At 42.8% G+C, this 60315-nt stretch overlaps 4 protein-coding genes across 7 annotated transcripts; 3 read left to right on the top strand and 1 right to left on the bottom strand.

The window, feature by feature from the left end:
* Positions 1–1305: 1305 nt before the first annotated feature.
* Positions 1306–25300, top strand: lrrc17 (leucine rich repeat containing 17). Its single transcript, XM_062383075.1, has 5 exons — positions 1306–1560; positions 11405–11777; positions 12355–12847; positions 20782–20937; positions 23716–25300. Exons 2-5 carry the CDS (start codon positions 11505–11507, stop codon positions 24141–24143), a joined length of 1350 nt encoding a protein of 449 aa, XP_062239059.1. The 5' UTR covers positions 1306–1560; positions 11405–11504; the 3' UTR covers positions 24144–25300.
* On the bottom strand, positions 25298–30885 carry LOC133948979 (ras-related protein Rab-19-like). Its single transcript, XM_062383076.1, has 4 exons — positions 30139–30885; positions 27544–27727; positions 26773–26876; positions 25298–26679 (listed from the first exon to the last, which is right to left on the bottom strand). The coding sequence occupies exons 1-4, from the start codon at positions 30331–30333 to the stop codon at positions 26497–26499; spliced, it is 666 nt and encodes a 221-aa protein (XP_062239060.1). The 5' UTR covers positions 30334–30885; the 3' UTR covers positions 25298–26496.
* An 826-nt stretch (positions 30886–31711) lies between these two features.
* LOC133948563 (tetraspanin-8-like) lies at positions 31712–39014 on the top strand. 2 transcript variants are annotated; one of them, XM_062382384.1, is made up of 9 exons: positions 31712–32007; positions 33290–33355; positions 33864–33977; positions 34317–34391; positions 34496–34591; positions 36425–36511; positions 36722–36781; positions 37164–37247; positions 37343–39014. In XM_062382384.1, exons 1-9 carry the CDS (start codon positions 31906–31908, stop codon positions 37445–37447), a joined length of 789 nt encoding a protein of 262 aa, XP_062238368.1. In that variant the 5' UTR covers positions 31712–31905; the 3' UTR covers positions 37448–39014. The 2 variants fall into 2 exon arrangements, with proteins under 2 accessions (XP_062238368.1, XP_062238367.1); XM_062382383.1 differs by having other exon boundaries at positions 31718–32007; positions 34493–34591.
* A 1366-nt stretch (positions 39015–40380) lies between these two features.
* pus7l (pseudouridine synthase 7 like) lies at positions 40381–45851 on the top strand. 3 transcript variants are annotated; one of them, XM_062383231.1, is made up of 10 exons: positions 40381–40464; positions 41409–42228; positions 42372–42531; positions 42624–42843; positions 43552–43650; positions 43902–43983; positions 44226–44391; positions 44785–44911; positions 45089–45142; positions 45229–45851. In XM_062383231.1, exons 2-10 carry the CDS (start codon positions 41448–41450, stop codon positions 45562–45564), a joined length of 2025 nt encoding a protein of 674 aa, XP_062239215.1. In that variant the 5' UTR covers positions 40381–40464; positions 41409–41447; the 3' UTR covers positions 45565–45851. The 3 variants fall into 3 exon arrangements, with proteins under 3 accessions (XP_062239215.1, XP_062239216.1, XP_062239214.1); XM_062383232.1 differs by having other exon boundaries at positions 40452–40587; XM_062383230.1 differs by lacking the exon at positions 40381–40464 and adding an exon at positions 40522–40663.
* Positions 45852–60315: the final 14464 nt, after the last annotated feature.

Raw genomic sequence — 60315 nt, 5'->3', positions numbered from 1 at the left:
TGCACTTGATTTACTGCACATGTCAAAGAAATGAAGCAGACAAAACGGATTCAATATATCTGGGTCAAACAGCTTGTTACATAATAGAAAAGTTATTAAAAAAATGTGAAGAGCATTTCATCACGATAACGGAAAATCTGAAGGCTGGCAGCTAGCCTCATGTACCTGGCTTCATCACCACTTGTCCCTTGAGGGTCGCAGGGGGAGCTGGAGCAAATCCTAGCTTGACATTGTGTATTGTCCCTAGTTGTGTATGGTAAAGTCAAACTAGCATTCACATTCACAACTAGATAAATAATGACTTTTGAAATGATGCAGCAATGATAGGTTTTCCATTCATTCTAAACAGGGCGGTGGATCTGAGTGTGGATACCAAAGCCAAACTCGTTCTGTGCATGTTCGGACCAAATTTTTTAAATTATACCTGGTTTCGAATCTGGTGCAGTCACGGTGGCGGAGCTATCTACTGGACTTGTGCCTGTAAACGTAGACGACATCGGGCTCTGGGTTTTCCTGTCCGGATCCAGTTCCAGTCAGGTTCAGAGTTGGTTAGTTTTTCAATCAGGCTCCATTGGGTTCGGACAGAAAAATCCAGCCTGGGCCACACCCCACCGTGGTTGTCATTACAAACACCGATGACAACTGATGCTAAAGTTGCTGCACTATTTTAGTCTGCACCAAAGTGGCTAACATTGCCAACCCTAGAGCCACACTGCTGGCATTAAATGGCATGAAATAAATGACTATAAATAAAAGTGTAGGGTTTCACCTCCTGCACGACTGGAAGTCAATGCAACTCAAATGACAGGTGGCACAATGAGTGCAAAAAAACATAGCCAAAGTGTTGCTGCAACATGCACAGTAATGTCTTCCAAGGCCTCATAACAAAAGGAGAGATCTTACACTAAAGCAGCGATCAAACGCAGATGTTGGATGTGGACTCTGGCTATTTTGGAACAAAGCCCCCCCCCCCCCCGCCCTCTGCAGGGAGCATGACAGTTAGGGGCTCAGAGTGATTTACCTCTGTGCCACCCGGGTTCTCTGCTCATCCCTGAGGACAATTAGCCAACATATCCGAGCGGCCATTGGTTTAACAGTGCAAAGCTGCAGCCCTCCTACGTGTGTGTGTTTGTGTGTGTGTGTGTGTGTGTCTGTGTGTGACCAGATGCAGCCTTGTGCTTGTGGCTTCAGATTTTCTTTTTGCTACTCTTGCTCACAGGCTCTCTCTCTGTCTTTCCTCCTCACATTGTGAAGAGTGCAATCCAGCTGAGTGGGTGAAAAGCAGGGGAGTTAGAGAGAGAGAGAGAGGGAGAGAGAGAGAGAGAAGGAGAGAGAGAGAGAAGGGGAGAGCAAGGGAGAGGGAGAGAGAGAGTGTGGAGGAGCAGCCAGTCATTCCTGCCTCACTCCAGGCTCTAAGTTTACAGGCAGCCCGGCAGGATCTGTTTTTTTTTTGGCTTGGACACAGCTCTCATGACAGGATTAGGAGCCGGGGACGCGGGACCAACCGGAGATCTGCAGGTCCTAGTGGAAGAGCCAGAGCCAGATTCTCTCCCAGCACAGGTAGGACTGGAACCCTCAACAATGTACCATCACATTAGTGTATCTGCAAAGGATCCTGCAACCCCCCCCAATCCTTTCTGATACAATACTCAATATGCAAGACGATTTCCTGGCGAGGATAGTTTGGCACCAGAGAGTCTCTCTGAACTTCCACAGCACAGCATATTATTATAATCCTGATGTGAAGTGGTTATTAGGTTTCAGACTATGTAATAAAATCAAAAGGATTATCTTCACTCCCTTCTTCTCTTCAGTGATTCCTTTGTTTCTTGGACATTGCAGGCATGCGATCATACCCACCGCAGAGACGAAGAATGAATGTAAACATGCGGAAAACGTTACTTTCAAAAGATAAACTTCCTCCACACGTGTCTGGTATCAAACGTTGCTTGAGATGTTTGCAGCTTGTGTCTGCGGAAACTTGATAACATTTCAAACATACAAGGATGTGAGAGGACAGAAGGGAGGTACTCACAGGGATGGGAGGCATGTTTGCACTTTTTTATGCCTATTTTGCAGTTTACCATGATTAAGCTGCAGCTACCAGGTTTATTTTGAAACAGATTTGTAGTTGCTCAAGTTTGTGGGGAGACACTGCACTCACATAGGTTTTGATGCTTTTGACATGTGACCACAGGTGCCGGTCCCATGTAACTTAAATGCTATAATCACGTCTTGTACATGTGGCTCAGTGGATCGAGTCTACAGGGGAGAAACACTTTGTCAGCGTGAGGGTTTGATTTACCCACTTGGACCTACTTTGTACTGTAAGAAACTCTGGATGGACATGTCTTCAGAGTGACTCATGCTCATTGGATACATGCAGTTAAAAATAAAATACAGTGTGTGTGTGTGTGTGTGTGTGTGGGGGGGGGAGTTAGAGAATTTAATGTTGGCTATGAAATAAAATTGAATCAGTAAGATGACTAAACACTCGGAGCTGCTGCATGGCTCATTTAAAACTATTGCTTTAGGTGTGTGTGTGTGCAGCTACATGGAGTTCCATGCCCCCTGTGTGTGTTTCAGTAAAACTCTAGTGTTGTGTGGTTTCACTCTGGAATTCTGCGCTGACTTGCAAGATTCACTCCAATTAAAAAGTGTGTGAGACCCTTTCCGTTGGATTTCTGCTGCTTCAGCTCACCACAGTAACACTTAAGTGTAGTGCTTTGTAGTAAGAAGAGCGATAGTTCTCTCTCTCTCACTCTCTCTCTCTCTCCGAGTGTGTGTGTGTGTTAAGTGCAGATGTGTCTGGCGCCACACCAAACCAATCAAAATAGCGGGCCGGCAGGGGGAAGACGTGTGTGTTTGTGTTTGTGTGTGTGTTAAAGCTCTGTGAAATTATCTCATGACAAGTTTTCTAACTCCCTTAATCTAATGAAGCCTTTTGCAGAAACTCGGGATCTCTTCATAGAAAGCGACAGAATTGAACAGATAAGGAAACACATTTAAGACTATTGCACAACAGTAAAATAAATCCTTTCCCCAACTTTTCTGTGCAGAATCTATAAACCCCGGTAATCTCGTGTTTAACGTATTTAAGACGGAGTTGATTGTGTCACAGTTTGCTGTTTCAGATTTGCCTGATTGGGTGCAGTCGGGGGGGGGCGTGCAGGGGAGACCACATCATTACATGCTAATGTTATCTAAAAGCTAACTGCTAGACAACAACAAGTGCAGATGAGCCGGATGGACACACAAATACATATGCATGAGACAATGACCTTCGTCTGAGCCCGGAGTTTCTTTTCCTGTGGGAAGGTTTGGAACCCCAAAGATAGTTCTCATGGGTAAACAACATAAACTGTGGTTGGCTGGTTTCCATCAGTTGTTCTTGAGGTCACCATTTCTGACCCCGAAGTCTGAATACCCCAAAATGTAATTTTCTGTCTCTCCGCTCCTTTTTTCTTCCTCTGTCCCAATCGTCTTTTCCTCTCCTGCAGGCAAAAATGAACTTGTCTGGTTTCAATTAGGCTCTCAGGGATGTGTAAGCGTCTCTCGTGTTTGCTCTCCATACACACGGCATATATACATCCGTCTCTGTCTCGTCCCCCGGTTTAAGATATAGGGTTTGTGGTTATACTTCATTCTTTCCACCGTCTCCTATTTTACATTCTCTACCATCATTCCTTCCTTATACCCCTGTCTTAGCGCGGTGGTGGGGCTACATGGTAACAAGCCGCAGAGCTTTGGGCACACACACACACACACAGAGGAAACTCAACCCAAAGGCAACAAAGAATTCTCTGCTTACTCTGAAGCTAACTGGTGGAGAAAGATTTCTGCAAGCACCTATAAGCTTCCCCCTGATCTCTAATGGATGGACTTTCTGCCTGTTCCATTCTAGTGGCTTATTCTTGTTTTTGCAGCCTCCCCTTCTTGTTCTCACCCTCTCCCCGTAACACAGCGGCCCTTGTGTTTTGTGAGCGGTTTCCTCTGGAGGTCTGAACTCTTTCCATCCCCATGTGGCCTGTCCAATTTTGCTGGAGCATTAAGGGCCCCTGAGGGAGAAGAAGAGACTGTGCAGCCTCAAGGCTTTGGAGGTGGGAGGCAGAGATTGGAATGATCCTGACAAGGATAAGATTGCTCGACGCAGATTTAGCTTATTCCTCAGCCAGCGAGTCAGTAATGCTTCGCCTGTCCCCGTGTTATTGTGCATATGATAAACCAAGAGCACAGGCAATAGTTTTTAACCAGATTATAGCTGGTTCAGTTTTCAGATATACATGTTCCTGGAGAAATCATGTGTTCTTGGTTACAGCACTTCAACACCGGCTTCGGCCCTTATCGCCAAAAACCCTTACATCTCATTGTCTTTCAAAGTTGACATCTTCTTCTACATCTTCATGGCACTTCTTCTCCATTCTGAGACACATGTATTTACTGTTGTGTGCGTGTTAGAAACATCGCGGCCATGCCCACTCGCTCGCTGTGACCTTTCTGCACATGTTCCTGCTGTATTCTAACACGGGCTCACTCTGATGTTTTATGGGCATTTTACAAGTTCCAGAAAATGTATAGAGCAACTGACTCTGATATTTATCACACAGAACCCCCCCCCCCCCACACACACAGAAAAGTTTCAGGAAAAAAAGTTCAGTGCATGTCTGAAAGCAGCTTATGTAACAAAATCATGTGGGAAAAGTATATTGCAACCAAATTGAGCTTAAGACCAGTCACAGCCAAAAATGTTCTGTTAAATAATCGGGATTTATGCCTGGAATCTGCACAAAATTGAAAATTATCTTCAAGGAAAAAAAGAGTAAGGGCATGACATGCAGTAAATTGTTCAGCCGGCCAAGAGTCAACCTGGGCATTGGTTTCTCAGAGCATGTGGTACATTTCAAGTATCATGTCGCTCAAGATCCCCTAATTTCATCCACAAATTTACATCTTATAGATGCGCTGTTGTCTCTATGGATTTTAATCGTCTTCTGGTCTTTTGCTGGGTTAACAGGAGCAGTGTTGTATCATCTGACACCAAACACCTTCTTTGCCAGAGGGAATTTCCCTCATGCTGACTTCATGATATTCCATGTCCCCTCCAACTTCCACTTCGGACGTTAATCTTGTCCTGAGCCTTGTTTTCCTGTTTTCCATTCTGTCTTTCACTTTCTCCGCAATTGTTTCTCTTCCCTCAAACATTATTTGGAAATGGTTTTAAAATGTGAAAGCTGCCTCCATCTGTATTTCTCTTACTGTCCACTTCTCCCACCCCCTTTCCTGAGGTAGGTGGGAAAGGGATAATGTGAGAGGGCAGCCAGTTTGTGTTTCCTCTGGTCTGTTGAAGCCAAATGACCCATTTGAACCCAGAGACGGTTCAGAAAACAAAGAGAGACAAGGCTGGCTCGCAGGTGTCTTCCTCAGGGACTCCTGTAATTTATGTGTCTCACTTAGTTTCCATCTTCATGAATTGGTGCGGTTTTATTTTACTTCTGTGCCAGCAACAGCCAGTTGGGTTGTCCATTGATTCACTACATTCGTGTGAACACGATTTTCTTCACATTTGGCACAAACAAACTATTTCTCCAGTCTCAAGGATGAAAAGTTCACTGTGGCCTCGCGAAAAAAACTTTATTTCCTTGTTAAAGTGTTATGGTAAGAATGCATCAAGAGAATCTTTTCAAATTCGGCACAGGTGTTCACTTAGACTCGTGGATGAACTGGTTAGATTAGGGTGGTCAAAGGTCACAAAACATGTTTTGGGCCATTTTAACATGATATCTCAAGTCTGGCTTCGGGGAATTTCCCATTTTGACAAGCTGTCACCTGAACTTAAAGATGACATGATTAGATTTAAGTGGTCAAGGGTCCTGGTGATGTAATATTATCATTGTTACTGAATACAATATGTCAGGAACAGGTGGGTGGGATGAAACTGCAGTGGCCAGCATGGGCGTATATATACAACCACATAGCAGAGATTCTACTGTGTTTCAAATGAGCATGTGCATTGTGTGAAAAGTTTCCACTCTTTCATTCACACATTTTGCACTTTGACCTCTGGTTCTTTGGCAGAACGGTTTAACATCCTCTCACCGTGGCTAATTTCGCCACTGAACTCCTGCCAAGCCACCTGGTTCGACTGCACATTCCACTGCACTGTGCAGCACACACCACTAAGCATTATCTAACTGTAATGTATGTGGAGTCATACTGAATATGCAGTCACTGAATCAGCTTTATGTGAGCAGTATGAGACTCAAACGAAAGAACAAGTTGGTTTATCCTGCAGACAAAGGCACATTAAAGCTGGTGGAGCAGGGAGGCACTTGATACGAGTCCACACTGTTCCCAAAACAACTTTCAGTCAGACCTGAAGCATTTATTCTGCGGTTTGTTTTGATAGAGAGCACTCACTGTCCTGGACTTGTTAAACTGTTTTGATTATAAAGAGCAAATGACCAAATTAATGATTTTTCCATTGGTTCTGGAGCTTCAGACACGATGGTACGGTTGGAGTCTGAATGGCCAACACTGGTAACCAGAGCCCGAGCTCATGATGACATAATCCTGCTCTCACTGCTACACATTTGTCTCTGGCTGTGCTCTGTGGTCTCTCGATAAAAAACCCCTGCTGTGGTTAAAAAGTTAAAGTAAAGTATTGAAAACTGAGCTTAAGCGTCTGACGATTAGCAGCAAATATAAAGAGCGAACTGCTGACAGGGTGAGCCTGGGGCATTTGGACTACACTCCTGTTAGCATGTAGCTTCTTTACTTAACTGGGAACAACCTGATTAAACTGCCAGTCAAACATGTACTGAAGGCTCCAGCGTGATTGATGACATAATCTGTACAGTAATAACATTCACTTTGTCTGTTTTATTTGGTTTTCACACATAAAAAGCACATTTTGCCAAAACTAAACTAAACAAATTCCTTCAAATAATGAAGCTAGCCAGTAAACATGTTACAAGAGACAGTAATGCTAAAAAAACTAAATCCTTTGTGGTAGATTGCAATATTAAAAAAGGAGCCAGATTCTGTGCAGTAGCAACTGGGAGATGGCGCAAAAACACATGCAGCTACAATGAAACCTAAAGAAGTAGCACATGGATATAGACCAGTGTGATCAGAGCTACCTCAAATGACATACACCATCTTTTGATGGTACTTTGACTCTCTTTGGTGCCTGTTCACCATTACTAGCATGGAGGATGCAGGATTCATGACCCTTTACTGCAGCCAGCCACCAATGTGCTGATCACATTCGAACTGTAGCTTATGGTGGCACTAGATAAAAACAATAACAAGGGTTTACCAAACGGGGAAAGCCACTAGAGGACATTCAGCAGAGTGGCAACTGACATTTTTCCTACATTCATGACAAACATGCTTCATCTTTGACAATTTTCAGCAACGAGGTAAGATACAGGTCTTTCAGTCAGAAAAAGGAGTGTGGTGACTGGCAGGCTGAATGGCTGGAGTGGGCAAAAGCTGGTAGCTAAGGTACAACGATCAATCAGAGACTGTAAGTTGGCGCAGGCTTCTTGTAGAGGGAGGATTGATAGGCTGATGACACCCAGGGGTGCTAGATCGTGATGATTCACAGGTGTTGTCAACACAAAGGCAGAAAGTGGCCAGGAATGAACACAATGCACACACAAATCATCTACCACTTTCTTTTCCTCTGAAAATAAAGGCCACAGATTCTTCCCCCAAAAGCTTGCGACATGTTGTCGCCGCATTTCATGTCCAGACCAAACGTTATTCTGGTTCAGGACAGATGACGGTGGCACCAGAAAGTGACAGATTTAGAGCAGTGCCCCTGAGGAAACTTCTAACAGGATATTTACAGAGAGAGAGAGAGAGAGAGGGAGTCAGTTTTTCTTTGAGTTGGCATGGACCTACCAGAGGCAGCTGGGGCGGGATAATAATACTAGACTGGAAGGAGCTAATTCAGAAGCTGCTATGGACATGAGGTGAACCGCAAGGATGGGATTGGCCGAGTGGGTTTTGTCGAGGTCCCAGCGGGAATGAGTGTTGGGATATTATAGGCTGACCATGGCTGTAGTTTTCTGAGAAGCGGACCGAACAGCTGTGATGTGGAAAAGATCAGAGCTGGACCAGCACCGGTCCCAATGGTTCCAAGTCAGCTCTTAATTATAGAGGGAAGAGGAGAAAAAAATTGTCTTTTGCAGCTGAAGTGGATGTTTTTATAGTTATGATCATACATGAACATTCTATAATTTAGATTCAACAACCTAACAAGAATAGCACATGTCATATCATAACATTTACTTTTAACAAGGCTCAAACACACTAAACATGGGTTAAAGCAAATACTTGCAAGTAACTAGAAACATAAAGTATACATCATTAATCTGAAATGCTCTGAAGAGGGGGGTGTATGAGTAATCTTTGGGAGGTGGACAAGTCGGTGCAGTCTAACGCCAGGTATGGAGAGAACCCTTTAGCCTGAGTTCTGGTGCTCGATCATACCAACGACGTTTGACAGAGTTTGGAGTTTCCAACGTGTTAGACAGAGACCACATGCACTACAGTTGCTTTGGGTCTTTGTTATGGCCACATTGTGGACACTTTGGGTTTTTCCATTAGTTAGTCACTTTCCTAAATGATGTGTGTTTTGGAGGACAGTGTGATTGTGTAATTTAATCTGTAATTCTTGCAATACTATTGCCATGCTTAACCCATTGAGCTGCACAGAATCACTGGTAAGGTTTAGCAAACCACTGTGACGTCACAACATTTGTGAACTGCCATTTTGAAGCCTCAAGTTTGGCATTTTGACGAGTGCAATCTTTTCTTTTTTTTAAATACAACTGCATCTGCGATCTGCAGCCATAGGACGGTTTCTAGCTTCCAATCAAAAGGCTGAATTGAATGAGACATGAAACCAGTAATCGAGACCCTCAACTATGTAAGTAGGTTATTTTGCTCATAAACTTCTATTGAAACCGGCATTTTCTTGCAACTCTGCTGGTCATTAGAGAGACTATAGGTATCAGGCACTTTCTTAATGGCTCAACTTGCCAGATCTCGTCCATTTCTTATGTACAGTCTGTGGTTGGATCCCAGTAGTGCATAACAAACACCTGCACCCGACCCAATGACTAACCTGGAAGTATGTGCCCATGGCTTCCACCTCAGTCTCGTCTAGTCTTCTGTTTGGCCTTGCATGAGTCTGCCTTCCGTAGAAACGTGTCTCTCATCAGCAGAGCAATCAAGCTAAACAGACCCAAGAACATCTGTTTGCAGTTGACGGAATCCGAGCAAGTGAAAAGACAAACTCACAAATCCATGAGGGTATGTTTGATGTACGTGAGTTAATATAAAGACAGATGAAAGACATACTCGATCATAGACACACTTACAGCTGGTGGCTGAAAGGGACCATTCATTCAGTTTGTGTTGGGTTTGGAGAAGCAGCTCGCTGCAAATCAAACTTTGAAGTCTGCTTCATTCGAGACGATTGCTAGTTGGGACAGTGAAGAGCTCTCAATGGACTGGAAACGTGCATTCTCAGCTGTTTCTGTCTGTAACTGCAGCAACATGCCCGGTCTGTTACTCACAATGGAGCGACAACATCTGCATTGACGGGCTTGTTCCACTGTTTCGGGAGGCTGGAAGACTGTGAGGGGGCTGCGGTTTGGTACAGTTGGACTGAGTCTGCGTGCACATGTGTGTTTTGTATCTATGTGTGTGTGTGTGTGGTTTTGTGTGTGCGCAGTCTTTCTCGTCAAACCCGTGGGCTTCACCTTTTTGCTTCCGATCACACATGGGACCCATGACTCACATATTCAACAATACAATGTGCACACACGGAGTATGGAGCCCAAAACAAGTTGCTATGTGGCAAACAAAGGGACAGAATCCCCACCATCCCAATCATTATTAGGCTATAATTATTAATATTTGCAGGCATTTTTATATTTGTGGCGCAAGATAGTTTCAGTTTGGCAGAACAAATTGTGAGACAGCTTGGCCGCAAGAAAGAGACAGAAAGGCAGGAAAGAAAGCCACATGATGAGTTTTAGAGGAATAGATTGACATTTTGGGAAATTCGCTTATTTGCTTTTTGGTGGACAGATAATCTTGATAACTATTATTTGATTATTCTGCATGTGAATAAGCAGAATCTGGGAAGGTTTCCATTTTGAGTTTGACCAAAAAGTGTGTGTAGAGCAAAAGCTGCAGAACACATCGACTTAAATCGATCGCCTTTTGGCTTTGTACGAAAATGTTGCCTGGACATAACACATAAAAAAAAAAAAAGGTTTGTCGCAGAATCATTGGATCGTAAACGACAGAGTCTTGGCACGTTGACCCCAGAGGCTCCCAGAGAAATCAGAAGACTGTTTCCATGTCTGTCCATAACTACGAGGCTACTAAAAGTTAGAGTGATATATAAATAGATGGACACTATATTGTTCGGGTATTTTAGCGTGTAGAGAAGGAATAAGGGGGAAACCGCGCCGTTCTGGCTTTACAATCTCATTGCAGAAAAAGAAATGTAATTTGTCATTTTACAGCAGGTTAAGTACTGCACTATTACTTAGAGAGGAACAGTCCAAAAGTTTAAATATACCTTAACCAAAGCACTTTATACCACAACCACATTTTAACCCTTAACTTTTTAACTTTTTCCTTCAAACCTCTTTTCCTTTTTTCTTCTCCAAACTTTCCTCTTCCTCTACCTCTTGGCAAAGTACTTCAGCATGTGCGGTGTGGCCTGTTTTGGTTGTCAGCATGCCCATAGAGATTTTTAAAAGTCTCTCCGAATATAAAGGCACAACTTCCATTACGCCAAGAAGGTAATGTTGCCCATTTGTTTGTCAACAAGAATTGACAGAACATTCTTAACAGATCACCATAAAACTTGGTGGACGGATGCATCGGGGTTGGGGAAGAACCCATGACATTTTGGCGATGGATTTGGACCAGGGGATAAACCAAGGAATATTTTTCATTGTGATTAACATTGCGAGATGAGGTGTTTTTCAAAATTTTTTCAGGGAATAATTCATCTTGATAAAGGCATACTTGGAGAACTGATATCTATGAGTGTGTGAAATTTGGGGCTGCTGACTATTGGGCCTTGACGGAGATTTGCACTCTAGTGCCATTCTGGTTTTGTTTTTGACCAATATGCTTATTCTTTCTACCTATTTCCTTTCTATTGCACACAAGCGTATCCATCTGGGCAAGCTGCGTGATTTGCACAAGGTTTAAATTGTTCTTTTCTACAGCCCCTCCTCTGCAATGACTCAAGTGTCATCTATAATTTGTTGAATTGGGTCAGTTTGTGTGAACCAGCCACTGAAAGCACTTTGAAAAATTCACCGCCCTCTCTCTCTCTTCTTTGTTTGTCTCCTCATACACACAGCTGTGACCGGCCTCCAGTGTCCCGTCACACAAATCACCCGACAACTGTCTCTTCGAGGTCGACCTGTTTACAGAGAGGCCTCCCCTTTCCTCTTCCCATCATGCGTCTCCTCGCCGCTCTCCTTCTCTTGCTGGTCCTGCGGTCGGCTGAGCCCAGGAGAGGCCCTCGGTCGGGGGCTGCGGAGAGGGGTAGCAGGGGCAAGGTGCGAGGCAGAGGCAGGGCGGGGGTCATGAGGCGGCAAACTCAGGAGTGCAAGGAGTACATGGAGGCAGGGGAGAAGTACCTCGACTGTCAGGACAAGCAGCTGACCTCGGTGATGCAGGACTGGCCCAAAGACATTAACCACCTGCTGCTAGCGAGAAACAAGATTCAGGTACGTATACAGACCAAAAACAAGACGTAGACCACCTGCTATACAGGCAGAGATAAAACGGATAAAACAAAAAAATGATAAACAGCCTCTAAGAAAGATCTAGTAGAGCTTTATGTAACAGTTAACGTCTCAAGTTTCTTACGGTGCAGCTAAACGCAGGCAGCTTGTTGATACCACCAGCATCTGTGCGCCATTCATTTGGTCCGGAGATCAAACAAAGACATTTCTGCTGTGTGTGTGTATGTGTACAGTATGTGTGTGTGTGTGTGTGTGTCTGAGCGAGCATACAGGATGTGTGTCACAGGTGCTGAGAGGAACAAAACACAATGCTCCTTTGCCAGCGAGGAAATGATGAAGACTGAGGAAAAACTTGTTTAATTAGGTTCATCCTAGTTCAAAGCACTGTTGGCTGATCAACGATTAGATTTTAGTTTAATTAATGAACCACTGAATGAAAGAATGTTTTATTCACATTAAACATCCTTATCGTCAACAAACTATATGAGATAGTCATCACTTTCATAACATAAAAGTCAAGGTTGTTGGTATTAACAACCGTGTATAATTCGCCATTTAGGTTTTGCGGGACAACATGTTCTTCCAGTTCACCCAGCTGAAGAGCCTGGACCTCCAGCAGAACCACATCTCCATGGTGGAGGACGATGCGTTCAGCGGCCTCTCGCAGCTCACCACCCTGCTCCTCCAGCACAACAGACTGAAAACAGCCTCCGAGGAGATCCTGCTGCCCCTGCCCCGCCTCACCTACCTCCGTCTCTACGAGAACCCTTGGAGCTGCCACTGCTCCCTGGACAGCCTGGTCAGGAAGCTGCAGGTGCCCAGCAGCCGCAACCTGGGCAACTTCGCCAAGTGTGCGGAGCCTCTGTCGCTGAGAGGCCAGAAGCTGAAGAAGCTGAAGGTGGACTCGCTGTGTGTCGACGACAACCAAGTGAGTACGGGAGGCAAGGAGGGGGGGCGCCCGAGGCCTCCGCTAATCAAAGTGAAGTCGGAGGCCACGTCTTTGTGTCACACCTACATGTTCCCAAAACCTCAGCTGGACTGCAACACCAGAGGTGAGAGGATGTCAAGCTCTGTATGTTTGTGTCGTCAAATTCTGTTATGCTAAAATTCAATACATTTTAAAAGTAATTATAATCTGAAGCATATATATATATTGTTCTATATAAATAAATATATATATATTTATTTATTTCACATAATTAGATGAGTACACATTTTGTACAAATCGTTATGGTTACGAGATGATGAGTCCTACTCACTCTACTGGTGATATTTTTTACAGTATTTATTGGAAAAAATCCAGAATACTTGCATCATTTATTTTCCGGCACCTAGTGCAGGGCTCTCTCTAAACCTGCCTGTTTGAAATGGGCTGTTTGTTGGGCCTGCGTTGTTGCTGTTTGCAGCTTCTGTTTCTGAAACTGTAAAAGGGACCTGTAGTATCCTAAAGCCTCTCCATCCCTGGTGCACAGAGAGCTGTTCACCTGTTTATTCAAAGTTGGTTGATGCTCCATTCAGTAGCAGAACCCTGAACTGGAGATTGCCATTGTTGGCACTATTCAAATAGTATTAAAATAACATAATGAACATAATGCGTGTCCAAATTGCACCAAATTCAACTCTGCACTTTCTTGGACCATTAACAACACATGCCAAGGGTGAAGCCAATAACATGAACGCTTCCATGAAGTAATGGTGTGGGGGGTTTGCCTTATTAAATCAAGCCGTAGAGCGTCCAAGTAGACATTTTAGATTTTTAAAGAAACATCTACTGTCTCAACAATTGGATATTATGATAACTTTGGTGATCCAGCTCTTCACTTTTAGCCTTAGCCTCTCCTGGACAGAGTTGAGAGAAAAATCCACTAGCTACTGTTTTCACACAAGTGGGCTAACTAGAGGAAACTTAACACCAGGGAAGGAATCCACTCAAGGACTCGGTTAATTTTTCCTGCGGCAGAAATCGTTCATTTGCAGCCAGAGAAAACAACCATACAAACTAACACATGGGCCGACCCTGGCAGAGGGAACGTCTCGTATAAAAAGGCACATTTGTTAGTTTTTTTGCGCTGCACTCCTGAAACTGGGCATGGGGATTACTTTTGACGTCTAATGTTTTGGTTCCAACCAGGCTGAGCTGAGCAGAGCTGTGTTTGTTTAATTTGCTTTGCCACGTGGGGCATGTGAGCCTCATGGGGGAGGGAAGGAGCTGGTTTGGGATTATTGCTCTTTTCCCCCCCAAAGTGGCGACTTTACTTCAGGGGTTTAATATGCATTCAAGGACATTTCACTTTCTTTTATGATAAATCACGTAATTTGATTAGCTGCATTTTGTGTTCTCGTGTGGTCTTTTGAGATCATTGCTTCTCGGATCTATGCAAATACAGCATTGTGTTCTGTCGTGTGCTAATTTGAATCATGCATTCATTAATTTACTGCAGATTTTGTGGTCTCCTGGAGATCTTAGAAAGCGCTTTGTGGTTTCAGTTTTACTACTTAGACAGCATGGGTCATAAGCTGCAGATAGAAAAAAGACTGAAACAAGCAGGCATCCGCCAAATTTGTTCCTCCCGGTTTCACATCTGCCTAAAAACTCCACTCTGAGGTCACATCACTCTTTCTACTTTCTACTTCTCCCTTTCATCCTCTTCTAGACGTTCATTAAACTCCTTTATCTTCATCTTCTTCAAAGCATAAACATGACTCTTAATGATGACCAAATAGCATCCAACTGTCAACACACTGAACAAAAGTATTGTTCACGAGTCAATCCGAGGCATCTTTCGGATTTAACCGAGCAGTTGAATGCAGCTATAAATGGGAGCTTATGCCATTCAGAGAAATCTTTCATGGAGAATCGACAAGCCAAAGCCACACAATGCAGCGTCTGTGTTGTGTAAAATGCTTGAGGAAGCGTTTTGCATATTTTCCCTAGTTACATTTCTTTTCTACATAAGGGAAGTTTGAATCAATTCTTTATCTCGACCACTACAAGGTTCCTCTGTTTGTCCCACTGGCTTTTTCTCCTATATGCCCCACCATGAAAGCTCTTTGTGATGTGCTAATGTTGCTTGATATATTACAGCTGCTATCCACGGTTGTTTGACTTGCAAGTAAGTTGATACCAGCTGGAGGATTGGCAGCTTTTAATTTAGTTATTTTCACTGTGCAGGATTCCAGCAGCAGTGTTTTTATTCGGTTGTATTAGCTGTCACTCACCCTGGAATCTAATCACAGGTAGATTATATAATTACATCTTGTGTTTTCTCTGCCTCCCTTTTCGCCTGGTCAGTGATCGCTTGCAGATGTTGGCAGAGTTTGGTTTGCTGTGGCAATGATGTGGCCTCCAAAGCATTGGGGCAACACATGCAGTAAAAAGATCTACTTAAAAGGAGATGAATAAGGCTTATATTAAAGTTCATAATTTGAAATTGTGTTATCACTTAACAGGCTCAATGTTCAGTCAAGACTTTGCTTTCCTCATAATGTTCATTGCTGCAGCTCCTCTTTTCAGCCTCTGTCTGACAGACTTTGTTTTAATTCCTTTCGCTTTGAATCCGCTCTCCCGATAAAGCCCAGTCTGTTCTGATTGACCTGTTGGCCCACTCTGTTTCGCTTGGTCAACCACTTCCACAGCCTACACCCTCTAAATGGCTCTGTTGGTGGGTGTGCCTGTCTAGCTATTTGGGGTGTAATATGCACATTTGGCACTTTGCTACTTTACAACAGACTTTGTGCATTTTAACTTTGCATTTCTCAAGATTTCTGAGAACAACACCTGCTTGGTAATCTAGTCCAGCACACGTCCAGGGCTGGCAGCTTTAAATCTTAAGAAGTTATTTTCGACTCTGAAAAACCTAACAATAGAACAATGGTTTAAAAACACAAAGATCAAGACTGAAATGAACAGGATTGTTGGGTAGTGGAACGGACGTGGAACACAGTTCTCTCTCCAATGGAGCTGAGCGCAACCAGCAGAAAACCCAGAGCAGAGTGGAAACATACCCTGATCTCTTTCTACATAAACCCATATTTTCCTCTTGTTGATTTCCTTCTTCTTGTTTTTCTCTGCACGTCTCCCTCCCCCCGGTTTAAAGACTGTTTCTCTGAGGTCAACCACAGCAGATTTCAGGCTCCACGTTGTGCTCAGCGCTACGCAGAGTGGTCAGAGTTAATATGGGAGCTCCTCAGACTCCGTTTCTCAAGGACGAGACGTGGCGTTCCAGTCTATCAACAGAAAGCCCAGAAAGCCTACACACACAAGTAAAGTTAGGATAAAGTGTATGTGTTGCACGAAGAACAACCCTCTACCTGGCTCGCTATAACACGTGTAATCCTTTTTCTACATTCCGGCTTCAAAGCCAGAAAAAGGGCTTCACAGCTCAGGTAATGGGACCTTCTGAGGAGCCTGGTATGTGCAGTATGAGCCTTGGGAATAGAGGGGAGAATATATGCCCGAGCAAAGATCTGAACACACTTGGGATGTTTTCCAAGAAGTGCATTACCTTCCCTTGTTTTTCTAGGCTCTTGATTTTGCATGTGGCCTGTTTTGAATTGATGCAGTATAAAGTCTCTGTCATCACTCCGCCTGAAGATATAGAGACCGAGGTGAAGCCTTTTCCAAACATGCTGACAACCATGTTTATATGATATCACCATTACAACGACCAGATTAGTGCTAGCTGTCATGACCTCCTTACACTGATAGTCTACCGGGATTTAATCATGATACATAAAAAAATAAATAAAGGTTTATGGCCTCGCTGCTTTGACTCAAAGTGATTAATGCTGCCAGGAGCTATGTTGGAAGTTTAATGCAAAGATAGAAATCACACAACAAAGCAACAAACTCCCAAAAAAACAAAACACATCACTGTGGGAAACATGATACATAGATAAAAGATATGTTAGCTGAGAGTAAAACACCATTTGATTGGCTTGTGTCTATGTTGCCTTGTGAAAACTTGAGCTCAACTTCTGCCATGAGCAGTGCGGGGCAAAGTGATGCAGAATAACCCCAAAATGAAGTTTGGCTATTCAAGACGTCGCCCTTTTTTAAGTGAAGGAGCAGGATTTCGATAGAATCCTCCAAGTCCAAACTTAGCAACGCCTTCCATTAGCCGGGCTGTGAAGCACAACAAGGTCTGTTGGTCTTCCACCCCAGTCTCTGAGCTTGGCCAGGTCAGTATGCGCTTAGTTCAAAAGTGATGGGGAAGTGTCCCCATAGAGGAAGTGAAATAGAATCCGTCATGTGGGCTACTGTTTCCAGATTTCCGACCTGACTGGTGGTCCTTTTGGTTGCCACCCACTGTTTGCTTCTCTGGGGTCAACCCTGGGTCAACCCTGCGCCCTGTTTTGGGTTACACATTTCTCGTGATGTCGCTCAGAAACCCATCCACGCTGTTGTACTGTTTTGGCCTGTACTTCTAGACTTTGCCTACCAGACCTAGGTTTCAGAAGTACCATAAATCCTCCGAATAAACTCCAAGCCATTTGAGTTGGCAGCCAAAAAATGGATTCATGTATAAGGTGTGTTGGCTGCTTCCCAGTCACACCTCACTTGCCCTCATGCATGATATTATGTCATGCTTTCCCTGGGATGTCCTGGCTCACAGTGAGTGGGCAGTAAGTCAGCAGAAACACTACGAAACACTAATGTTCCATGTTGTCATCTGAGAAGGAGACAGAGGTATAGAGAACGTGAAAGAAAGAACCATGTTAAATTACACAGAATTTACAGCTACCTTGATGCAACCATGCAGGTTTAGCTGCAACATTTTTTTTTTAAATACTTGGAGAAAAGACTCCTCCTGTCGAGTCTGTGGCGTGAATCCAAACCACAAAATTAACTGCAATGCACACAGGTGACCTCAGTGTAGTCTGCGCTCTTAAAAAAATTAACTGCTTCCCGTTTTACTGTCCAAACATCATGAAACATATGGCAGCACCTGCTCCAAACAGATTCAGTATCGTGCAGCTGTAGCTAAACCCTTCACAAAAAGTAAGAACAATGTATGGAAAACAGCACATAGTGGAAATGTCCAGATTTAAGTTCTGCACAATTACCGTCATGAATCCTGCAAACAGGTTAGCCGTACTATTTACGGCAGTGTGTGTTATACTAATGCATCGTCGACATATGTTTAACTTCCATGTGTTTTGGCCTAATAGCTAAATTGCTGCATAAAGTGATTCCAGCCGGGCACTTCAATTTAAAGCAGGGTGAATTATGAAGTCCCACAGAAATGAAACGTGTATGGGAAACGGTCCAAACGTAGCACAAAGCAACTTCCCCCCCCCCCCCCCCGAGAGTGAGAAATGTGTGCAAAGTAATGACATCTGCAGATTCAGCAAAAGGTATAAATAATAAAAGCCGGGTTATGAACAAGTGACTTTCATTTCTGCTGACATGTACCTGCTCTTTCACCTTCTCTCTGGTGTGTTTCTTCCTCCAGCAGTAGAGGCACACAGCAGATGTTAAAGTAGGAAAGAGTCTCACTCTTCTAACTAAGAGGTTTGCTCCGTTAAGAATCGCAAGATGCCTCCCGGCCCCTGATAAAGACTCGGACTTCCTGACAGCTACATTTAGCTCTAGGAAGCAACCAGAATGAAGCCTTAACATCGCAAATCAAGATAATGAACAAGATGATCGCTCTCTTTTCTATCTTTGGCTCGGCCTCTTCCTTTCTTTCTTATCCCGAGAGAAATACACTGTTTAGGACTTTCAGGTCGTGGACATCACTCATCCATAGTCACTGAGTCCACAGTGGGAGATTATCCTCATTACACTATAAAACACACTAAACCACAGATGGATCTCTGTTGGACAGAGGGGCCTTGGATTTGGCTTTAAAAGCAGAAGTTTGATCTCCGCAAAGGGAACCTGGGAATCTGGGTCTTTGAGCGCAGCTTAAATTTCAACACCCCCCCCCCCCCCCCCCCCCCGCCCCAGCTTTTCTAAGTTGCAGACACATGTCCACCTAGGATTCTCTTCAGACCTCTGTATGTACATCCACACTACTACCTCTTCATTTGAAAACTCTGCTACACACACGCCTGCTGTCAACACTACACCGGAGTCTTTAGCGTTGCTGGAACAGAAAAGCTTGGAAACGCTGCTGTCCCCGTTTCATGCATTTTTGGGGCTGGTCAAACATTTGTGAATACATCGGTGTTCCAGCAAATCATAGCGTGGCTTCACTTGGAGCTCAAATCTGATGACCTGCAATATTCATTCACACTTGCAAATGTATGACCGGGTCCTGATTCTGGACAAACAGACATGGAGACGATTGAAAATGAAGAAGTAGACTCCCACAGCCGCTTGCTGAGTTGTTTAGATCACAACGCAGCCTTCACTGATTTATTAGGCTCCCTTTGACATGACATGGAAGAAAACAACCGGCATCAGCATCAGCTCACACTGTACAACATGACATGGACAATTTATCTCAAGTGCCGCTGACTCTATTGTCTTTGCTGTCAGCTACTGTGCTGTTCCATTCTGCATTTTACTGCTGACATTTGTAGGTCATGAGCTATTATCCAAGCATTCTGCGACGATTCTTTTGCAAGGCGGGATGCACACGTCCCCCCTGGTCACATGACAAGTGCTTCCAGGCGTCTTAGTATGGACAAGGATCACTGATAAGGAGCCAAAGCACTTGCATGGACAGAAATCAATTTAGTTTAAAAACACAGTTTTCAAGACATTCTCGATGTGGAGGACTGACGGCTTGTAAGATGGAACCTAAAAGGTCTCCACAGTCTTTTGCAGCTGTTCGCTCTTTATCGCATCATCGAAACTACATTTCCTGAGTGCACTGGCTATATGTGTGCACGTATGTTTACAGGAAACTACATCCATAATAACTGGCTGCATCCTCTGTGGCAGTAAAGACTGCAACATCTGCATGTAAAAAGAGGCTGTGTGCATTCTTTCCTGAGCAAATTATATCGTCTGTGTAAATAAATATATGCAGGAAACCGGTTTACTGGAACTTCATACACACATTGCATGCGTTCTTTTTTTCCTCACTTCTTGATAATAAAGGAGTCATTTCATATTAAAGAAAACCTCGCTTGTTATTGGCTCGCTCACTTCTTTCCTCTCATCTGCAACCATTTTGGGAACCGCTTCAAAAACAATCACCCCTGTTCATTTTGATGATACAGGTCGAACGGACCGCCTACTCAGATCTATGCGAAAAATCGATACATTACAGATGTGAACTTTCGAGCAGTTGATTTTTACTCGAGCAGACGCCGACAGATGAATGACTTCAAATTGTCTCCAGAACGTGTTCATCCCAGAAACTCATGCAACAACAGTCCTTACATGAATCTGGATGTATTTAACGTCTGCATAGAAGCTCCACATATTCAGCTTTTTCGTTTTTGGAAGCGAGAAATCTTTATTTTAACCGTCCCAACACTGTAGATCTCAGAATTGCTTCAGTGTGGGACATTTGATTTAAAGCTCCGGAGAGGATCTGCTATTGACATGGGAATATGCGGGGGAATCGCTGTTTCTTACATTACACTCTTTAAAAGGTGTGTGTGTGTGTGTGTGTGTCTGTGTGTGTGTGTGTTTGTGTGTGTCTGTGTGTGTGTGTGTGTGCGAGAGGAAACAGTCCTCCCTGGCACAGGAGTGAAACAGTGTTATACACGCCGTCACACTCGTCATCTTGAAAACGTTAAGTGCTGCACACGGCCCACACAACATCTTGAAAATGGATAAAGATGCAGACAGATAGGATTTCCACATCTCCTCTGCATCCGACTGATTTCACTTGTTGAGCACAGCAGCCTCCATCCTGTAAACCTATCATGTATCTGTGTTGTTTGTGGTCATATATAAATGAACTCAACATAATAAAAGGATCGAGGGAATGAGTTTAACCTTTGACATCAAATAAGGGACAGTCATTTGTCTTCTCTCCTCTGACGCCTTCATGTTTGTTTTATTGATTGTCTCCCAACGCAGGTTTGGATCACATCCCGTCTGACCTGCCGTCTGACATTGTGAAGATGGATCTGTCCAGTAACATCATCAAACATCTCAGGCCCAAACAGTTCCTGCTGTCCAAAGACCTCAAGCTGCTCAACCTGAGCAGCAACAGCCTGCAGCGTGTAGACAGAGGTAACACCGCCTACTATCTGTACCACTTATCCTTTTAAGGGTCACAGGGGGGTACCTCGTTGGCGGTAGTAATGATAACATTTATTCATAGAGCACTTTTACAGCATCAAATGGAGCTAAGGTGCTTTACACAACAAGAACCGCAAATTAAACTGAACATATTTAAAAACATCTCTCAGTAAAATTAATTTAAAAAGGATTAAAGCAATAAAAGAAAGTTGAATTAGTTAAAAGAGGGCCATAAAAATAAGAGTGTCTTTTTAAACATCGTCTAAATTTGCCTTAAAATCAACATTAACACGATAAATATTTATGACGATAAAAACGTCGTTGATAATTTTCAGGACGAATGTCACGTATGTTTATTTATTTTACGTTTAAATACTATTCTACAATAACTCATCTTTATTGGTATTGACAGATTTTGAAAAACATGCCCTCACTGTTTGCACAATGCATAAGCAATATATTAATATATATTGAACTTTTGTTGTATTTCTATTGACAAATAAAAAGCGATAATTATTGATGTTGTTTTATTGCCAAGCCTTAGGACAGAGGATGCATTTCTAATATGTTATCGGACTTTGTTCCAGATCTTTGGGTTCAACTTGCAGACAGCTGCTTCACATAACCTCAAAACAGACATCACATGCATCTCTTTTAATCTCTTAGTGTAAATGCTGGTTCTGCCTCAGCATGGGCACCATTATATAAAAAAAGTGCAGACTCATTATCCTCCCCAGACTAATGATGTTTCTGCTCACGTCTTCCTGTCCAAGAGGGAATCCTTAAAAAAAACGTCCCCTTCTATTCATTATCCCGCAACACATGTAAACAATCATCCTGAGCTCCAGCCCTGCTGCATGCAGAACTATTTGGAAAACATTTGAAAACTTTTGGAAGGTGAATATACACTCTGAGAGCTCATGATAGCCACAGACATATTGTCTCAATCATGATCTCTCCTTTTAATCTTGCAAAAAAAAGAGGAAGTTTGACTCGTTTTCAAGAGGTTGTTTATTTAGGCTTTTTAATCTTGACGATCACCAGAGACGCAGAGAAACATGAATTAAACGGCTCTGGCTCACTTGGATTATTATTAATACTTTAAATGCACTGTTTCTTTGCAATAGTCTTTCGTTGTGGGGTTTGGCGATGTCTTGTGCCAGGTCATTGTGGGTTTTTTTTCTCTCCTGGCAAGACAACAGTCAAAATTGACTAAACGATAATTTGGACCCTTACAGCAAAGTGGGGTTTATTTGAGGGTCAATTTGGTGCAGAGTCCTGTGACTAATAACCTAACATTTAAGGAATTGTCACAATGCGGGGTCTCCATCTTTCTGGAACCCAAACACTGCAGAAAAAATTATATTTCTCAATACATGTAAAAATCCCTGTGGATGACGTTTTGTTACTGTGAGTGAGGCAACAATGAAGGAGCATGTAATTATGTAATGGTCGGACAGATGCTACACTAATGTTTGTAGCTATGGTGATTTGAGAGATTAATATCGTGTTTAATTTGTCATGGAGCTTTGTTGGCAAGATCAACCCAGATTATTGGAAACCTGGGGGGTGGTAGCATTCATTTATCTCCTCAGTGGTGATAATGATGCTATGCATGCAACATTTTGGCTGGAAAAATGTAATGTCACGGTTTGAAGCGTCAGTCTCAGCGGGCGCTCTGTTGTTGGTTCTCAAATCCTGGAGGGAGGGCCGGTCAAAACACTTGGAGATTAGTTTTCTCTCTGCTTTGCATCTATTCATTCATTCCATCATTTGATTCAGTAGTCAAGGACGGTGAGATCATCAAGGTTTAGAACAATGAGCAGATGGAAAAAGAATTATGGAGACAGGCAGCTGGTTAGCCTAGCTTAGCACAAGGCTTAGCACAAAAACTGAAAAGCAGGAAACAGCCGGCCTGCCTGGCTCTGCCCAACTTATTGAAAATGATCAGTTTTAGACTTGTCATTTTGTGAGCAGGCTTTATCTTGTGACGCCTGAAGGGTCCAGCAGTGTCCAAATAAGCTTTCTTTAAATAACCTTTATCAGTTTCCTATCGCAGTGGTCAAAAACCAGCAAATAGCTATTTTGAGGTTCGGTCCAACGAGTCGTTTTCCCGTTCCTCCTCCTTCCACATCATTCCATCTGGGCCATCTTTAATGTCAAGTGCTAGAGAAGCAACAACAATAACTTTTGGAGTCAGTCCTGAGCGTACATCTTCTTCTTCTTTCACGTCTCTATCTCAGACACGTCATTATTTTCATCATATTTGCAGACGTCTATATGTTCACCCTCCTTCTTGTCTCCACTGTCCCATTAATCCCACTCAAACCCAGTCTGATTACATTATCTGGAACCTATTAGGGACACAAACAGTCCCCTTTTTCACTCAAGTTAGTTCGATTTCATTACTTTTTCTGGGGTACAGCTCATTTCACATCCATAAAAGGGGAACTATATCAAAGACTCTTATTGCTATCAGAATGATGGCAATTCAGGTCGATTGCTTTGGGCTTGGAAGGAAGAGCAAAAGAGGGACTAAATGTTGCTCTTATATTCACCAGGTAGCCAGAAACTACAAACGAATGCTAATGCTACTGTGTGTCTACAGAGTATGTAAATAAGCAGCTGACAACTTTGAAAATATTTGTATTATTACACTAAAAAGTTGTTTCATTGCTCCAGGATTGGTGCCAAAAAAAAGCAACTAAAACAGAAGATACCAGGGAGACAATATTAGTTTAAATATTGATATTTTTCTTCCCTTCCCAGCTGCATTTGCAGGCCTGCTGTACCTCCGTGAGCTTGACCTGTCCAACAACAGCCTCCATTACTTCCAGTACGGTGTACTCGAGGACCTCTACTTCCTACGGAAGCTCTCACTGGCCAACAACCCATGGATCTGTGACTACAATATCCACTACCTGATCTACTGGCTCAAGCATCACCCAGGCGTCTCTTACACTGGCCTGTTCTGCAGCGAGCCGCGGGAGTTCAGGGGCTGGCGCGTTGAAGACTATGTCAAGACCTACAACGGGGAGTGTCCCAAGGATAAACAAATAGGGGGGGTTGACACAGGACAGGGAGGACAGGGAGATTCGGACAATGAAGCACAAGAGGCGTTGGGGGAGACTGAGCATCTGCTTCAGCACCTGAAGCAGAAGAAGCGAAAAAGGTTTGAGATCATCAGGCTGAGTTAAAGCGGAGATGGATCAGTGGACTGGTGTGGTTTAGAATGGAGGGAAATGTACAGAAGAGGCCACAGGGTGGTCTGTGGACAGGCTGGAGGACGGATTATTAAAGGCAATGATTTGTTGTTCAAGTAAAGACATGATGAGCGCAAATACAAATTTGGAGTAAAATCCAGAATTTTGGCTTTTTCTTATGATTCTTAAATTTGAAGTCTTATTGCTACGTTTACCTTTAAACAAGAGGTGTAGGGAAATGCTGTTTGAACTTTTGTTGTATCTTTTTATTTCTTTTTAACAAAAGTTATCTTTCTGTCTTTTTTTCTGTCTTAATTAATGTATGATATTGTCGACCTGTTTTCTGGGAATAAAATTGGGTTTATTTTTTCTGAACATGTGTTTTTACTAGATGATGCACAGACACGATGGAGAGAAGAAGGTGGGATGAAAGCAGATCGCTGATTTAATGAGGACATGAAAGTTCCAGATAGACTTCTCTGGGAATCCACCACATGCTAACTAGATAGAAAGAAAACGAATTGTAGAACAATCATCTGAACTCATATTTCAAAAGACAGTTGATAGAAAAATGCAGGGCTGTTCAAATTAAACTCATGGGCATGTGGGGTAAAAAGCTCTATTCACATATTTGGAAAAGACAGGAGGGAGGCCAGTCTCCATCCAGTAAACACTCTATGATGTTTCTGTCTAGTCGCTTGTCGCCACCATTATGAACTTTGAAAAACAGTTTGCAATGCATCCTGGGATAGGTCGGCCCGAGAGGGGTCCACCCTCCTGAGCCTTTCTTGAGGGGACGCACTTTTAAGGAGCCTTTGAAATGGAACAGCCGGGTTCTTTGGCTGTGATGCATTTTCAAATGCCCCGTCTGAAGGATGCAGCCGCTGAATTGAGACACAGCTATAGACTGTCACTGCCAATCCTATATTTCATTTGACATGTGAATTATGACGAATGACAGAGATTTCGATGTTGCATAGACAAAGAAGAAGTTTTGTGGTGTGTGTTCCCTTGATGAAACTCCCAAGTCCCGGGTGCTTAAACATGGTATTTCATATCCTGCTGTCACTGAAGGAGTAAAACACACAGTTTAGCAATGAAACTCAAATAAAGTTTGTTACTGAAAATGAATAAAAAATGTTTCACAGTCACTGATTGATCATTTATTGCTTTAACACTGGAATCTTTAGTTTTGGATGAAGGCCGCACATTTTTTCCCCCCTCATGACAAAATGGATAAAAGGCAGATTGGCTGCATCAGTGTCAGGAACCACCAATCAGATCTGCTACATGACTTCCAGGTTGGCACTGCACCACCGTCCAACCTGGCACTGAACACAAAGGAAGGTTATATCCTGGACGGGAGCCTTGTCCGATTACGTTAAGTTTGGCCGTTGGGTTTGTAGGAAGTGACCTTGACAAAGTGGAGCCTGAAGGGTGATTTGACTTATTCCTGTTTACTGGGATGCATTGATGTTCCTTAGTGCAGCCACATGTGTTTTACATTAACTTGATCTTTACTGTGTTTGGCAATGAGCAAGCTTTAGTTGTGGTTTAATGTGGACACAGTGCCCCCTAGTGTTAAGAAAGAGGTGGTCCTCAAAACAAAAAGAAGACCATACATCCCAATAAAACCAGGTCTCATTAAAATGTGTGACTGTTTAAAAGTAAACATGCATAAATTAGGTGGGGGTGTGGCTCAGGAGTTAAAGGGGATTGTCCAGTCAGCAGAATGTCGGTGGTTCGATCCTTAGCTCCTCTGGTCTGCATTCAGAAGTCTTTGGGCAAATTGTATGAACTGTATGAATATGAGAATGAGTTACCATTTACCAAAAGTGGCTGATTAACTTTCTTCACAACCTTGACTCATTGTAAAGAATCTTTTTTCCTCATGCATCATCATGCAAATTGATCAGAATCCACTTAGAGCCCATTCACAGTCTACTACAGATATTTGTAAAGATGTAAAGCACAGTCAATCACTGGAGGAGATAAAACTGTCCAGATGCAGTTTATGTAAAGGAAATTGTTCTTTATGCAGCTTTACCACAACACCAATGGCACCCGCTCGTTTCTTATTGTCTCGATGGCGAACGCTCCTCGTCGTAGCGTTGACTCTCTCGTCCTTGCAGCACCAAGTGAGCAAATCCTGATTCTCTTAAAAGTACATTGAATTCATTTTTCAATACTTTTCAATATTTGTCTAATTCTTGGAGGTCTTGGCCTCAACGAGGTCTCGCTCATTGTTGAATTTTCTTCCGTTCCTCTTCTCCAACATTCATAATTGAAGTGCCCTTCATCTCTTTATGTCCAACCGTTTATCTTCCCTGTTCTGTCCACGTCCGAATCAGCAACACGACTTCTTCTCTGGGGGTTCGTAGGCACTGACTAATCCGTTAACCGGCCGGGAGTCGGCCCCGAGGGGAACCCGGGGCGTGCTCCTCGGGTCTCCCTGGTGGACGTTGAGGCCGTTGCGATAGATCAGCTCTCTGGCCATCATCATGAAGGCCTCCGCCACGTTCTGACTCTCCTGGACACAAAGGTTGGATAAAACAAATATGAATATGAATCAACTTCCAAACGCCAGCTGAGTGTTAGATATGTGTGCGTGAACAGTCATTACCTTTGCCGATGTTTCTAGAGCAGCGAGGATTCCTCGCTCCTTTGCCAGTTCGCAGGCATCTTCAAACTGAACCTGACGCTCCGGCTCCATGTCACATTTGTTACCTAGATAGAGACATTGAGAGCACAATGATGGAAACTTAAGATTTCTCCTAACACCGAACACAGGGTTGTATCACTGAAGTTGTTCTACATTTTAATACCTTCTGCCAAAATGGTAGTGTTTTGTTTCTATGTGTGTTTGTTTGTTAGCAGCATTACGCAAAAACTACTTCCATGACATTTTGTGGAGGAACCCATTAAATTGTTTATTTTTGGTGATCCAGGAATTTTTCCTCTTTCTTTAACACTGCGAATTAGAGCGTTGATTTCTCAAGCATAATTCATGGATCCTGATGATGATGATTTTAGGACTTGGTGGAGGTAATTGCTCTACTGAGTGCCAGTCTTGTTATTAATGCATGTAGTTTACACACTAAGTGCAACACCTGAACAAACTTCCTTTTATACATTGAACACAAACAGTTTAATATACATACAGGTGTTTTTTCAAGTCATTTTTAATGTGATAACTCAAATTTGATTCTGAATCAAACATTTAAGTCAAACAACAAATGTGTGTGTAAATTCACTCTCTTGATAGTATTTTTCAGTACATACTCATGACCAAAATAATAAACTCCATACTCCATGCTAGAAAATAGATTATGAGGAATACAGGGATTTATGTTCCGTCTTTCACTATATTCTCAAAAGTTCACACCAGGCTCACCTATGAGTACCAGCACCACGTTGGTTGCCCCGTACAGCTCCACCTCCTTGATCCAGTGTTTCACCGAGTCAAAGGTCGAGCGTCGTGTGATGTCATAGGCGATCATGGCGCCGTGAGCGCTGCGGTAGTAGCTCTGGGTGATGGTACGAAACCTCTCCTGACCTGCCGTGTCCCACACCTGGATCTGTCACACACAAACAAACACACACACACAAACTGTGAATCAGCTGTAACAAACTCATGAATACATACCGTTTATACACATAGATAGATGTCTGGATGTATGGCTCATACACAACAAAATTAGAGGATGGGGCTAAAACAACACACACACACACACACACACAGACACACACACACACACACACACCAACACCTCCTTGGTTCCTGAGCATCTCACAGACCATGTAAGCGTGGTAACAGCCTTCATAGCAACCAAACCAGACTCACCAGCTCAACCTCCTTCTTTTCAATCCCCTTGTGAAAAGGTTTACTACTATTTCCCCAGTTTTTTACCTTTCGAAAACCCAACAAAAGGATTATTTTCATATTTTGGTAAAGAAAGAGAATCTCACATTTACAACATGTTTATATTCACAAATGTTAAGTATAGTATGACGTGGAAGTATATTTGTTTATTTATTCCTGAATGGGCAAGTTGTAAAAACAAAAAACTGAATAACAGTAATAGAAGTAGTTGTTATTGTAGTAGTAATAGCTGTAATGTATTAGTAGTAGTAATAGTAGTAGAAGTAAAAGTCCTTGCAGCAGTTGTAATAGGAGTACAAGTAATAATAATTGGCACTTGGCACAGATAACCATGGATACTCAGAAATACGGAAGTGAACGCTCTCTGTCTCAGGTGGTTCCCTTTCTGCAGCCTCGGGCTTCAAACCGTTCGTTAGAGTTGAGGTGAAAGGAAAAAGCTGCAGCTCCTCATTGTTTGGTCTCCTGAATGCTTCACTGTCAATAACCTGCATGTCCTTCATTTGACTGTTTTACTCTAACATTTACACCCTGTGCTGTTGATTAATAATTGACAGAAAAAAAAAGAAGTGAAAATAAAAAGGTTATTTGCGCTTCATGAAATGAGACCGGGGAAATCATAATGGTTATATATCAGGGGCGGTAACCTTCGTCACGGCAGTTCTCGTAAACTGCTCACGCTCAACAACTTATGACGCTGACTGTGTAAGCATTTGCGTCACAGTTCAGTTGATCTCGTTTGTTTGGAGGAGAAAGCACGCCTTGCATTTCTTTTTTCTTATCCTCCAGTCACCAAACTGGCTTGTCCACAAAACAAGACAGTTCCTTTAGGTGTGTTTATGTGCGGGTGTGTGACGCCCTGTGGCTGCAACCAATCCACAAACAAGCCTTCAGCTACAAGGAGAGAGGTATACAAACAGAGAGGGAAATGAACTATGAAATCAGCAAGTGATATATTTTATTTGACCATTCTCGGCTTCCTTACTTGTAGTTTCTGCCTAATTTGGGACAGTGACTACAGTGATAACACATTTATCAATATAAATAAGTTTGCAAATAATTTATCAGTGAGTTGGGGTTGATAGGAAATGTGTACGCCTGTATTTAACTATTCATATTCCGTTTAAATTGAAAAACTGAGTAAATAGAAACAATAGACTTAAATAATTGAGAGTTAAAAGACTGCAAGGTAGCAGATGAGGTCAAGGTCTCAAACTAGACATGAATGTATAGCCTGAGAGAAGAAGTGGGTCTTTCGTAAAGATTAAAAGTTCTCAGGGGCTCTGTTGTCCTCCTGGTTTTATTTTTACACATACAAAAGCTCCAGCACAGAAACCTGACGGACAAGTTCTTCGTGTGAGAACCTCGTCTGACCTGTCTTGGACTTTGTTGAACCGATTTTATCATAGAAGCAAGACTCACTGTCGCTCTTACAAACATAGAGAAACCATGATTTTTGACTGGAGCAATGTGTTTGCCCCTTTCAAGCATCCATGCAGTGTCATTGTCAGAACCAGCGAACTGAACCACACTGATGATAATGATAGGGGACATGCCGCACGCATCACTGGAGCTCATCAGGGTTCACGGTGATAAATAAAAAAATATTTTAATGCCACATTAAATGCAGTTTATTAGCCTTTTCATTGATGGTGATAAAATATGATGTAGAACCTGTTCAGGGATTGTTAATCCCAGTATAAAACAGCACTTCCCGATGCCTGGTATAAAACGGATGGATGGAATAAAACAAATTATAAATTCATTGAAGTCTGGAGAAAGTTGATACTTCCTTAGCTGTAGCAGCTAGCAGCAGTGACAACCCCCAGTTGTATATGAAATCATTCTCTGACCAACTTACTGTGTTTATAGTTCAGACTAAGGATCATGAGTTTTTATGGCTTTTTTTTAGGGTCTGCTGATATGACTGTCATTTGCATAACTGACTTGTTGTAATTGCCCTTGCACTTCCTATGCCAAACCTTCACTTTCTATAGTCACCTGCCGGGAGGCTCAGTTTTGGCGTTAGATTTTTGAATACATGAATTATTAAAGCTGTTTATATCACTGCGGCTGTGTTGGGGAAACAGTACACAGTACAGCACTAACCTTCACTCTCTTCCCCTCGACGTCCACGGTGCGCACGGTAAAGTCCACGCCGATGGTGTTCTGCTGCCTCTCTGCGAAAATCCCAGACTTGAAATTCTGCACCACGCAGGTCTTGCCCACATTGGAGTCTCCGATGAGGATGATCTTGAACAGGAAGTCGAAGGAGTCGTCATGCTCGGGCCCTGGGGTCTGCATGGTGGAGGTTACAGAGGGGGTGACACTGGAAGAAAAGCGCCTTCCTGTGTGCTGTGTAGATGCACTTGACCGGTTAGGACTTTATAATGCTGTCGAAATGTCGAAACCCCACTTCTTCTCCTTCCAGGCTAGATTTCAAGCCGCAGAGTTAATTTCGTTGAATTCATTCACATGTGGCATGTAAAACTGTTTTTACTTTGTTTGCCGAGATGCAAAAAGGCTGCAATTCACAGGTCAGAATCCATTTAAGTTTTGAAACTGATCTTTTTTTTAAATACTAACAACTCTGTCTTGTAATCCATTGTGTCCTTCTCTGGGCCCGTCTCCTCTCCGGCTCCTTCTCAGTTGTTGACCCACTTTGCAAAAGAAAGCATGAATACACATCCCATCCTTCTGTCAATCAGAGAGAAAAAGGAAACTTCCTTTCTATAAAACAGGAATTTAAAGACATAAACACCTCCTGATGTGTGATCCAGCTGCTGCTCGCTCTCCCACGTCAGTCTTCTTTCCTGTTCTCTCTTTATGTCCTCCTCTCAATCCGTTTTTCCAGTTCTCACCGTCTGACAGCCTCCTGTGTGTTTCCACCCTGCACCTGTGGTAACAATAGAAACCTGACCCACCTGTCCTGCCTGTAGCCCAACCCCATTGTCACAGGTGGATCCTGGGAAATGCAGTCATTGTGGCAGGGCCTCTGTTAAGCTGTGTCTGTTGAAAACTCTCACATCCTCATTTCAAATTCTTCTCTATATGACAACGTTTTACAGAGGATACTTAATTTTTAGGGGGGGGGGGGGGGGGGGCATCAGGTGATCATTCAGGAGGAAGTTGTTTTTACAGTATTGTTTATTTTCTATAACTCATTTAACATTAAAACTAAATCTTATATAAGAATATATGTTTATATGTTTACTGGTACGAGTTCATATGATGGGACTGAAGATGCCATGAGAAGCCATGGTATCGAGGTCCTCTAGATAAGGGTGCTGCATATCCTGAAAAATGTGCATTTGAACAAACAGTGTGATACGAACGACCCACAATTACAGACACTAACTTTTATTGTTGTGTACTTGACCTAGTTTGGTCCATAGTCCATCCATTGATATGGAGGAGGTGGGATTTACTAAATCTTCTTCCCCCAGCCATTGGGTGATGACCTAGATGCTTTGGCTTCACTTTTTGGGTAGTTGCCCTGTCGTCCATCTTTATATTCACGTCACCCTACAACACCAACGTAAATTTGTGAATTCTCAAAATCAAATAATGAATAATAACATTTAAACCTTCTAAATGGTAAAACTTTAATCAAAGTGACCACAAAAAGCTCAACCACTGCACCTTTAGTGATTGCAGGAAGATTTTTTTTTAAATCATGACAGATTCTTTCACAAATAATCCCATTGAGTGCGATGTTTCCGGCTGCACCTGAAGGCAGCAGCGCTCCATCGTTATCCAGGACATCGCGGGTGACGTCACAGTGACGTCCTGTGCGGCTCCATCGCCACACTTCGTCCTTTCCTGAGCTTCTGAAACACCTCGGATCCGCGATCCCTGTTTGTATGTGAGCGGCCGATGCTGCAGAGACCCGGAGACATGCAGCGGAGCGCGGTGGTCGTGGTGGCGGACAAAACCACCCTGAAGAGGCCGTTCATCTTCGCCAACGCCGTGCACATGGTAGGGGCATTCAACCTGCACCACCACCAGGCCCGCGGGTCGCTTTTTACAGCCCGTGTTTATTTATATACATGTTTACATCGCAGCTTAATCAACAGCCCTGTCCACAGCCAAACCCCCGAGCGAAGGGTGCGCGTCTCGGAGAGGATGCTGCAGCGCCTCCATTCCATCACTGGGACGTGATGTCTGCAGCACGTTATTCATGCCACTTTATTAAAAAAAAAAAAAAAAAGATTACACACACACACACATGAACATCAGGGCAGATAAAAAGACGCCATGTGCATGCTGGGCATGTGCATTCACACACAACGAGCATCATCCTCTGTCCCACAATGCATCTCCGGCTGATTATTCCCAGAATTCCTCATGTTTACAAAGGTTTGTGAGTTTAGAGTCGTGCTGTGTAGGCCTCGTTTTGGTTGTGATGCTACAGCCCTGTCAGGGAAAATTTATCCTGGATTATAGTGCTGGAAATTATTTCAAAAAAATGTGCACATCAATTACTAATCTATATTATCACATTTTTATTAATTTTGTATAAGTTGAAAGACTCATTTTTGCTCTGTTGTGGTTTTAAACTCTTCTTTATGGGCTGGATTTTTATATTAAACTAATATTGGGACTTTAACCGCGGCTTAACATCCAAAGTTTTGCAGTATTACAGCAGCAAGAGTCCAAATAGTCATCAGTAAGTAATAAGTAACATGCGATACTTAAGATTAGGTATTTAGAAATATGCAGGTAATTAAACTAATATATACAGTGTAAAGGCAGGAAAAAAAATTGCAAATATGAGAATATGTGTGGGAATAATTCTGATTATATGACTATAACCGGGATTATGCTAAAACTACTCAACCGATTTGCATGAACTTTTTTCAGAAGGGGGGCTACATGATCTGAGGAAGGATCAGGATATGCAAGACAGGACGTTGTTAAAAGTTTTTGCCTGAGTAATTCATGGATCACACATGTTCAGGCTACTGATATTTATGCGCTTGTGCAATGTGTTGCCGATCTAGTGAATTAAAATGTGGTTTCATAAAGGGACTGTTGGGCCTTTGTGAGGGATATTATTTTATTTACCAGCACTAATCCTGGATGAGTACACACACACAAGTTCACCAAAAGGGAGCACAACACATTTAGAGGGGATAATTTTTCGAGGCCCGGCTAAATAACATTTAGCCATTTGGATAATACGGATTTAGAAACACTTATATTAATTCCTGCCTACTGTCTGTGTGACCTTAAACACTTTCATGTCTTCCTCCCCAAGGCGCTGTGCTTCTTCATGCTGACGATGACGGTCGCTTGGCACAGAGACCTCGTGCAAACCGGCAAAGTAAGAGACCGTCTTCTGATTGGATAAAAAATAATAACTCCCAAAGCTGATATTATTATTTACTGGAGCCAGAAATAAACACTGTGTTGTTGTCACAGTTTAAAAAAAGAGCAACGGGATTATCCACAAACGGCAAATTATTAATGCATGGGCCCGCTAGCTCTGTCCTCCATCAATGTTACCGGAACAAGCTTTAGCTTCTGTTTTTCGAGAGCAGAACTCGAGCCCTCATGTCAACAAGCATCTGCCTCTTGAGGTGTCCTTGGGCCGGACAGTGAATTATCTTCACATGCTAACGGGTATATAACATTCTGTAGCTAACCCTGACCTTCGACCCTCTTTGTAGCCGTGCTATCTCAGCAACACGTCTATGACAACAACATAATATTAAAGTGTAAGTGAATATATCCAAGATTAGGGTTTGTCTTAGATTTGTATTGGTTAAACTGATCCACAATTTATTAAGAACAAACATTTGTGAACATTAATGTTATTTTTTCCTCCACAGCTGGTGTCCAGTGTCTCTGTGGTGTTGATGTACGTCATCGAGATCGGCTGCCTGCTGCTGTCAGTGCTCGGCGTGATCGGGGCTTGTAAAGGAAAGAGATGGTGTTTGATTCTGGTAAAAAAATAAATAGACTTTCTCCGTGTTTGTGTAGACTGTAAATAAAGATGGACGACGGGTCTTCACTTCCTCCCACTATCCAAAAATGAAGCTAAAGTAACCCGCATGCAAACAATGCCATCTTGTGCATTCATTCAAATAACTAATTGAAACCATAATTGAGAAAAAATGTATTTGTTTATGCCCAACACCGCAGCCAACCACCAGGTGGCGATCATAACTTTTTGATCTCACTTTTGGGTGCACAAAATTGTTCTATCCTTTGGTTTCTTTGACTTATTTACCAAAGTATGTGTTTTCTACAAATGTCTCTTTCTCTTCTCTTGATTTCTGCAGTATTCGACTGGGATGGCCGCAGCCAGTCAAACAATAATTGTTAGAACAGCACTCAGTTACCAAGATCTTTACGAGGTACGGTAGTGAAACAGCACAGTTGTGTGATTAGACGGTTTAACGACAGTACGTGTTTACTTTGCAAAGACCAGTGCTGAGTATGATGTCTCCCTCGTCAGAAGCGGGTGGTCCGCGAGGAGAACAAGCTGCTGTCCATGATGCCGCTCACTGCAACGAACAAAGCCAACCGGACCCTTCTGTACAGCATTCAGGAGGAGGTAAGCGGCAATTGACATGTCTGTTTAAATGCGATTTACAGTGTGTTCGAGAAATAATCAGAACTTCTCCTCTTAACCACACAGTTAAATGGTGAGTCCATATGTCTATAAAATCTATTTCATCTGCGTTCCTCGGTTTGTTATGTAGCTGATGAGTATTTCCACAAAACTGGACGGAGGGATGTGGTATGAGTCAGGGAAGAACTCATTCAATGATTCAGTGTGAATCTCTTTCATTAACATTGCAGGAGAGGACGTTTTTCTACATTTTCATTGATGTCTCAGAGAATAATTCATGAATCGAGATGATTGGTTTCACAAGCAGTGTGTTGGGCCTCGGCGGGGGGACTGTGCTCTACTCAGTGCTATTCTCTATCGATTTATGTCACACATCCTTTCTGAACAAGTGCAGTAAATAAAGAAGCAAACTATTTTCTTCACCACACAATTATACAGTCCATACATCTGTCTTAAAAAGCTTTAAGACTTTAAGTCTATTTAGTCCCAAATCCCAACATTACAAAATATAAGAATTACATTTTATCAAAACAACTTGTGTTCTCTGCTTTGAGTTGCGGAATAATAATGCTCTCAATGGGGGAACTACAATGCCCATAATGCATTAGGGGGGTTTTAACAGGGAGTCCCTGTGTTAGTTGTGGCCTACATCCTATTTTAAGCATGTTGAAATTGAAGAAACCTGACCATTACAAGTATGCAGAATTAGCAGTTGTATTAGTTGTTGTACATAGTAAATCATGCATTTACAGACATATAGTCATCACTGTAAGACTGTGACACTGAAGACATTTCGTTAAGTGTTGTTGCTTTGTGTAGCAGCTTTTTTTCAGTGTCTTCCAAGCAAATGTTTTCAATTGACAGTGAAGATTATGAAATCCCCTGAATGGGCAAATCACACCGAATCTTACAGCATGTGGATCACGTCTGTGTGTCTGGATTTCTCTTGAGTTATGACGCCGAGGTGGAGCACAAATTCTGACGCAGATCACTGCTCAGGCTTTGTCTCGGTCCCCTGAGGCAGAAAGAGACAAACTCCAACTCATGTGAGATGGAGAGTCACCTGGAAAAGACACGAGGGCGGAGGGGAAAGAAATCTGAGGACGCTGCTCGAAGAAGAACATCCACACACACTGTACTACACACATTTGCTGGATTTGTCTAGAAGCTGTAACCCCCAACACGGACAAAAACACTGGCAATCAAACCTGAATGAGGCCACACCTGCAGTATATATAGTATTTGGGGCGTGGTTAGACAAGTGGGTGCGGTTTATTTTAAAGTGACATCACTCTGCTGTGTCAGATATGTACTGTTAGGACATATATAGGCCTTTTGACCTGATCCTAGTTTTACTTGGGTGCAGACCGTAGCGCATCAGGACAAAATGTTGGACAAAAATGTGGCTAAAATATCTTGGATACGGTTGCCGCCATCTTGGGTTTTAGAGGTCATTTGGAGCCAGACATCGGGGAGTCGTCGGACCTGTCGATAAACACACTCAGACCAATCACAAGTCATTTTCAGCTGTCAATCATGACGTGTTACCTTGTTTTTAAATTGTTAAATAACTAATTTAAACCAAACTTACTGAAAATTTATATAAACATTTATTTGACGGGTAAAATCTACTAACAGGGAGGAGGCAATATGTGTGACCAATACTGCAGCCAGCCAGGGGAAATCAAGATGATTAGGCTTCACCTTTGAGGATATTTCATTCCGTCCATCTTAAGTCACAGACTATGGACCAGATATTGTATTGTATAATGCATTTTGTATGTGTGTGTGTTTGTTTGTGTTTGTCACCTCCAGTTCGAGTGCTGCGGTCTCATTGAAGGCTACAAAGACTGGGGCTCCTTCATCCCTGCCTCCTGTAACTGTCAGTATCCAGGAAAATGTGTGAGTTTCTCTCTTTTGATTAAACAGAATATTAATAAGCAGTGAGGTCCTGACGTCACACATTAAGACTGCTCAAAACTATATAACAGAAGTACCCAAGATGCTTAAGGAGCTGATTCTTTCTTCATATTCATTAATATAATTACACATGTGCATTTAATATTTTATTTCTGTCATGTTGTTTGATGGGATTTTGTGAATCTTCACCAGATTCGACTACGGGGCAGCGCCACACTCGGGGCGCCAAAGAACCAGTATGTTTATCAAGAGGTAAATAAATCTGTTTTACAAAATTACAGCGGCTGAAGACAATAGGACAATTTATAAAACAACAAATTACAAACACAACAAATTATAAAACACAACAGCATTAACACCGGCTATCGACAAGGCTTGTAGCTGATTGGATGGACGCACTGTCCACCTGTATTATGAATTGTTGTTGTTTTTTCATTATTTGCCGTTGTATCGTCTCATTTTTTTCATATTTAGCTTTGTGTCTTCTTTTATTGTTGTTGATGTGTTTTCTCATTTACCAATTGTGTTTTGGGATTTGCACTTCAGGGCCACCGTACATAATGGTCCAGTAAACTCTTACCCCCTTGGAGATTGTCACTTCCTTACAAACCTCCTCTCTTTTCATTCCCCGCAGCCTTGTCTGCCGATTTACGTCTCTGAACTGAAGCTCGCGTTCTCGTTGACGATGGCCATACAGTTTGGAAGCGGAGTGTTTTGGGTACGTTTTTCTTTTCCCCCTTCACATAGTCATATACTTGCCTGCGCCTGTTGCTCCCCTCGATCTAACCTGTGCTTCCACTCTCCGTCCTGCAGATGGTTTTACTCGTCATGAGCATCAAGCTGATGGGGCAGATCAAAAGAAAACAAGAGTTCATGGCTCTCCTCTATTCTAACAGATACGTCCCCGGTGCCTTCTAGTAACCTCGTACCTTTTAATACGTATTTGCAATTATTATCTTGTTTGAATTTGCACATGTAAACACGTTACGCTGTATATCATAACCTGGCTATATTTTACGCTAGAGCGACATATGTTAAATTATCATTTTCATAGTGTTAATGCATGTGCGCGATATTGAGAAACAATCTACATGCATAAGATCGATTTCAAATGATTTTTTTTTATTGCCTTACTGCTGTGGAAACAATGCAGTTTAATTAAATTATCTAATCTTTAATAATCGTCACATGCTTTCTCTTAAGATTCTGTTCTCGATGACTATATCTAACCATTTGTTTTTCTGGCATTTCATTATTTACAGTAAAGTCGTTTTAAAGTGTCTGCAGAACTGGGTCCGGACTTTCCACGCAGCGGGAGATTCTCCGCTCGGACACAGGGAGTAACAAATTCATTCCACTGCGGAGATCACGTGTTTTTGTTTACAGCGTCGGCTCCTATTACCAAAAACTCATTTGGCATGTTCGTCACTGTATGGCGGCGCGTTTTCATCCTGAGATATTTGTATTGCTTTCGTTTTCATAATCCTTGCATCCGTCGCGTATAAGAAACGTCTCCGACTTGCTCGCGGTGGATCCTGTGGAGGATCTCCTGCTTTTTCCCTCGCCCAGACATTTGCGTTCTCACGTTCAGCCCCCTCTGGAGAAAGTCCAGAGAATATCCGGAGTTCAGTGCACGTCTGACCGCTGCTTATGCATCGTCTCATCTTGATAATATACGTTCTATATGCATCGCCTTCACATCTGGACACATCCGTGTGTCTTTGCAAAACCAGATATTATCCGATCACATCTACTGTACCATGTGCACGGAAAACGTTTTTATGTTTGTCAACCGGACCAATCCTTTCAAACGTACGTCTCCAAATCGTCTTAAGCACACGCATTGAACAAAGCAAGCACTCGAGCAACAAACCAATATCTGATATTAATAATCCTAATGTAGCATCTTTCTTAAAACAGTGTTTACAAGAGTGCTTTGATTGAAACATATAAGGATTTATTTATTACGGAGCAATGTATTTTCTCGGGTAAATAATCAGGTCAGACAAAAGGAATGAGTCCACGCTCTCGTTGGGAGGCCAAGATGTCTCGATGCCTCGTGCATTATATATGAATATCTGAAAACTTCCATCACTTAATTCCATTTGTTTTTCCTGAAAGCACATGTAGTGGGTAAATGATATGTGAGGAGAGAGGGGAGCCAGTAGACAGGCCTGTAAATCCTTGCTTATTTCTGACACAGAGGTTTTGGCGTCCCGACTGGGGACGCCGTTACACCATGCCGCCCCAATACGACCGGCTGCAGTCGAAATGCCCTCTCTCGACTTACGTATTGTCAAACGAGTTTCATCAGATACAGCGGATCCGATGTCTACCTGTGCACTTTAACCATTAATGCCTAATATACAGTATATGTTCTGTAAACTATGGTATTTTTGTTTCTGTCGAACACTGTTTTTCTTATTTATGGAATGAAGTCGTGTAATATTTTGTAAATAGGAAATAAACAATGTGATTCTTGTTTCGTTGATGTCTTGGCTTTTATTTTGAAAGGGAAATTCCAGCAGCTTGAAATTCTCTTAAGCACTGTAGTCTCCAAGTTGTCCAACATCCAGAAATTAAGCCAAAATATTCCGGATCTGCATTGGGTCTCAAACACACAAAAGGACAACAGATTTTAAAGAAAAGGTTTGAAATACCTGAGATATACGGGTCAGTGGATTAACTCCAATTGCAAACAAGAACAGACCAGCCAGGATCATTCCACCTGCACACTGGCGCACAAACATACAGGCATAAGCAATCAAATTCTGGAAAACACTTAAGAACTCTGTTGCGCTTTAGAGCTGTTTACTACTACTACTTGTATTACAATTTCCTCCCAAAGTAACGGTGACTTCTTCTTTTGAAGTAGTCACCGGCATGTTCAGGCAGATAGCAATAGCCTTTTGACTATGAATTATAAGTATTTAAGCTACATGCTTACAGATAGATAGATGCTAGAATTTACGACAGTAAAGTAGACAATGTAGCAGAACACACTTCACTCCATCATACAATAAATGAGTGGATGGATGGATGGTTGCTACCTCAGCGTTTCCGACGAGGGATACGTGGGAAAGCAGAATGACTCCCAACAGTATGGCACTGATGATCTGCAACCCCAGCAACACACACAGTGCATTATTCCTTCTATAAGTAGCAATACAAAAATTCTAACTTACTCCTATACAAACAGATTTACACTTTCTCCATGTTCTCCCTGGTGCTGTACATATGTTGAAGATGTGGAGAGAGAGGAAGACAATCCTGCAGAAACTGCACATCTGGTTGATGTTCATAAATGGTTTTGACGAAAACTCTCTGGAGTGTTTGTGTGTGTGTGTTTTTGTGCAGCTTCCCGAACCTGCAGCTCAATAAGTGGTGGAGACAAATAGCTTAAGTTGCTTTTGTCTTTAACTCCTTTATGGTTGGAGTGTTATTGCACAGTTGTTTTCATTGCTTCCTTTATTGTTCTCTTCAGGGAACGGTCACTTCTGCAGAGCCAACACGCAATTTATGAAAAACTAAGAGCAGATGGGTTGAAAATTAAACTTACACACATGAACAGCATGGAAATGTCATTTTGACAACTTCACAGCAAACCAACCAGGTAGGATGAACACAAACTTTTCGAACTTCCCTCTGCACCATAGACTCTGTCTAATCTAAGCTCTGCACACAACCACGCGAAAATAAATAAATTATCCTTGTGATTATTTATCCTTATGGTTAATATTATGAACAGTTTATTACTAGTTAAACTTATTGGAGGCAGCACAGCTCTTCTTTCAAAGTCACTTTGCCAACCTGCTATCTGCTCCTGCACCTTTAAGAAACGTCACCTGACGCGTCACGTGGGGCGGAAGTGGCCGGACTCGCCTCGGCGTGCTTGTGTTTACATCAACAGCTCCTGGTTTACGCGGCACATGCAGGTTCGTACAGTAAACAAACAGTCGCCGTCCGTGAATAACGCGTTTATTTCCCCGCTCCCAGACAGAGATGCGCCGTAACGTCCTCGCTAAAGCCGCCGCAGCTCTTTGTCTGCGGGAGTCGAGGTAGGGTTCATCGGTAGGAGACGGAAATTGCTGTAAATAGGCAGAAATAAGCAGCAATGCGAAACCTGTCATCGCTGTAAGGACGTTCAAATTATTTATAAGTTACGCACCGACTCTAACTTCCTGTTTGGGTGGATTCAAACCCCCCTTTTCCTCTGTTTCCGTTTAATGTGATGTTGTGTCTTTGTGTTTAACTTTTCAACAAATGTCTCTGCACCTCCTTTGTACTATGTTTACTCTCTGTGTGAATCTATGTGTATAGATTTTATACATTTATATGCATATATAATTCTTATTTGTTTGTAGTTTGACTTTACATTTATCCATATAATTTAACTTATATAGTCTGTTATGTGCCTGCTACCTTGCTGCTGTAACCAGTTTGAGATTATTGAAGTACATACATCCATCCATCCATCTATTCATCCGCCTATCCTAATAACCTATCCATCCTGTTACCCCTCCGTCCATCCATCTATCTATCGTCTATCCATCCATCTACTCATCCATCTATTCATCCACCTATCCATCCTTTCACTCATCTGTCCGTCGGTCCATCCATCTAATCATCCATCGATTTATTCATCCACCAATTAATCGATATGTCTTTCCATCTTACCATCTATCCATCCTTTTACCAATCCGTCCATTTGTCCATCCATCTATTCATCCATCCATCTATAACCTCATACTTATGACACTGTTGTATAAATGTTTTTCTCTTGTAGCTTCATAGTTTATAAATTGTGCTCAATACCTGAAATACATTTTCTTTCTGTATTTTCCTGCCTCTTCCAACATGTCTCCTCTGTGTTTCTCAGCTTTGAGCCGACTCCCTGCAGAGTTTGGATGAAGTGACCATGAGGCAGGACGGTGATGCTGTGAACGTCCCCGCGTGCTTCATCTCCAGCCATGAAGGTTTTCTGGGAAGCATCAAAAACTTTATCAAAGACTTTGTTGTGACGGAGATAGATATCAATGGACAGCAGGTGAATCAAGAGGCGGCAGAAGGTTGTGCCTCTGCATATAAACCCAGTGAGACCACCGCAAGGTTCCCGCAGAACAACCATTCCTTCGTCTCACACAATTCGTATGTGTCGGCTGATTGTGGAATAGATGTAGCTCTGCCGAGTCCAGGCAGCTTCGATCTGGGTGTGATTTTGGGCCAGTCGGTGAGCGATGAGCTGGAGCAGTTTGTGTTGACCCTGAAAGATGAAAAGGCGACGCAGCAGGAGCTGTCGCTGGGATCCTTCAGCGACAAGCACCACAGAGCCAACGTCCACCGGGCCGTCAGGCACCGCTTCCCCTTCCTCATGACCGTCACCATCCAGCCGGAAATCCGGGTGAGGGAGGACCCGGACTACAGGGAGCTCTCCCAGCTGGTCACGGAGGACGAGGCCGAGGACTTCTTCCGGTTCATAGATGCCAAAGTGCGGGGCTCGTCCTACACGTTCGGGGCCGACGACGACAAGGACCACAGGACGGCGGTCCACCACTTCCTGAGCCGCAGGTTCGGGAAGCTGGTGGAGACAAAGAGCTTCAGCGACCAGGGGAGCACAGCGATCTCAGTGAGACTGAGAGAGCGGGGCAGGCCGAAGAAAAGGAGCTCAGACGAACGGAAGGAAGAAGAGGTTTACACTGGTAAGGTTGTAGGATGGTAAAAAAAAAAAGATGACCCTGATTACTATATGAAAGTCACGTACCAATTCATATATTTACATATGTTTAATGAAATGAAGAAACACTGTGATGTGTGGTCCTGTGTGTGTGTCCTCTTGTGTTAGCGTTCACTCTGCATAAGGAGAACCTGGAGACTCTGGAGGCCATCAGCTACATGGCAGCAGCTCTTGGCGTCTTACCGTCGGACTTCACCTACGCTGGGATCAAGGATAAGAGAGCCATCACCTACCAGACCATGGTGGTGAAGAAGGTGTCACCGCAACGGTAGTGCTGCGTTTCATTTATGTTCAAACCAAAACAGGTTGCCGCCGCATAATTAATGTCACAAATCTGAATTCATGCACTGGATGTTAAAGGCTGAAAGAGAAGAGGGCAGAGTTCGAGAAGAGGGGGATGCGTCTGACTCAAGTCCGCTCCGTCAGCGAGCCTCTCCGGCTGGGACGACTGCAGGGGAACCACTTTGACCTGGTGGTGCGCGACCTGAGACCGCACAGCTCCAGCGACGCACCCGCGTCCGGTGCAGAGAGACACACTCGACTGGCAGCGCTGGTGAAGGAAGCGGTGGAGAACGTGAAGGTACTGGTTGTTTTCTTTGTGCTGGAAATACACGTGAAGAGTTTACTCAGGTCTTGGCATCACTGCTGCAGACAGTGGGAAAGTAAGCTGTGATGTTTCCATTTTTGTTTTTGTAATTCTGCACTTTAGAGGGAATTTGACAGATTTGCTGTTTACGTGTAGACGAGAAGCCCAAACACAGAGTGAACAGTTTGTTCTGCAAAATATCCAGATTAGTGTGAAGAGGGCGACAGAACGCCATGAAAAAGAAAAGCATCCAGTGAGCGGCAGTTCTTTACTCATCTCTGATTTACTGAAACAGATGAAGATGGCCTTGTCGCGTTCATCTTTATTTGTGAAGAAACACATTATTCCACGAAGCTGCCTCTTGTCCACAGTCCAGGCCACATGAGAAACAGAGAGAGTTGTGGAGGGCTGGAAGCAACAGGCTGACCTCATTTCTGCTCAGTATACTTTTTTATCTGCAGTACATTTTGATAAGTTTCTACTGGTAAGCGCCAGCAGTCATTAAAGTCTAATACTTCCTGCATTAATAATGCAACATGTCAAAAAACGACAACTCAAAACCGTTTTGCATGAAACGATGTGCAACAGGCTTTAAGGTACATTTTATCTCATTTGGTGGGTGTGGCCCAATCAGCAGAGACATGTATTATAAACCTGACTGTGTGACCAATATGAACAACCTGCCATTTTCTGTTGCTGCAGGACCGAGGTTTCGTCAACTACTATGGACCCCAGAGGTTTGGGACTGGACAGAGCGTTCAGTCAGACCGGGTGGGCCTGGCTTTGCTGAAAGAAGACATGGTGAGTGTTCCCATATACTGTTAACTGAATGTGAGCTGCCTCTCAGCCCAACAGAGTCCAGTCAGATGTATTTATATCGGACAGTAAAAACAACAGGAGTCAAGCCGAAGTGCTTTACAGTCACGACAAACATGGATACAAATAAAATATGGAAAAGAGACAAATACAGTTATAGGCATAGGAGTTAAAAAGACAAGTGAAGATCGTCTCCCCATCGTGTCCTTTCGATCATATATTCTTGTGCGTGTCAGGTGAGCGCTGTGCGTCTCTTCTTTACCCCGGAGGACGTCGATGATCCTCAGAGCAACGCGAAGAGACACTTCCTCCAGACAGGTGAGAGCCGGGACGATAACTCGCCGTTTCACAAAGATATATTTGTTTTAACTAAATTTGTAGAAACTATGAATATCTGCTGCAGCCCAGTTCCTCAAGTAACTTCTGCTAAAGTTCATCATATCTTCATCGTCTTGAGAACAGCCAATGCAGGATATTAATGACGGATTTCATAAAAGTGAGTTTTTGATATTTAAACCTTTTTCCTCCACCTTTTGTTTTTCCCCGCTCCTCCACACTAGATAATGCTAAGGAGTCTTTGGCCTTGATGCCGCTGTCGAAGGCCAGGGAGCGGCTCATGCTGCGCGCCCTGAACCGCTACGGTACGAATGCGGACGGTTGCGCCCAGGCCTGGCTCAGCCTGCCCCACGGCATGAGAGTCTTCTACCCGCACGCCTACTGCAGCAGGTCAGCTGACGAGGGGAAAAGACTTCTTTTCCACTCATAGATTCCTCTGCCCAGTTTCAGGGTCTAACCTCGCACCAGTTTGTGGGTCACAGATCTTCCATCCGATTCTTACCTGATGTTTGTGTGTGTGCTGTTGTGTTTAACTGCTTTTCAGAATCTCTAAAAAACATAATAGATAATAATAGATAATTCATTTTGCTGCACAATTAAAATATCTTTTTAGCCCATATCCCCAATTGTCTTTTGTTTTTGGATTGCCCCCCAAAATACGATGACAAAATAATTTGACATACTCATATATATCTTTCATACAATAAATTAAATTAAAGCCCGATCCCGGTGCTCTTACTCTTTAATATTCATTTCTCTGATGAATTTGTGTGTGGTCGTCAGGGTGTGGAACGATGCGGTGGCTCACAGGCTGACCACGCTGGGCCACAGTGCCAGGCGAGGAGACCTGGTGTGGATGCAGGAAGGACAAAGCAAAGCAGATGAGGCCGGAGAGAGCAGCTCCGTTCAGGTAACGGGAGGGAAAATAGAAAAAGAAACACGTCTGTCAGGATGTGCAAAGGAAATGTCTCATGTTTAGATATTATATAAAGCCCCCTAGCAGAATACAAGGTGCTAAAGTAATGTTTAATTCCCAGTTCATAATTAGCCATTAATGCCACTGTCCTGTCCTTCTTTGCTTTTCCAGATCCACGTGGTGACAGACCAAGAGGAGCAAAGTGGAGTCTACACTTTAGGACAAGTATGTCGTTTGTGGAAAATACACTTATTTTAAATACGACTGTTTCAACACAATTTTCAACTGTTTTATACATTTTTTTTCTTCAGGTGTTGATGCCGATGCCAGGGAACACGGTGAAATATCCAGAGAACGCCATGGGGACCTGGTACCAGGAGAGATTGGCCAGAGACGGGCTGGACAACTGTCGCTTCCGAGTGGGCAGCCTCAAACTGAATCTGCCTGGCTGCTACCGCCTCCTGCTGGCCACGCCACACAACCTCACCTACCAGCTGCAGAGAGGAGGAGGAGGAGGAGGAGGAGGAGGAGGAGATGTGATGGGAGAAAGGAAGCAGGACATGATCTCGCTCACCTTAAACTTCGACCTGGACTCCTCCTGCTACGCAACCATCTGCCTCAGAGAGATCATGAAGTGCGACGTGTAAAAGTTGTGTTTGTGCGTCCGTGTGTGAGGGAGAAGAGGCAGCTTTTTGTAACTAACCGACAACGTTTTATAACTTCACTTCGACCTTAATGTCACATGATATGAGTAGACCTTTAGTTTGTTGTTGTACTGAGCAGACGACTGTGGCCACACATAGAATAATTACATGACAAAAAAAAACTTCCAATGACGAGGAGCCACTGCCAAATGTGAGGAAATCTAAATGTTAAAGCATGAAAACAGTATTTGTGTGTTGTGTCATGAGTAAAACTTTCTGATTATAAGAAACCATTGTACTTTTAGTTCTTACCTCCGCCAAGGAGGCTATGTCACCATCTGCGTTTGTTTATCTATTGGCAGGATAACACAAACAATTACACAACTGATTTCCATGAAATTGCGTCCACACATTTCCTGACAATGATAATGAAAGTGAGAAAAAAAAAACATCCTCTTTCTTGGGAAACACTCCCCCCCCCTCCACTGAATTTCATGAACACAGGACACACGTCAATTGTAGTTGTTATTCTCACTTTTCACCACTAGATAGAGACATATGACAATATTTGTCTACATTTCCTACTCACTCCCCTTTCAAATAGCTTGAAGTGATCAGAGTGTAATTATCCATAACTCTAATATTGGTCAAGCTTTTAAGATTTAACATTCTGAATCGGAGGGAAAGCAGTACCTGACTTACAAATTCTAATCTGAGGTTAAATCCACGGTGCTGGTTCATGTAATAAACTTTTAAAAAAAACCCTATAGATATAAAATAATGAAGCATGAAACCCCGGTGCATGTAGGGGCAGCGTTCAAACCTGATCCGGCTTTTGCCTCAAGTGACAAATCTGGGTCAAATTTTTTGATGAGAACGTGAAAAACGGACCTGCCCTGATAAAAAACTTCACTTCATTAATAATTCACACTGGATACCTCTGGGATGTTTTCAATAATCTGTCACCGTGAGCCAACGTGAGAAGAAGAGGTGACTGAGGAACGTCTGGAGGTGGGTTCAAACACGCAGTCTGTCATTGAGCCACAGCGCCGCGTGAGGAAGTGGCTGCCCGGGAGCTAAACTGTCTGCCAGAAGAGACGCATTAGCAGTAACTAGTCTCAAGAATTTGGTTACAAAACGACACCATATATATCCAGCTGACACCAGATTGAACCACTTACAGATTGATTCCTATATTCTGTATTAATGTACTTTTTATGTTTCTCTCGCCTCGGGGCGTTAAACTTAATCTTCGCATGTACAAATTCTTGAATGGGGTGAAGTTGTTCTCACATATTCACATGCAGATTAAGGTGAAAGGGATCTATTGGCAGAAATGGAATACAATGATGTTCTCATTCGTCTATAGTCGCCTGCATGTATGACTTGCTGTTTTCTTTACCCTAGAATGGGCCCTTTATATTAAAATGGGGAGCGGGTCCTGTCTACGGAGGCCGCCATGTTTTTACAGTAGCCCAGACTGGACAAACTAAACAGCTTATGAGTTTTTATGACAACTGAAGGCTAACACAGGTTCTCCTTCATGCCCGGAAAGGGAGGTCGAGGTGATGGGTGTTCAGCTGCAACGTGCGCCTTCACCACTAGATGGCATTAAATTCCACACACTGAACCTTTAAGAGTCCTGTGCTGCATCCTGGAGGATATGAAAATTCAAATTAAGATTTCGCCTTTGTCTCAACGCAGCTCAGTTACAGATCAATAGGAGATGTTAAATTTAGCTCCTGAGAAATTGCCTTCCTCTCATCTCAGCCAGGTCTTGTATCAGATCTTTAAATGCTCCCGTTTCTGTCTCCCTCCACTAATCTTGGTCTGAAATAAGAGAGATTCTTCAGAAAAGAAAACTACTGTCTACTGTTATTCTTAGTGAGTCCTAACCTATCCCACACGTATAGCTGTATGCCATTGGAGAGAGGAGACATGTTGGTTGGACAAATTATGTATTTTAGTCTCTGTCATTAAGTCTGTAAGTTTACCCACTAGTTTAAAGTCAGAGAGTAACATGCTGACTTTGCAATATGCTGAGGTTTTGTCAGAATAAACAGATTGCCTCCGTGCACATTGGTTTTTCTCTTCCTCTCTTTGAATCTCTGCGTAAAAATGTGAATATGATAAACGTTGTCAAAGACGACAACTCTACGACACGTCTCAGCTCGATGAGACGCAGAGCGAAGGCTGGAGAGTGAGAGGGAAGTAAAGGGTTATGAAAGACGTGTAGCTTGGATGGACGGTTATTTCTCCTGGGGACGAACGGTTGAGGGAGGAGGATGAAAGTAATGAAAGGCCGTGAAACAGAGTGAAGATGGGGAAGCAGCAAAGTACAGTGCGCTGATATGTTCACTGTGTTGTTATTACACCGATATGGGAACGTGTGCGTGTGGACATTCTGTGTGGGTGCGTGTTTATGATCTTGTCTGTGCCTGTGAAAAAGAAAGTGAAAGAGTGTATGCGTGTGTTTTCTGTTCTCCTGTCAACCGTGTTGCTGCTGCCGCCGAGCGTCTCCCAGACGTGACAGTCTGCACAAGGTGGCTGAGCACAGTCGAGAGAGGCTGGGTAAGCACAAGCATTCATGTTGTCACAATGTCAAATGTATTTTGACTTGTATCAGGTAAAGAAAACAACCCTGGCCAGAGTCTGCACAAGCCAGAGAGCTGGAGAGGTATCAAACCTCTGAAGCAGAGATAACAGTCAGAAGTCAACGTGCGAGTCACGGAAAAGTCGTCTTCTAGCAGTTGTGTGTCGGTGCACGTGTTTTTCAGTTTATGTGTTTTGGAGCGACGCTTTGACGAGAGGGACGACCAGAGAGGGCGGGATGCGTAGGTTGCATTTTTCCAAAGGGCAGTCTGCAGCGTCCTCTTTTCCAGAACTACCAACCCCGAGCTCAGAGTGATTTGTTTAACTGTCACACCGAAGTGACAGTGAAGGTTTTCAGAGTTCAGGAGCGGCTGGGTTGGATTCTGGCATTTTGATTGCAACAAATAAAGCTAACAAAGGTGCAGTTGTTCTAAATCTTGAATAATTGGGAAATGGTTCTACCACATGTTTCATATGTCATATTTCACCCACAGATGATTTTGCTGCTGGAAAAACATTTGCAAGCACAGGGTTTTAAGGAATGCTCGCAGTGACCGTAAATCCTAATGGACCTTACTTGTAAAAAACGAAAGTATAAAAGAACGAGTAAATCTCGAAAAGCGCACGTGTCTGAACGCACCAGCCACGTGCAAGACTTAACCTGCGACCCACTCATTGTGGGCGAGTGTCATTCCACAATAAATCCAGGGGACCTCTCTGCTGCCCAGAGGCTGCTCTGTCACCCATTTAGCGTACTCCAGTCCAGTGTCCCACATTTGAGAGGCCTGCACGTGGAAAATACATTGACCCGATAACGGCAGCTCGGCGATCGACCAGCGGAAAAGAGAGGGGGAAAAAAGCAAGGCCTGTGTGAAATGAGATTGATTGATGGATGGAAGTAACGCTGCACCACATCCTGTACATGTAGAGCAGAAGACAAAGAGAGAGCGTGTGAAAGTTGGACATAATGTTCCCATGATTTCAGAGCGTGGAGAGGAACCTGGGAAATTGTTGCATCGAGATTATTGTGACCGAAGTTCTCTCGGTTGTGAGTTGTGCAACAATTCCAGCTTTTACAATGAAAATTTCTGTAAAGCAGGTTGTGATGAAACCTTAAATAAGGAAATCAAATTTGCATATACAGCATATACATATCTGCATGTAAGATGAACTCAACAATATGTAAACAAATCAAATGTCAGATATTGATGACAAAAAACAAACAAATAAAATAATGTATATATTATATATATTTTCTCAATCAAACAGAGTATAACGAGTAACATGTCTTGAGTTTTCACACAAAAAACATCAAAATGTATATTAACTTTAATAGTGTTTATTATGATGCCAGTGTAACTTCCCTCCAAAGTTCATGATCAAGGATTTGGCTCCGTAACATGACAAGTTCATGTCAGGGGCTTGAGCCCCAGTTAAATGTTGAGGATACATCAAATTTGGTGTCATTAATCACCAAGTTATTACTTTGGTCCAAACAAGTCAATTCAGTGTGGACATTTTATGATACAGTCATAAACGTAGTGCTGGTAAATTATATCTCTGGGTATGAATGTAGCACAGATCCAACACAGCCTTTTTTTGTGTATCACTAAAAAATCATAAAACATCTGGCTGCTAAAATATAAAAAGTGGTCGTGGAGTTTTGGGTCGGACCAGTCACAACGTCCAGTCAGTGGAACATTTAATTTCCTGCCCCGCTTGTGACCCAAAAAAAAACCCAACTCTTTTTTTAACACACTCAGGCCCAGCACCAGGTAAACTGCCTGCACGTGAGCCATTAATGAGTTCCTCGCTATAACTGGGAATTTTCTCACACTGTAAAAGTTAAGAGAAAAAAACCTGTTAACTCTCTGCCTGGGTACAGTGAGCACTCTGTGCCTGAGTGGAGGAGTCTGTTGACTGGCTGCAAAGCAGAGAGAGGTGGAGGAAAGCTCATTATTTTTAATGGCGTCTCTCCGCCGATGGAGAGAGAGAGAGAAGCAGAGAGAGAGAGAGAGAGAGAGATGCACTATAACACTACCTTAGCTGGCTCCAGGCTGTAACACTGAGTCCTTGTTGAAGCGTATGCGTGCACGGACCCCGTGCTGTCATATAAGGGCCAAAGAACATGATCGTGCAGTGTGTTATTGTTACCATCATTTCTCCCATGGCAAAACAAATGTTTAAAATATATTTCCATTATTCCAAAAGGATTTGATCTCATTACACGTAGCATATTTCATGGAAACCTACACAGTAATGATATACCCTAAATTGCTTCGACCAGATGTTTTCTTGGTGGGAGGAGCCCCATTCGCCAGAGGGGCCAGAATCTGTTTCATAGGAGGCGCAGATGGGAAAAAATATTACATAAGTTATCAAAAGGAGATCAGAGAGTGAGAAAGTGAGAAATGCCCTGAGACACCTTCTTTAAGTATCTGGTGTAGTCTGAAGTTATGTCACTCAGCAATGTTGGGCTCTTTGCTCGGTTTGCTGAGTGTCTATGGGATCAAACAAGTCACACAGGCATCCAGATATTGACTGAAACCAGGAAAAGGGTTGGGTGAGAAAAAAAAAAAAAAACCTGCTACAGATCTGCAATTAACTGTTTCATTATTTCATTCCAACTGCTTCTGTTTGCTTTAAATCCAAGTGTCAGCTGAGAGGATTGATACCACAGACATATCTAGGTGCTTCATTGCCAAGTCAATGTGATTCTAACTTTTTTTTATTGACTCCTTTATCTTTGGACACATTAGAACAGATAAAGGCTACCACGGTGTTTTCCATCCTTGGGAGAAAGCCAACCGGGATCCTCATGGGTTAGTAGAACATAAAAAGTACACATACATTACTTCAAAACTTTGCCCCAGTCACAGAGACGACTTTGTTGTATTGTCCAATCTAGCAGAAGACCGGCTGTTTCAGGGGTGAGCCCGACATGCGTCATAAAACCGACGTCTTTGGAATTGTTGACTATTGTACTCAGAACTCTTGAATCCCCTCCCTTATAACGTCTCTCCTGTTACAAACCAGTGACAAAGACTGAATCATTTGACCTGGGAATGAATGCAGATGTTACTCTTTCACACTGAGGCGGCTGTGCTGATTTTAGCACACAGAGATATCAACAAGAAAGTACGTAACTCAAGACTATTCCTGAAAGATAACTTATAGGTCTGCATTAGCACATTTTTAAAAGTAGTCTCATGAAGATTTCCAAACACAATACTGTTCCCTCGAGATAAGCTCCTCTAGTAACTATGATAAATATTATCCAGGAATGCAACAAATCCCTGTATGTCTGTATGTGACTCGCATATCCCAAGAATCGTTTGTCTTATTGCCTTCACTCCTGGCAGGTGTATTGTTAAAGGCCCAAAGTAGAGTAGTGTTGAATTTGGTGCGATTCGGACCAGTGCTTACTACCAAGATTTTTTCAATACATGGAGCAATGGTCTAGTCTTATTAATAACGATAAAAGTTTGTCTTTTTCAGTTTCACTCTCTCTCTCCTACGCAGAAACACACACACAAACACACAGACACACACACAACTCAAGAGGCACATCGCTGGTGTCTGGCATCCTCTGTCCTTTCGTTGCCATCAGCCTCTCTCTTTTACATCACTCAATGTCTCAGTGGTGTTGTTGGGTTCGGGGTCTTGCTGCAGCCCTGTAATTACCTTGTAGACTAAATCCCAGCTGTGTGTGTGTGTGTGTGTGTGTGTGTGTGTGTATGTGTGTGCTCATAGACAGATAGGAATGAAAATAGGGGGCAGGCCGCGGTGGGAGCAGCTGCACCGGTGTGCGTCTGCTGAGTTCAGAGCCCGAGGAGCAGAGAGGGAGAGCTGTCCCCCTGGTGATTGATGGAGCAGCTTCCTGTCCTGGTGGAGGTTATTGAGGAGCTCTGAGGGACCATGGTTATTTCCTGATGCTCTAAAATATCCTGCTCCGATCTGCCCCAGCTCCCCCCGACTGCATTTGATTTTTTTTCATTCTCCTTCGCCCTCTTCTCCTCTTCGAAGCCCCCTGCCCCACTTCTCTCGCTCTCCCCCTTGTTTTACAGGGGAATGACCGATGTTATTTACGTACGCCCTGCTGATATCTCCATACACCAAATTATCTGCACCGTATCTCACATCCAGCCATGCTTAGACCGTTAGATAACGCGTTGAAGAAAGTAAAAACACTATTTATCATAGATGTAGGGTAGCAGGCCCATTATAGCGGGCTAAAATTGGCCGTGGCACATATATACTGTTGTTATTCTCTCTCCCTGTGTCTGTCGGGCCTGTGGCACATATATCTCACCACTGTTTGTCCACTCCCTTACTTTGTGCTCACAGTTTATCCTCTGGTCTACAGCTGAACTATGACATATGCTGTTTTTGGACATCAAGACGGATTCTTGGCCTAAGTATATTTCACATATGACGAACGCAACAAGATTGTCCAGGTAAGGTCGACTCCTATCGCCAAGAACTCTTAAATTACGTTGTCTTTTCAAGTTGACTTCTCAAGTTGACACTTCAGAAACTTTCAGGAAATGTCCAGACCTCAGTGGATGTCTAAAAGCAGCTCTCGTAAGTAGACATGCTTCGATAAATGTCAAACTCTTTCCTTAAGACAATATTAAGACTATTACCCAGTGAGCGTACAAAAATAATAAAACAATATCGTTAAAAAAGTGATACTAACTATTTGAATCTCCAAACGGCATCAGAACCCCATTATCATATTTAACATTTGAGAAAGGCAACATTTCTCAAGTTTTATACCCCGAGCACTCTGAGCTTCTATTAGCCCAATAACCCACGAAGCATGTATACTTTGAATGGCTGCCAAAGCATACCAGGGTTTTAAATCCACTTCCTACCTTCCAGGCAAACGTTATTGGTTTAAGCTCATTTAAGAAAAGCAGTAACTTGCCCAAAATCCGAAACTATGGGCTGACATCGGGAATCCATCACAGACAAGCATTAAATCATCTTTATTGTTTTTGTTTGAGACATGGTAATCTAAATGCAAGCAGGTGTTGTGCTGTTGCTGGAAAATCAATCCTGATGCTGCCTGAGGAACAGTCCTGATCTTGCACCTTTCATAAGCCTCATACGGTATATTTTGTCTCCTGCTCTGTGGGCTTTAAGTAACGCGATACTTTTATTTTGCAATGTGTTTCAAAAGTAATTAATTTCGATTCTCTCTGGGCCTTTTGAGTTTCAGCTATTAGGTCTCAGATGTCCGTGTTTTCCTCCCAGAGAACTTGAATGCACCGAAATTGTTTAAAAATGGCAGCGCGAATGGAAACCCAGCACTCCTGGAAGGTGAAATGGAAAAAAATGTTATATGTTGTTAATTCGTTTAAACAAAGAAGGTTAGCCACTAATTTTCTCCAAAAATCCATTCTCGATGGATTGCAACTCCATCCAGGCTAACTGACTCAAACGAGGCTACATTCAGCATTAAAAGTGTCTTTCTTGTCAGTTGATAAATCGTCTGTTATTACTAAATGTGCTCACCAGACAACGGAGCATCACACGGCTCGTCTGTGAACCCAAATGACACAAACTGCCAGTGAACGGGGCAGAGACGCCAAACAACAAAAGGGCGCGCACATCCAGAACAGAAAGTACGGAGCATGCAGCGGTTCAATGTCTAATTAAATTTACTATGGGGGGGGGGGGGGATTCGCCAAGAATGGAGACATTGTTTTGGGGCATCTGGAAAAACCTGACATGCATGCATGCGTGCGTGTGGTTTTTTAAAGGCCATTGTTCTTAAAGAGAAAATGGATTTGGTGCATCTAGGAGTAAAAAAAAATTGAGAATGAGCAAAGCCATTCATCATTATAAAATGATCATGAATCCACTGAATCTGTGGCTTTCTGTCAGGTACAAGCACAACAGATGCCATGATATACGGTTCATTTCAGAATAAAACTGTAAAGAACATGGCCACACAAGGAGAGAGACGTGAATTCTCTTATAGATGCACATAATGATAAAACAACACAGCTCTGCAGGAACAAGATACACAACCAGGCCGTGACTGATGCAGAGCACCTTGTTGAACTTTCTCATCAGCTCCTTGCTATGATTTGAGTAAATACCCAGCCTCAATGGTTCGCCATGGCCTCCTTTTTATCCACTGACATGGTTCTTTGGAGAAGCACAAAGCCTGCATGTCTCAATAGTCATCTCAGGGAGACACGAGAACATCTGTCACAGCCAATTTATCCTAAATGGATTTAATCTCCGTATTCAACCTGTCAGAAAGCAGCTCCACTGGGTGTCATGGACGGGGCGTCTTCTGACTGGATGCTTGACTAAGAAGTTAAACTTTCACTGCAATGGCCTGTTTCAGGTTAAACTTCTAACATATCCAGGTTCCCTGACTCTTCCCGTTAACTCATCATGAGATTGACTTTTGGGATTTTAAAGTTATGCCAAATTTGGCCAGTCCAACAGACCACAGTGTGAAATGTATTATTTACTTACTTTTATCCCCTCGCATTCTGCTACTTTGAATCACGTGTATAGGTGGAAACAAGCAGGAATGAGTCAGGGCTGACTCTGTTGACTCCGACGCTCACTTGTCAAGTGGACGTGATTTATCAAGATAAGGGCTGAGTAACTGTGGAGCGAGCAGAGTTGGTTTTCTACTGGGGTTTTAAGTTACCTCCAAGGATTTAATCAGATCATTAAATGCACAAAAGTTCAGCGTACGGTACATCAAAGAAACATCCTTCTGTAGGAATATCCGGCATTCAAGGACCATTATAACCCACAGTTAATACACGTGAACATCTGCTGGGGAACATACTGTACGTAGCAGATAATGCAAGGTTTGCGCACTACTGTCACATCTGGCTTATTGCATCAACCTCTCCTTGTGTGTTATCTTGCAGCTCTGCTGGGAGCACAGGCAGAGGAGGAGAGAAAGGGAAATTGCCCTACTTGGGTATATTTAGATGCATCGGTTCCAGAAACATTATCTCATCGGTGTGGCCAGTTAGACTTAGCAAAAGAAAACAGTGTGCTTCGGAGCAATTACGCAACTCGTTTCTTTAATTCTGCTTAATTCCTGTTCTCTCCCCGGAACAGGAATTGTGAATGGCTTATGTTTCTCTGTAAATACAAAAATACCTGTGTTGTCATAACCTTAAACTTGAATCATGCATAACACTCCACATTTTCGCATCTTTGTCTTGTTTTAGGGGTTTTCTTCTCTTTGTGTGTTGTCATTCTGTTTCTTTCTCACTGCTCTTTCTCCTTTTCTTCTCTGTCTATTGCTAAGTGGGACTCAATAGACTTTGAATGGCTTTTCCTTTTTTGTAAGCTAGACCTCAGTGGTTTGGACAGTGTGTGATGGTCAGGAAAGCTGGTTTTGAGGTGTAGTCACACATCTGCATTATGGAACTACAAAGTGGATATTATTACTCCTCTAAGACATCTATGAGGGAAACTTTGACTTCATAACGAGTCCACAGAGGGGTAACTTGAACAAATTCAGTCTTTTTAATGTCGATATTAATCAGGTCTGGAAATACTAGAAAGTCTCAGCTCTTGTATTTAAGCTGTGCCTAATTCATTGTCCATCTGCTCTGCTCTGATGCACAATGTATCCAATATTTAAAGTAGCTGTAGTCAATTATTTTGTTCGGGAATGGATAAAATGACTCATGTGGAATGGATTCTTTTCAGTGACGTCCACTCGTCTGACTCTGCAGTTGGGCTCTGTGAAGCATTTTGGTGTCTTTCAGCACATTGTTTTGGTTTTATGATCCAAAACTTTACAGTTTTAATTGATTCTCTCAGCTCTCATGCGCACTGTTCCCATCTGTTAAAGGCAAATTGCTCTGTAACCCACTGTATGCTTCCAAGTACCAAATGGTTTATAAAAGTCCCTTTATAAACAGACGTTGCCATTATGATCCTTCATTTCCACTCTGTGCTTATAGCCTTTATACTGGATCTTAGGGCTGTGCAGAAGGGTCCAAGGTTAGCAACAACTAGCTCACCTACAGGAGTAACTATTGAGCATATTTTCATCAGGTGGCTATAAACACAATTCCATAAATGCTACTCTTGCTTTATGTCAGATGTGTAAAATCGGCTACAATTTGCCGAGCTGTTCTCCATATCCCCTTTAGGTTCTTGCTGCCCCCAAGCATTGAAACAACAACAACAATTTGCTTTATCAGTAGCAGCATCTTTAACATGTGAGGCACCATCACCAACCTGGTTTGTGTGTGACAGTCATACTGTACTTTGAGAAAATGCTAAATTAAAATCCCTTTGATTTACACAAACTCATAAAAGGAAGAATGACGTCTGTGACCCAGCCCTCCCCGAACACCTGGTGTTATATGATGTAACTCTGGTGTGTCACACGGGAATGACAAGCTTTAAGTCACACACACCCAGGGCCGGTGTTGGAAGGCAGCTGTAAGAAAAACTTAGCTTGGAATTTTCAGAATGGAAATCGTGGCAGAACCAGAGAAAAAAACCAAACCAGAGGAAACAAAGAAGAGGAAAAGACTAAATTACCTTCCACCTGTACTAAAGAGCATTTCTTTCTTTTTGTGTTTCTTTAAGTATGCCTCACTTACACCCTGGAAAAATTATAACGCTGTGATCAGGACTAAAGAAAATCCCTAACTTGAAGGAAACACTTACATATTCGTCTTGATAGAATGTTGGACAAACTGCCAAAACAGCTACAGTATGCTTTGGCCTTGATTCAAAATAAAGTATGAGACAATGGTTTAAAATGATCCCAGTGGTGTTTATTTGGAGTTGCTGTCTGGTACAGTCATGACAGTTTTTCCACTGAGGCTGAGGAGGCAGGTTGCAGCACCTGAGCAGCTGTTACCCCCCTCGTGAAGAATTTAAATTGATGCATAGTCCAAGTTCCTGCCTTTGCCGGAGATCTTTTGTTTCAGCTTGTTAAAACACGACCCAAGTTCACTTTAAGGCTGTGAACTACAATGCATCGCATCATAAAGAAAGGTATACTGTCATATTACCCTATAAAAAATGACTTCTTGAGCTTTCCTCCCGTCTGCGTGGATCAGATCAGATCACCCTCACCCTGCTGCATTACACTCCCTGTCCTCACAGGTCCTGCTGGAGGTATTGGATGACACGCTCCCACACTCCCAGTCAGGCATCAGAGAGCTGGGTTAGGGCCGAGATGAAACGTACGATCTGGCCCAACACGTGCCCCGCTGCATGTGTCAGAACTGGCCCACATGGATAGAGATGCAGGCACCTATGCAGATTATCCACAGCGATGTCATTGTGCAAAACTGTAAGAGTGTGCAACGTGTGAAATACGCAAGAAGCATACGCACATGAACGCTGAGATAAGAAAGGAGACAAGCTCGGTCTGTCGACCCGATTAAGATCAGAACCTCGTGAGCAAAAGGGCAAAAGGGTTCGAGGCAGAAAATGGAAGATTGACAAAAGAAATATAATAAAGATGAAATGTTCCAAAACAGAAAAACTGATAGTTTGACATTCTGGGGGAAAATACTGATTTGTTTCCTTGTTAAGAGCAACAAGTCGATTGATACCTCTCTTGTTCATTATCAAATATTATCCAAGAACAATCACACACGTAGTGCTGTTACCTTAAATACTGGCGTCTGCAGATTTAAGGTTATATGGCAGATAGTTAGCTTAGCACAATGACCCAAAACGGAGGAAACAGCTAGCCTAGCTCGATTTGAAGGTATCAAGCACCTCTTATATTTTTGTTTAACTTTAGCAAAAGTTAAATGTGTAAATATGATTAAACTGAATTTGTGTTTCTTTTTGATCAGAGCCGGCAAAAAGAAAGAAAAGCAAAGTGTCTAAAACTATAACCCTCCAACTTCCACACAGTGTAAACAGCCCTTGACATGTCAGACACTAAAGCCTCAGTGCCAGACGACACGTCTGATCACACTGCTCTGGGGTCCCTTTGGTTTTTGTGAAGTGTCTGTGTGATGTGAACGTTCCTGCTGCGAACTTTGTTGTAAAAAAAGAAGAAAAAAAAATGCCCCCATGCTTTTACAACCCCCCCGTGAGACTCATGTTCCGCAGGTCGACGGAGTAAAGGGTGAGAAATGAGCGTCAAAGTTCACCACTGTCATGTGAACGGACTGACAAAGGCCATTTTACAGTCGGAAAGAACGGCTTCACACACGCCTTTGAGGGCAGATTTTAGAGGCTTTTAGTCACTGCGTGTGTGTGTGTGTGTGTGTGTGTGTCTGTCTGTGTGTGTGAGCGAGAGAGAAAAAAAAGGGACTTACACTAAATCTGCAACTAATCCATTTCCCACAAGCATCAGGCTCGCTAACGTCTCCGTACCGCCGGTTTACGACACCGCATCCACATGTTTTGGCGCTAGCTGGCAAGTAAACAAACATGTGTTTGTGATGTTTATTGTTTCTGGCTTGAGGTTTTACCAGCGAGCATAGAATTTCATCATGAGAAGTTCTGCCGAGCCGCCCCTCGGAGCACAGTGTTGATCACAGGCAGATCTGTTTGTAACAATAGACAGGGTTTAAGGGAAAAAAGACAGTTGTTGAAAAAGCACAAAGGTCCTGGTTGTTGTGGGGAATAGAGTGGAGACGCTGGTTGTGCTGCATGTTACTGATATGTCACTGATTGTGTTGTACCGGCCTGAGGCGTGGAATCCAGGCTTCTCCACTTTAAGTCAGGACAAATGTGATGGAAACTCTTCTATCAAAAATAAAGAATATTTCTCTCTTATTGCTGGCGACCAGACCCTCGGTGAACCCAGAGGGACCGAGACCTGATTGCTCACCTCCACCCGTGGCTCCATCTCGGAGCAGTGAGGTGGTGGTCTCTAACAACGGAGCAGAACCACTGTTTAGATATCAAATTGCGCTGGAAAACAAATGAAATGATCTCACTTGTTGGCAAACATCTCACCGGTGCAATAAAATTCAATCTGAATTTAACGGGAAAGAGTGCAAGGAGATTTTTTTTTTTCAAAGTAATGGTCCGTATCACTGGGTGGCTTGTTATTAGTGTCACAGGCCATCACTCTCAGCCTGGATTAAATCTCCTTAAAGAGCCTGAGCAATGTCCCAGACTAAACTCCATACGACAGGATTTAGTGAAATGCGTCTAAATTAGCGTGCGATAGTGCCTTAATGCCTCGGACTTATTCCTTCTTTTCCCTTAGTCCATTTTTTTTTTTATTCCTTGGCCATGTGAAAGGCAGAGAGCCAGCCAATACAAACTGGATCATGTTAATAGTCCCATCACTAATGGATGTTATTGTTCAGTAATGTGAGAATTCATTGCCAAGCTCTGTCATGTGTTGGGGAATTGGGATGGGCCAAAGCTTATTGACGTCCTGTACACCTTAGAGAGTGAAGAATTTAGCTTTCAACACTTGTTCTTACAGGCCTTTGTTGCAATGTAGCCTGTCTATACTTTTAAGTTGAAAAGAAAGAATAGAGCTAACCAAAACAGCAAATCTTTGTCCCAGGAAACAAAAACAATTGGTTGAAAGACACTAGAACACTTCCACACGTCTACATTCATCTAGAGATGTTCCAATACAATTTTTTTCCTTCCCACTACCGGCTCCATTACCTCGACTTAACATATCAAGTACCGATCTGATACTGGTGCATTTAAAGAAAATAACTTATATAACGTGTTTTAACAGCTGTAAGCTACTAACCCTGCTTGGAAGTGATGATTGCTTTGTTTTATGGCCTGGCTCAGGTTCAACCATTGGAAAAACAGAGTAGAGAATCAATGCCATGAAACCTCCTGTATTATCTAGTTGAACAGTTATGAGCAAGAAGAACACAAATTAATATATCCAGGAAAATCTAAACTGAAGTCTTACACACGATACTCTTTTGATGTTTTGCTTAATTTGCTCTAGCAAACGCTACACTACCTATTACCATCATCTGCCACTGCACCTTATCTACCTATTTATCTTGTGTTTCTGTTTTATTCTTTCTACCTCAATATTATATATATTTTTTTATTCTATTGTATTGTATTTTATTGTATTCAAATGTACTGGCTGCTATGACGATTTAATTTCCCTTCGGGGATGAATAAAGTTATCTATCTATCTATCTATCTATCTATCTATCTATCTATCTTTGCTCCTCCCTGTGG

The sequence above is a fragment of the Platichthys flesus genome, chromosome 23, assembly GCF_949316205.1.
Source record: "Platichthys flesus chromosome 23, fPlaFle2.1, whole genome shotgun sequence".
NCBI classification, from domain to species: Eukaryota; Metazoa; Chordata; class Actinopteri; order Pleuronectiformes; family Pleuronectidae; genus Platichthys; species Platichthys flesus.
The sequence above is the reverse complement of the archived record's forward strand: the minus strand, read 5'-3'. Positions and strand labels throughout refer to the sequence as shown.

Bases quoted from the DNA above. Each gene is read 5' to 3' on its own strand.
- LOC133948563 (XM_062382383.1), top strand. From the start codon at position 31,906: ATGCTGCAGAGACCCGGAGACATGCAGCGGAGCGCGGTGGTCGTGGTG. The intron at 34,592-36,424 runs GTAAGCGGCAAT...TGTCACCTCCAG, and splicing joins TGTACAGCATTCAGGAGGAG to TTCGAGTGCTGCGGTCTCAT. The intron at 36,782-37,163 runs GTAAATAAATCT...CATTCCCCGCAG, and splicing joins ACCAGTATGTTTATCAAGAG to CCTTGTCTGCCGATTTACGT.
- lrrc17 (XM_062383075.1), top strand. From the start codon at position 11,505: ATGCGTCTCCTCGCCGCTCTCCTTCTCTTGCTGGTCCTGCGGTCGGCT. The intron at 11,778-12,354 runs GTACGTATACAG...TTCGCCATTTAG, and splicing joins TAGCGAGAAACAAGATTCAG to GTTTTGCGGGACAACATGTT. The intron at 12,848-20,781 runs GTGAGAGGATGT...CTCCCAACGCAG, and splicing joins GCTGGACTGCAACACCAGAG to GTTTGGATCACATCCCGTCT.
- LOC133948979 (XM_062383076.1), bottom strand. From the start codon at position 30,333: ATGCAGACCCCAGGGCCCGAGCATGACGACTCCTTCGACTTCCTGTTC. The intron at 26,877-27,543 runs GTGAGCCTGGTG...GTCTCTATCTAG, and splicing joins CGTGGTGCTGGTACTCATAG to GTAACAAATGTGACATGGAG. The intron at 26,680-26,772 runs GTAATGACTGTT...CTTTGTGTCCAG, and splicing joins CTCTAGAAACATCGGCAAAG to GAGAGTCAGAACGTGGCGGA.
- pus7l (XM_062383231.1), top strand. From the start codon at position 41,448: ATGAGGCAGGACGGTGATGCTGTGAACGTCCCCGCGTGCTTCATCTCC. The intron at 44,392-44,784 runs GTCAGCTGACGA...TGTGGTCGTCAG, and splicing joins CCGCACGCCTACTGCAGCAG to GGTGTGGAACGATGCGGTGG. The intron at 45,143-45,228 runs GTATGTCGTTTG...TTTTTTCTTCAG, and splicing joins GAGTCTACACTTTAGGACAA to GTGTTGATGCCGATGCCAGG.